The sequence below is a fragment of the Myotis yumanensis genome, unplaced genomic scaffold (genome assembly GCF_028538775.1).
Source record: "Myotis yumanensis isolate MYYU_CA2020_CCGP unplaced genomic scaffold, mMyoYum1.0.hap1 SCAF_2, whole genome shotgun sequence".
Lineage (NCBI taxonomy): Eukaryota > Metazoa > Chordata > Mammalia > Chiroptera > Vespertilionidae > Myotis > Myotis yumanensis.
In genome coordinates this window covers 113,949,770-114,021,858 of record NW_027223753.1, presented here as the reverse complement: position 1 = coordinate 114,021,858, position 72,089 = coordinate 113,949,770, and the positions used below count along the sequence as shown (strand labels likewise).

Sequence of the window (72,089 nt, the reverse complement as noted above, 5' to 3'; positions counted from 1 at the left end):
CAGCCATCTGCCGATCGCCTCAGGCAAAGGCTGGATTAGCGCCTCCCCAGAAGGCAGACGTTTTCTACACAGCTGATTCCTACAGCCAGTCGGCCTGGTGGTCAAATCCCTCTAGTGTTAACTACAACAATTAAGGCTTGGCTAGAACAAGACTGTGCACAAAGACCACAAGGGGGTGCACCAAGAAAGCATAAAAGATGCAGAGACAAAAAAACATGACAGAAATGGAGGATATGGAGCTAAGAATCGCAATTTTGAGGGCTTGCTATAAACTTGTGCAGAGCCTCACGAAAACTAATGAGACCCTCGATGCTATGATAAAGAAATTAGAAAGTAAGCATACACGGACTGAAATAAAGAATATTATACCAAATAGCAGACCAGAGGAGCACAAGAATCAAACCAAAGATTTGACAAAAAACACCCAACTGGAAAAGCAAAATGAAAAAAGAATCCGAAAGTGTGAAGATAGTGTAAGGAGCCTCTGGGACAGCTTCAAGCGCACTAATATCAGAATAATAGGGGTGCCAGAAGATGAGAGACAGCAAGATATTGAAAACCTATTTGAAGAAATAATGGCAGAAAACTTCCCCCACCTGGTGAAAGAAATGGACTTACAGGTCCAAGAAGCAAAGAGAACCCCAAACAAAAGGAATCCAAAGAGGACCACACCAAGACACATCATCATTAAAATGCCAAGAGCAAAAGACAAAGAGAGAATCTTAAAAGCAGCAAGAGAAAGAGACTCAATTACCTACAAGGGAATACCCATACGACTGTCAGCTGATTTCTCAACAGAAACTTTGCAGGCCAGAAGGGAATGGCAAGAAATATTCAAAGTGATGATTAGCAAGAACCTACAACCAAGATTACTTTATCCAGCAAAGCTATCATTCAGAATTGAAGGTCAGATAAAGAGCTTCACAGATAAGGAAAAGCTAAAGGACTTCATCACCACTAAACCAGTACTATACGAAATGCTGAAAGGTTTCCTTTAAGAAGAGGAAGAAGAAAAAGGTAAAGATACAAATTGTGAACAACAAACATGCATCTATCAACAACTGAATCTAAGAATCAAGTGAATAAATAATCTGATGTACAGAATGAACTGGTGATTACAATGAATCAGGGACATAGAAGGGGAATGGACTGACTATTCTTGGGGGCGGGAAAGGGGAATGGGAGATGTGGGAAGAGAATGGACAAAAATCGTGCACCTATGGATGAGGACAGTGGGTGGGGAGTGACGGCGGAGGGTGGGGCGGGAACTGGGAGAAGGGGAGTTATGGGAAAAAAAGAGGAACAAATGTAATCAGAACAATAAAGATTTAATTTAAAAAAAAAAAAAAAGAAAAATGAGTGCCATCTAAGTGTCCATTAGTAGGGGTATGCAGGCCCTAGCCAGTTTGGCTCAGTGGATAGAGCATCGGCCCATGGACTGAAGGATCCTGGGTTTGATTCCAGTCAAGGGCACATACCTGGATTTCAGGCTCCATCCCCAGCCCTAGTTGGGCATGTGCAGGGTGCAGGAGGTAACCAATTGATGTGTTTCTGTCACATCAATGTTTCTCTCTCTCTGTCTCTCCCCCTCCTTTCCACTCTCTCTAAAAGTCAATAGGAAAAATATCCTCAGATGAGGATTAACTACTACAACAAAAAAGTAGGGGCATGCATGCCATCATGTGGCTTATTATACAATACTATGCAAACATTTAAAAGAATAAAGATGATCTCTGTGCTGTTATGGAAGGATGTCCATTACTGTTGACTTGTAGAAAGCAAATTGAAGAAAAATATATTTACTATAATCCCATTCATGTTAAAAAACACACATGTATATGTGTGTGTATCTCAATTATATGCAGAGAAAACTCTGATTGCAGAGTGGGATTGAAGATGAGTAGAAGGAGATGTTTTGCCTTTAAAAAAACTTAGAATGTTTCAGCAAGCATGTGCTACTTATTAAGAAAATACACATTTCTAACAAATAAACAGTTAGTACTCCTCTCTTGCACTGAGGCTGCAGATCCTGGAGTTATCAGTAAGCTGATTACAATCTGTTTGGTGTTCTGTGGATGGAAGCTTACCTTTCTTTATTCCAAAGAGGATATATTGTCATATATTGTTCTCATTTTGTCTATCCCAGTTACCTTTTGAATCACTGAGCTGCCTCAATGAAATCAAATAGCTGAATCAATGATTAGGAATAATTTGTGTACAGTTTCATTATAATTTGTTCCAGAAATGGAGTTATTTTGCCCTGTGACCTCTAACCCATTTGAATACAACAGGGAGAAAAACATAGGCTGTGGTGTCCAACAGCCTGGAATCTAGTTCTATCACTAACCAGGTCTGGATCTTGGGCAGGTTATAGTACATGCTTCTGGATTCCATGAACCTGTCTGTCAAATGAGTAAAATGCTTGCTTTCCTGAGACTAACTATGGCAGTTGTGAGGATCTAATGAGATAAAGAGGGGAAAAAGATTTTGAAGAAGGTGATTTAACTTATTTAGGTCACCTGAATTATCATAGGGCCTAAAAATCACCCAGACTTTCCCTAGAGTAGTGGTTTTCAACAGTTCCTCAGGTTGTGGTGACCCCCAATTTCATTGTTACAAATTGAACATAATTAAAGCATAGTGATTAATCACAAAAACAATATGCAATTATATATGTGTTTTCTGATGGTCTTAGGCCCGTGGTCAGCAAACTGCGGCTTGAGAGCCACATGCAGCTCTTTGGCCCCTTGAGTGTGGCTCTTCCTAAGCTTTAGGAGTACCCTAATTAAGTTAATAACAATGTACCTACCTATATAGTTTAAGTTTAAAAGATTTGGCTCTCAAAAGAAATTTCAGTCATTGTACTGTTGATATTTGGCTCTGTTGACTAATGAGTTTACTGACCACTGGCTTAGGCAACCCCTGTGAAAGGGTCGTTCGATCCCCAAAGGGGTCGTGACCCACAGGTTGAGAACCGCTGCCCTAGAGCTTTTGGTCAAAAAGTGATGAGGAAGAAGAGCATGACCTCAACCAGATGCCCAGAAAGAGGTAAAAAGACCCTGGCCGGGTAGCTCAGTTGGTTAGAGCATCGTCCCAATATGCCAAGGAGTAACCAATGAATGCATAAATGGGTGGAACAACAAATAGATGTTTTTTCTCCCTCAAATCAATTTTTAAAAAAAGAGGTAAAAGGAAAGCCATAACAAGCATTGATTGCATGCTTACTATAATCCAGGTGCCAGTTAAGTGATACATATTTTTTATCTTATTTAATTCCCACAACAAACCTATGATTTAGTTATCTCAGGCTACATTTACAGATCAGAACACTGAAGAATAAATAATGTGTGACATAAATGTGAATCCTCATCCATCCATCCATCCATCTACTTAATAATAGTACTAGGTTTCAGGAATGCAACTGTGAATAAAAAAGTAGATCTTCCTGCTCTCACAGATCTTACTTTCAAGGCAACCTGGTTTGAGGTTTCCCAGCTATCAAAGGGCAAAGGGGAATCTCATTCAGTTTTACGCCACTCAGCTTCTGGCTTTAGCACTGGCACCCTCCCACCCCACGCTTCCTACACTGTTCACTTTAAGTCCCTCGTGTAGCTCTGATGCCCTTTCTCCTCCTCCCCTGAGACTCACCACTCTGTGCCCACACGCGTGAATATTCAGGAGTAAAAGACTGTGTTAACCAGTTTTTCCTCACAGGGTGGTTCTCTGAGCAAAGGAAACTTCCAGGAAAGCTGCATATCTGTGTGAGTCAGCTGTCATCACAGCCATTACCTAATACTGAACCGGGCGAGTTCGGGAAGCTGACGTCAGTGAAAAAGCAAAGCCTCACAGGTTTGGAACTCGGCTTGCAGCCACTGGCCTTGTCTCTGCAGCCGCGCCAAGTCTTTGCTTGTTCTTTCTTTCTGGAGAGAGGATAGTGTAGCTTTTAAGAATCCCATTTAAAAAAGGGGGTGATGTTCCTGGGAAGGGAGGGCTCCTTTTTAATCTCTCTCAATGAGTGTTTAACAAGGACAGTCAACTGGGGCAGGATGGGCTGGGGAGAAGAAAGGGAGAGAATGCGGGCCGGAGAGAGGTGGGTTTGAGAGGTGGCTACTGTAAGGGCCACAGAGACCGAGGTTCTTGTGCAAGACATCTGGGTTTAAAGCTGATGTCCCAGTACTGAAACCTCTTCTTGTGTCCAGGGCAAGACCATAGGAAGAAACCCATCCTCACGGAGTCAAGGCCTGGTTAACAAAGGCAGTAGTACACATGCTAACTGTGCTGCTGGTCTTTATGACCTTGCTTAGAAGTAAAGCTGCATAAGCTAAATTGTTACCCATACCCTGCTGGCTTCTTAGAAAACTTCCTGGCTTGTCAGCTTGTAAGGAGAATATCTCCAGTCTCCATTTGACAGAAATTAAGCACACAAAAAGGATGCTCATTTGTATAACTCTTCACTACCTGGATCCTCAGGGCATCCTGGCCTGCTTTTTTGGGGGCTGCTGATGCTGCTTCTGAACTAGCCTCCACTTTGCCCAGATGTGGATTTCCTACCCTCAAGGTACTTTTGACTCAGAAGTTACTCCCAGACTCAGCACTAAACAGACAAGTCTTCATGATGCCATCTCCTGTCATCAACTTTTTAGGAGTTATAATTTCCTGGCATCTTCCCAATAACATCTGAAATATAGCATCCTAAATCAACTTGCTTTATTCTCTTTCTCATTCTCAGAGTAAAATATTAAAGTTTTCTTCAATTGCTCCTTATATATTTTTATTCCACTTTAGCTACTTAACTCAGAAATAAATTAAAAATAAAAGGAAAGGATTAAGACTTGCCTTCCTTATAGGAATTGTAGCTCAAGGTAACTGAGCAGTTGATAAAGGCAAGTTTCTCTTTAGAGAAGTATTTCACTAGTGACTAAGAAGGAATGATAGAATTAATAGGCTAATGTGTCTAGGCAATGATTATGAATGCTGCCAAAATCACAAAATTGAGATAATTGGACATTATGTGATGGAAGCATACACCATTACTTATGAATTAATATTGACAAAATATAAACCCAAATCTGATTAAGCTTCTAGACCTAAGTAATTTACAGAAAATACAGCCCAGCTGGTATGGTTCAGTGGTTAAACATTTATCTATGAACCAGGAGGTCAGGGTTTGATTCCCGGTCAGGGCACATGACCAGGTTTCAGGCTCGATCCCCAGGAGGCAGCCTATCAATGATTCTCTCTCATCATTGATGTTTCTGCCTCTCTATCCCTCTCTCTTCTTCTCTCTCTCTCTCTCTAAAAAAAAAATCAATAAAAATGTATTAAAAAAGTAAAGATGATGATCATCTTTAAAAAAATAAAAATAAAGAGGCTTTAAAAAAATAAAAGAATATCTTTTAGAGGTATATACTGAAATATAATATAGTATATATATGGATGGAATATTATGATATCTTGAATTACTTTTGAAATAATCCAGAGGATAGTGGGGTAAATGGGTATGAGTGTAAATAATACAAGACTGGCCATGACTAGGTAATCGTTTTTGTTTGTTTTTTTAATATATAAATATATGTATTTATATAATATATATATATATATATATATATATATATATATATATATATACATACACACACACACATACATACATACATACATACACTAGAGGCCTGGTGCACAAAAATTTGTGCACTCGGGGGAGTCCCTCAGCCCGGCCTGTGCCCTCTTGCAGTCTGGGACTCCTCGGGGGATGTCCACCTGCTGGCTTAGGCCCGCTCCCTGGGGGATCAGGCCTAAGCTGGCAGTCAGACATCCCTCTGGCAGCCCGGGAGCCCTCGGGGGATGTCCACTTGCCAGAAGGGAGCAGGCCTAAGCTGCAGTCGGACTGCTAAGAAGGCGGGAGAGGCTCCCGCCACCACCACTGTACTGGCAGCCGGCAGCCTGGCTTGTGGCTGAGCAGAGGTACCCCTGTGGGAGCGCACTGACCACCAGGGGGCAGCTCCTGCATCGAGTGCCTGCAGCTCGATGCAGGAGCTGGTGGTCAGTGTGTGTCATAGTGACCAGTTATTCCCAGTTGTTCTGCTGTTAGGGTCAATTTGCATAATACCCTTTTATTATATAGGATATATATATTGATTTCAGAGAGGAAGGGAAAGGGAGAAATAGAAACATCAATGATGAGAGAGAATCACCCATTGGCTGCTTCCTGCATGCCCTCTACTGGAGACTGAGCCTACAACCTGGGCATGTGCCCTGACTAGGAACAGAACTGTGACCTCTTAGTTCATTGATCAACACTCAACTGCTGAGCTACACTGGCTGGGCTAGGTAATCAGTCAAGCTGGTTTATAGGTACATAGGAGTTTATTATACTACTAGGGGCCCAGTGCATGAATTCGTGGACCTTGAAAGGAACTGTGGGCCCCGAGGCTGCGGTGGGCACAGGGGTGGATTTCAGCCCATCCTCCACGCCCCCCTCCTGGCCCCTCCCATCCTCTGTCTGCTGGCAGTACCTCTCCTGCCGCTGCTGCTCCCACACGTTGATGGTGCTGGCCCACTCATACCCGCTGAAGACACATTGTGATTGGGGCCAGCGCTGTCAGTGGATGCGAGTGGCAGCTGCTGCCCTGATCACCCCTCAGGAGCAGGGAGAGGTGGAGAAGCCCTCAGGGGCAATTGGGGCCAGCAGCTGCTATTCACACCGCTGAGGGCGCCGAGCGATCAGGACCGGTGCTGGGCACTGGCAGCAGGTGCGAGCTGCGGCTTCGGCGATGGCTGTGGGTGCAAATGGGGCTGGTGCTGATAGTGGGTGCGAGCGGTGGCTCCAGCACTGGCAGCAGGTGCAAGCGGGGCCATCGCCAGCAGCGGGTGCGAGAGGCAGTTTCTGGCACCAATCACCCCTCAGGAGCAGGGGGAGGTGAGGGGCGACTGGGGCAGCAGCCACGGTTCGCACTCGCTGATGGCACTTGCAGCAGGTGCAGGCACCGGGCGGGACCACTGCACATGGGAGCAAAGAATTTTCAGTAACCACCAGAGGCTCGCCCTGATGACAGCAACTGGTGCCCTGCCTTGATCTGGTGCTTCTGCTCACCTGCTCCACCATCCCGCCATGGCCAACACCCGCCATGTTTTGTGCATGCCCCCTGGTGGTCAGTGCACATCATAGTGACTGGTTGTTCAGTTGTTCGGTTGTCCTGCCCTTTGGTCTATTTGCATATTAGCCTTTTATTATATAGGATTTACTTTTGTATATGATTGAAAATTTCCACAAAATGATATATTGTAAGATTAAACCACTGGGAGAATGGACATGGAATGTATAATTCCCCAACCATTAGAGGGGTAAAAAAGTGAATAAGGAAACAAATTGAATAAAAGCCAGGAAAAGGGAAAAAATATCACAGCATTTTGAGGAGATAACACAAAATAAAATGGCAAACATACATCCAAATATGCCAGTAATGTTAATAAATGGGAACAGATTAATCTATTAAAAGACAGTTTGGGTTGGAAATTTCAGCTATATATATTTATTTTTTTTACAAAAGAAAACACTGAAACATGAAAAGGAGGAATATGAGATAAAAAAATGATCTATTAGACTAAACAAGTGATAAATAGAAATTAGGTAAAACAGTAAATACGATAAGAATGGAAACATATCAGATGAAATTAGCACAAAGTTTGGTGGCACAGTGGGAGCCCAACCAGAATGTGCGTGACAAGCAGAGTGGAAGCAGAAGTGGAAGGGAAGAAACGGTAACAGAAAAAGCAAGCAGAGGGAGCACATGCCCAGTTAGGAGAGGAGGGTTATTTATTTGTCTTTATGTACTTATTGAGCCGTATAAATGCCAATGTGATGAAGCCAACGGAGGTGGCAAAGTAGAAGAAACAGGAGAAAGAGGGAAATATCTTGGGGAGTGGAGAGGGCTGAAGATGACGAGGCCCAGAGCACCAGGGGAAACATCAGCGCATATAAGAAGAAAACATCTTCTATTTTATTTTATTTCTAATTTATTAATTTTGTCATTACACAAACAATACATGAATGCATATTCAAACACATCAATGTTACAGTTAAAGCTAATGCACTCCATCAAACTACTGTTAGCTGTTTGGGTTTATCCTTCCAGACCTTCTCTATACATTTTGATAATACACAAGTAGGTACTGAAGAAGTACACTCTACAGTATCTGTGTGTGTGAATATGTGCAGTATGTGTTTTAACATCAACGGTATAATAAATAGTACATGTATTGTCCTTCAATTTTCCCCCCAAACTTAAAAAAAAATTAACATTGTATCTTAGAGATCTTTCCATGTTAGTACAAGTAGGATCTCATTCTTTTTTATTGATGCCTAGTATTTTATAATGTATACCATGCTCCGTCTTCTTGATGGGTATTTTGGTTTTTCCAATTTTATACTATTACAAAGATATAATTGACATCATTGTACAAGCTACCTTGTGAACACAAGTGAGTAAAGTGTGTTTCATTAAAAATTGGAATTGTTGAGTCAAAGGGCATGTGAATTTAAAATTTTAATGGATACCACTTAATTGCATTTAAAAGTGGTTGTGCCAATTTATACACTCACCAGCAATGTCAGACCCTATGTTTCCACAACCTGACCAGCTCTTGATTTATACATATTTGAAATATTTTCCAATTGGGGTTTGAGATAGTTTTTTTTTAATTGCGTTTTAATGTGCAGTTCCTTTATTTTGCTGAGATTAGACATCTCTTCATAATTTCTTTGTAAAACATTTTTGCTCGACGGGCATGGCTCAGTGATTGAATGTTGACCTTGAGCCGGGGAGGTCATGGTCCGATTCCGGTCAGGGTACTTGCCTAGGTTTCAGGCTCAATTCCCAGTGGGGGGCCTGGAGGTAGCCAATCAAGGACTCTCTCTCATCATTGATGTTTCTATCTCTCTTTCCTTCTCTCTTCCTCTCTGAAATTAATTGAAAGAAAAGAAAAAATGAATGAGCTTCTTAAAAAGCCCCACAAACGTTTTATGTGCATTTCACAGGGAGATTTCTAAAAGGGATATGTGACTGAAAAGCATAAGACACACTGCTAATCTAGCTGGAATTAATTTTTATGAGTTAGAGAACTAAATTCATTTTCCTCCCAAGTGGTTGTTTCAATACTATTTGTCAAATATATTATTCTTCTGTCATTGCTTTGACATGTCACTTTTATCATTTACTCAATGTATATTTGTTATTATTTCCAGATTTCTAGCTCTATCAGATTTATTTTTGGCATCAGGCACCTGAGTTTTTCTTAACTTGGTTCATTGAATGGTAGCTGATTTTGTCAGCCAAGAAAATGTGTTGCTTATGAGACAATAGATGATATAATTCATGACACAAATTCTGTTCTAGTTAAGTTTGATTTAAATCAGTTCCATTCTCTACAAACTTGGAGTATTAAAAAAATGTGTAAACTTCTCTCTGATTAGTTCCTCTTTTTTTTAGAGGACACCTCATAGGCTCAAAGCAGAGATGGGGGAGGCTTTTCACCAGGTCCCCTCTTTTAAAAGCATCTTTTTAAAAATATATACATTTTATTGATTTTTTACAGAGAGGAAGGGAGAGGGATAGAGAGTTAGAAACATCGATGAGAGAGAAACATCGATCAGCTGCCTCCTGCACACTCCCCACTGAGGATGTGCCCGCAACCAAGGTACATGCCCTTGACCGGAATCGAACCTGGGACCCTTGAGTCCGCATGCTGATGCTCTATCCACTGAGCCAACCGGTTAGGGCAAAAGCATCTTTTGATATTAAAGCTTTTTGGTGAGTTAAAGTTACTTCCTCACAATGTCAGAGTTTCACGTGGCATGTTGAACCTTCCATTCAATGAATGATATGAAGTTCACAAACTATGACTTAGACTTTGAATAAACAATATGGCACTTTAACTTTTACTTTCATATTGGACTGCAAGCTCCTGAAGTGCACAAATCATGTCCCATTCATCTTTCTGTCCCCAAATATGAACAGAAATAGGATTCCATTGCATTTCAACAGTGTTTCTACAAAGTAAAATATAACACCCAAATTTCTCAAAAACAAACTCTGCATTTTTTTTTTTTAGTAGGAACACTAGAATTATATACACTGACCTGATATTATTTCATGGCCAAATGTGGGGAAATGTCCCTTTGCTGTCCGTGAACTTCTCAGGTACAATTTATCGACAGATGTGTCACATGCTTGTGAAATGACAGCAACAACTGATCTGGAAAACATTTTAGATTTCAGGGGGCAAGAATGCTTTACAGTTGTTATGTAGAAATATCTCAGGCATGCAAAAGAATGAAATGAATAGGGAAACTGAGCTTTTTTTATGGGAAAGAAGTGTGGCATTTGCCTCAGTTATTTTTATGGATTAACTTGGCACACCTTTTCCTTCCCTCTTGCAAAGGGATACCTTTGGCTTCTGTGGACTTAGTTCATAAACTTAGTTGCTGTGTTTTATAGCTCAACCCATGATATCAGACTATGGGAAAATTCCTCAAACTGCCTTACTTATCAGTTTCCTCAGTGAGGAGAAGGAAAAATAAAGCTAATTTACCATCTAAGCATGGTGAACAAATGCTATAACCAAGTAGACTATGCCAGTGCAGAATACCAGCTTCTTACTTTACCATTGTCAGTTTTGAAAGGTTGTCTTTACTTTATGATGATTCTGTTAAGAAAAGAAAAATGTCTGTGACCTTTAGCTCGCTTTGTATAGCCTCACTTAGCCTTTTTCATATGTGACACAGCATGTCATACCAACTGTAGCCCACTAAGAAAATTGTAAAATAGCACTTTCTCCACTTAAAAGGAAATACACACACACACGCACGCGCACACACACACACACACACACACACACACACTCCTAGAGCAGATCTTGCTATAGAAATTCTGTGACCTGTTATAGAAATATATCTAACAGGTGTATTCTGGAATGTTGAAAAGGAGAAAGTAGGATTCAAATATACGTGGCTAAATAATAAACTATTAGTATTGCTAGAAAATAGAAACATGGATTACTAGGCTTGAGGTAGGAGGTGGGAGAAAAGGTCCAGTCTCACATAGGTGAGGGAATTGAAGGAAAGAAAGCAGCTTTCTGAATCAAACTATGGCAAAGAAGGAGAGGTTGGAGCCTAGCAAAACTGATTCTGACTTGGCTGCCAGTACCTGCAATGGGGCCAGAGCCCATATTATCCTTTCTGGGGAGGAAGGGATAGCTCTGAGGGACAAGCTTTGGACTAATGCTTCTGGGCCACTCTAACGTCAGTCACCATAAAAGTACTACATTTGGTTTACCTTTATGGCTGAATTTATGCAGAGGCATAAAGTGACAGCCAAGACTCATCTAGTGCTCACTCCCACTCCCCTTTTGCTAAATTCTGGAAATTTATTTAATAGGAAGCAAAGATTTTCATTTCCTAGAGATATATGACTGTTGGAAGGAAAAATCTGACTCAGACTTTCTAAGACTTACAACTCTCTGATTTTTCCTGGAGCAATAAAGAACAGGAACCTAATGCTGGGAATGGAATGTTCATAGTGGAGGAAAAAATGGTACTGAAAGACCCAAGACAGACTTCCTTCATGAGCATCATGAGATTGCCTATGTAATTTCACTTAACTCATCATTTTTGGATCATTGTCCCTCCTCAATTAGTGCTCAGCTTCCAGTTTCAGCCTCCAATCTACCTTCCATTTGTCACTGGAGTGATTAATTTTTCTAAAATGCAAATCTGATCACAATCCCACTTCTTAAAATCATTCTTACTTTCTAAATGACTAGAAGCCAAACTACTGAGGTGGGGGAGGCAGTCATTGCCAGTCTGCCTCCAGTGAAACAAATCTGTGGCTAACCAGGGAGCTCTATGTTCTCCAGTAAAACTTTGAGCAGTTTTCTTACTCTTGTGATCTTCAAGTGTCAATCAGGTGTCACCTCTTGAGGAAACCTTTCCTGACAGCCATATTTGACTGTGTATGTCTTTATTATTATTGCATTGTATCTGATGATTTGCCTATATTCCCGATTAAACTGTGAATCTTGAGGGCCAGGTTTTGTCCTTTTAGCAGGATTATTTAAGAAAATGGAGTCATCAAAGTGCCTGCCACTCAACTACAAAGCTGCCATTAAAAAAAAAACAAAAACATGACTTCAGATCTCGACAATTTGTTTCCAGAAAATTAGCTATTTCCATGAAGAACAGGTATTTTGATTATTCTAATCTTAAGGCATCTCCCCCCGCCAACACCCCCACGCCCCTCCCCCAGCTTAAAGGTCCAGGAGTGACTAGAGTTTGGAGGTTGGAGAAATACCACAATCTCTGACCTGTGACAATTTTTAAATGATGGCATCTGTGATTATCCATCACTGGGGGCTAGATGATAAAGCATTTTTGTCTTAATACTTCTACTTAGCTTAGAACTTTGGAAAATATCCAGCTATTTGGGAGATACGAGTTAAAACAACTGCATACTTAATACCTAAAGGGGGGAAGGGGTGTAGCAAGCTGTAATATCATTGTAACTAGCTAAAATGAATTTTCTTTGGGGAAAGTTAGGTTTGTATTACAGACACACTGCCATATCAGAAACAAAATTTTCTACCTATGATTTTCTGGTTGGCTAAAGTAATAGAAAACTTATATGGCACCCTGGCCTATGCACCCTACACAAAGAATTATTTATAGATGGCACTCCTATAAGAATATGCCCCCCAAACTGGCATCTCAATAAATTAATATTTCAGCTATATGGAGTAGAAGACCCTAAACCTCTCAAGTAAAACTAAAATTTACTTCAGATCCTAAACAAACTAATCAATTGGGAGAATGCCAGATATTTCCAAATACACTATATATCTGATCCTTAAGTTTGGCTCTGACTTTGGAGTGGAGGCGTGCCTTATGAGTAGGTTTGGATGTAAAGGCTTCCTTTCAGTTACTTTCGGTGGTGTATGTGGGAGAAGGTTGGATTCAAAGGGAAGGGAGGGATAAGAGCAAAGGACTATTATAGTTTTGCAATTTTTGAACAATGAACCATGAGTTGAGAAACTTCTCATGTCATTAAACTGAAGTGTATTAATATTTAAGACTCTTGATACATGTTGCCAAATTACTTTCTACAAGTACACAGGAAAATATTGTCTTTCTACAATGGGTCCTGCTATCTAACAATTTGCTAAATATTAATTTGCATGTCTTAGGTTACTAGAAACTGCCATTTGTTCTGCGAACTATCCATATTTGTTTCTTTTCTATTGTTATTTTTTAAAATGTTAAAGTGGTAATAATTGCTTCTAATTACCATTTTAAACATTAATCATTTCCTTTGTGACTATTACTTTTATGTTTATAAAGTGTTTTTCTATCCCCTGAATCAAAAGCTGTATTTTCACAAATTCCTACCTTTCTAATACTAGTTTTCCTCCACCTGTATTCAATATCACACTGTTTGCACTTGAGGGGCACAACTAGTGAGCCTTTTGGTTAACATTCCAATATGGAAGTTCCACTTTCTATCTCACCTTATTCCACTCACATCTTCAAGGCTGCTTTTTCAAGCCTGTGTACTTAGTTCCTTTAGTTATTTTTAATGCTATCCATTAACTTTAAAATTTGTTTATACTGAATATATCCTGCAACACAACTAGAATATAAAATATTTGGTAACCGATGTATACCCAATTTTATGCATTTAGTTTGTGGCTAATCTGATTAAGTTTTTATTTTGAATAGATAAAGAACATTAACTCCTGATCAGCTTGCTGGCTATAGATACAGAGCATGTTAATTTTTATAGGCACCTTTCTGAATTCAAGTATATGTTTTGGTAGACAAGGATTTCCTACTTAAAGTCATTGACATAATATGAATATTAAGTACAAATATTGCTAACATTCTTGCATTCTTTAAACTATTTTACTTTGAAAACTTAAAAACTATCATAAAGTCATTAATAACATAGATTTTCATTTAAGGAATATTTTGAACTGTGAAAATACAAATTGAATCAAATTAAATTTTGAACACATATAGAGCCAAATATTTCAACAAAACTGCAGTTTAATTTCAGAAAATGTGTTAAAATATATATTTATACATCAATTTCTGACATACACTTAATGTGTTAGTATACACAAAATGATGTTTTCTCTTGAAACTGTATTTATGAAATGTACATTTTAATTTAAATACTCAGTATACACTGCACTTTATCTGCATGTTGCATTTATTAAATACATTAAAATCTGCAATGTAACAAAACGTCTTCTGCATACGAAATTCAAAACACCATTTTAAATGAACAAAAGATGGCTCACTTCACTTTTATTTTTCTTTACAACTAGTGTATAATACACTAGCTCAGCTCCACCATACTACCTGTTCTTTCTTTTTTATTTGACATTGTTCACAGACTAGTACATATTACAATAAGAGTGCTGAATAAAAACATGAGGTACGAAAGTGGTTCAAAGAGTATAGGTCATGCAGATCATGCTAGACAGCAAAGAAAATTGTGACCAAGAAAACACTAAATAAAAATACATAAAGAATGTGCATTATAAAAAAAACAAAAAAAAAAACAAATCCCCCCCCGCCCCAAAACTCCATTACACAGCTTTGCTTCTTTGGTTACAAAGTAGGTTGAACAATTTCACAGCTTTTTTTCCCCACCCCCCGCCCCAAAAAAAGTCATACGAAATGTTGAAAAGCAGAGGAATCGTGGCAATTTCTCTATTAGAAAGTAGAAACAAATGAACAAAGTTTTCTTCATCAAAATAGCCCAATTATTTATTATATCACAATAATTGGTTACTACCTGTACAGTTGCACTATGTTCTTCATACTTACACTATACAAAATTTACATTCAAGCCGAGTCTTTACTACTAAAAATAAATACCGAAGGTAAATTGCCATTAGTGTTAGAAATATGCCAGGATTCTTTTGTTCAATTATTGCCTAAACGTTTAATCTGTTAAATGCAATCCTGTCTTTCAATTCCTTTACTGATACTTATAATTATTCAAAAATTAAAAAAGTTCTGTGACATTGTTCATGTACATTATGAAAATAGCAGCCCTGTAATAAATAAAACACAAATAAATGAAAACTTATGTAGGTAAATGTTACTGATACTGAAAGAAAAGTGGCTCTTTAGATGAACTGTTATTTATAATATGATAGGAAGGCTCAGGGTAAATCCATGGATGACAGACACATGGAAGAGCCACTAAAGCTCTTAAAGGACCTCATACGCACCAGGTAAAATGCAGACTTTGCTTGCTTTAATAAACCCCATCTATTATTCTCCTTGTGTATTGATGACATAAAACTGGACATCAACAGCACTGCATGACATCTCAAAGAGAGGAAAAGCTCTTGTAGAATGATTGTCTAATACTGAAAAGGCCAAACACATAACCGAAGCATGGCTACTTGCTTTCATATAAAGTGGAAAGAACACCAGTGGCACACAGGATAGATTGCTTTCAGTTTTTTTTCTTAATGAGGCAAGAAAGCTTTATGCTGAGGAGACATTCGGCTGCTGTGGAGGTTGCGTTGGCTGCGGAGGCTGTGCTATCACTGCTTGCTGTTGAGAAGTGCTACCAGGATTGGCCTGTTGGGCTGGGAGTTGGGATAATTGATCATTGTTTGAAAGAGACTTTAACAGTGCATTTTCTCGTTCAAGTAAAGAGTTTCTTTCAACTAATTCTTTTATTTGTTCCTTTAGAACTTCCACTTCTTCTCTTACTGCATACATCAAATGGCTTTTCACCAGATCCTGTGAAAAACAAAATTAGGAATATCAAAAAGAGAGAAAGGAAAAGGTGTTGCTATTTGGTTCTAGCCTACCTGGTGCCTTATAAATGTAAGTTGTTTTTATATTAGTTTTCCTGCTCTTGTTTTTAATGTTTCTACTATATCATGACTGGCCCTAAGGAAGATGGGGTAGAAAAAACCCAGTTTCCAAGTATGGCAGCAAGCCCAAGATTTTTTCCCCAAAGTTTGGAGAGATTTCCAAAGATACTAGCTCCTTAAATTGTCAATTATAAGCTTAGAATTAACAACAACAACAAAAAAGTTTGAAAACCACATGCTTAGATGTTGGCCTAACAGTGGTCAGCAAACTGCGGCTCTCGAGCCACATGCGGCTCTTTGGCCCCTTGAGTGTGGCTCTTCCTAAGCCTTAGGAGTACCCTAATTAAGTTAATAACAATGTACCTACCTATATAGTTTAAGTTTAAAAAATTTGGCTCTCAAAAGAAATTTCAATCGTTGTACTGTTGATATTTGGCTCTGTTGACTAATGAGTTTGCCGACCACTGGGCTAAGAGAACAAAGGATATTAAACTGTCTGTTATTAAACTGGTTATAAAGTACTACTTTAAGAGATAAGGTGGTCTGCAATTTCCAACTTTAAAACCTTGTTTTTGAAAAAAGCTTGAGACTAATGGTCCTTATTTTAGCTTTATATAAAATATGTAAGAATATTTTACATAATATAAACAGACTATCTTTAAGGAAACAAAAAATTTTAATAGTAATAGAAATCAGAACCAGAATCAATAGAAACAAGTCTATTTATTAAGACAGTGGTTCTCAACCTTCCTAATGCCGCGACCCTTTAATACAGTTCCTCATGTTGTGGTGACCCCCAATTTCATTGTTACAAATTGAATGTAATTAAAGCATAGTGATTAATCACAAAAACAATATGTAATTATATATGTGTTTTCCGATGGTCTTAGGCGACCCCTGTGAAAGGGTCGTTTGACCCCCAAAGGGGTCGCGACCCACAGGTTGAGAACCGCTGTATTAAGAGTACAAACAATGCCTGTAAATGACCAAAGGATGACAAAACTTTCCAGCTGAAGTTTTCATTTTAATGCTCTTTTGTCTCTAAACTATTTTTGATGCTGAAATATTTTGGGGGAACATAATGCATTTTGATTATGTATACCCCCCAAGATGGTCTTTTATCAATGGTAATGCATGAAATATGAGATGTTGAAATGGGGAAAATAGTTACTTCAGTGGTATTTTTAGGCTAAAAATTTTCAATATTCTAACAACTTCAACTAAATCTCATTATAAAAAAAATATACTTTGGTCATCTTGGTTTAAATAAATTAGGTGTTTGTTTTTTAGACTTGATAACCAAGTGCTTCAATAGAACCAACAATCTATAAAATGAGAGGACTATAAACTTCTACTTACCATTGCTTGTTCTATTTTGTTGTCAATGGCTACACCACCTGCCCCAGATGCACTGGAAAAAATTACAATAATTCATTAAATTATTCTAAAAAATGCAATTTCCCTTCCACCTCTTAAAATAAAAAATCTATCTGTGTTTTACTTAAAATAAAAAATAGTAATTTAAGTCTATACTCAAATTTCAATACTCAGAGCTCTCATTTTGAAAATGAGGATCTCAGTAAATAGATGACTTCTAAAAATCCTTTGTAGTTCCACCTTTTCTAATTTGCCCATGACAATATATGCTACTTTAAAAGTAACTACCAATTTTATTCAGTTCTCAATTCAGTGAATTTAAAAAGATAAATTTTGAATGAATTGTACCCTCTCCACACCTCTTCAACTTCATTTACCAAGTATATATCTTAAATTGCCTTTCAGGTGGAAATCCCAGTAGAGTTGCCTACTGCATAAAACATCAGATGATGACTTTTCTTCTATATATTTGATATTTGAACATCTGGTTTAAAATTTTTTTAAACTGACTTATAGAAATGATTCAAAGGGCTTTAGGGCAAACAGTACTTGCAGTGTTGATTAACAAGGAACTCAACATTCTGGCAGATCTACAAGCTTTGATTGCAGGTTATTAGCTGACAAAATCACCTAACTAAGGTATGTGGTTTGGACTAGTTTTTTTCTGGAAATAATTGGAAGTAGTCTAGCAGGTAAGTACATCTCAAGTTCAAATATCAGCATGTATGACAGTGACAAAGAAGGCTGAATAACTGTCATCTTTGGCAGTAGTGAGGATCTATATCCTTTCTTTGGTGTTTTTGTAAATTTTGAAGAACAGTGATTAGGTTTTCTTATAAAGACAGACATGATATTTTAGCCCACTGTATCAATACAAAAAAAGACCTTTAAACAACTTTTATATAAAACCTCACTAAATATTCTTTATAAAGTATACCCCACCCAAGAAAATCTAAATGGTAACATATCTTAAGACTACTATACTTTAGATCAGCGGTTCTCAACCTGTGGGTCGCGACCCCTTTGGGGGTCAAACGACCTTTTCACAGGGGTCACCTAAGACCATCGGAAAACACGTATATAATTATATATTGTTTTTGTGATTAATCACTGTTTAATTATGTTCAATTTGTCACAATGAAACTGGGGGTCACCACAACATGAGGAACTGTATTAAAGGGTCGTGGCATTAGGAAGGTTGAGAACCACTGCTTTAGATGATGAGGACCCTCAATGTTATAACAAACTGGGGCTCAGAAATATGTCTGATGTAGTAGTGCCTTTTACATTACAATCCAAGTAGATCTGGTCATAATCCTGGTTCTGCTACTCACTACCCACATGACCACTACCAAATCAATATTTAACTTCCCTACACCTCAGTTTCCTCATCTGTAAAATGAAGGGATTGGTGTCAATTCCTCACTAGGAATAATAAAATCTAATTCTATTTTAAAAACTTCTTAGCCTGGTGAGATTCAAAACTCTGAATCAAAACATGGAAAACACTAAGCTTTTTTATCTGAGCATTAACCACATTAATTGCAGCATACTACTTCACCTTTTGCTGCTATTTTTTTCTAAGATGAAAAAAGGCTTCTGTATACCTAAAGTGGTATCCATCTATCTATCTATAGATATATAATTAATAAATATTTATATTGGCCACAACTTGGTAAAAAAGATAGTGAGAGACATTTAAAGTTTGCCTGAGAATCTTAGATTATACTTTCTATATTTTTTATTTCTATGTCAAGGGAAAACTGAATTAGTTTTAGTCATTTCATGACTTAAATACATTCAATTCTTTCAACACATGTCTTAATTAATACACCTTAAATGCTAATTTTAACTTCAATTTTATATATTAACAAAACCAAAACAAAAAAGCTCAAACCCTCAAAAAAAGGGTTCATTGCTTCTCTTTCTTAAATTAAAATCAGTAAGTTTCCAAACCATTCCTTTAGTTAAGGAACAATAATTAGCATGCTATTCTTTGCTGATTTAGTAAACTCTAGTCCTGGCTCAGCCCTCTTTCAACAGATACAGAGGAACAGGTTTTTAAACATAAATAGATCATGCTGAAAATATGTGTCCCTTAAAAGTTATTAATATTTCAACTTTGTTAAGCATTGTACTTTAATAAGAATTAAATCAGTCACAGATATAACTACTATCACTATAGTGACCTTTAGCTATTTTGAAGGCTGTTATTTGTGAATTCTAGAACCTACTGCAGTGGTTTTCAAACTTTAGCAGCAGAATCATCTGGTGGTCTTGTTAAAATCCAGATTGCTGAGCTCCACCTTAGTTTCTGATACAGATTTGGATGGGGCCCAGGATTTTCATTTCTAACAAGTGTCCAGGTGATGCCCCTGCTGCCGGACAGACCATATCACATGCACTTTGAGAACCACTGGCTTACCGAGATGAAAGTGGTAAGAATAATAATAATAAAACCTAATTCTATTTTAAAAACTTCTTAGCCCGATAAATAAAACTCTTCATGACCTTGAACCCTGCCTTCTATAGTCTCCTTTCCTCTCATACTCCATCTGGCCTATTGTGTTATGGTCTTACATAACTATTTTTGGTCTGTGGAACACATATTCTCTCAGGTTTCCATGCCTTTGCAGAAACTGCTCCCTCAACTGGAAATGCTGCCAGTTCTAATTCACCTGGTTCTCTTTCACTTGTTCCTTTCAGGGGTGGGGAACCTTTTCCTGACAAGGGCCATTTCGATATTTATAATATCATTCAAGGGCCATACACAAAATTATCAACTTCAAAGTTAGCCTGCTATATTTAGTCAAACATTTAATTACCTCACCCCTAATGCCTTGGCAGGGCCAGTCCAAATGATTTCTCAGGCCTTATACGTTCCCCACCCCTGCTTTAGATGCTCCAGTGCCATCTTTTCTGTGCTGCCTTTTGATTTCCTAAGGTAGAACTCATTACTCCATCCCTCCTGTGGTCCACAAGTCTTTACTCACTCTGTGAATTCTGGGAAATTATTAAACCTTTCTAGACCATATGTTTTTTCCATCTAAAATAAGGGATTACATGCCCTAATTCATAAATTCCTGTGACAATGAAGTGGGCTTATACAATACTACCACTGTTAACTGTGCTCGTGGAGGGATGTTGCTTATCTTCTTCACCTGTGGGAAGAGTGAGCACAGTGCTTGACACATAGAAGCTCCAATGCATGCTGAAAGAGTCAATATGATAGTAATTTGACTTGAAACAATTACTGACTCATACTAGAGAGCCATTCAAATTTTTTGAGTTTGACTAAATCAGTATTCTCAAAGTACGGTCCCTGCACCAGCAGCATCAGTATTACCTGGACCTTGGAAATGTAAATATTTGGGTCTATCCCAGACCAACTGAATTAGATACTCTTGAGGTAGGACCCAGGAAGTCTAATCATTCCTCCAGGTGATTCTGATAAAAACTAAAGTTTGAGAACCACTGCTTTAAATAGCCTGATTTACAATAAAGATACTATTATGATAGGTAGTCTTAAATAAGCAGATAAGAGGGTATTCTAAGATCCCAGAAAGTGGTTTAAGAATATTGTTTCAATGAGGGCAACAAGTTTTCTATTGTGTTCAAAGCCAACACAGTGGTTTGAGCTTCATGTTCTCTAAGATCAACTGAAGCAGAATGATGAATAATCTTCCTTCATTTACTTCTTTGACCTAACACTAAATATTATACTTATTTTATTTTTTTCTTGTTGCACTCACTACACTATAACTTGATGGTTAACTAGTTTCTGAACTTAAACTCCTTAAGGGAAGGCTTCCTTAAGACTTTATAACTATTCTTGTAAACTTTAAGTGCTATATAAAGGCAAGGGATAATTTTTCTTTTAAAAGAAGCTTCCTGTTTACTATGGGTCACTCTTTTAGAATAAAATCATACCTCGATTAGCATTTACTAGGTGAATTAAAAACTGTGGGTATGGAACCTGGTCAGTGTGGTTCGGTGGTTGAGTGCTGACCCATGAACCAAGAGGTCCCTTAATTGAATGCTGGTGGGGGCACATGCCTGGTTGCTGGCTCAATCCCCGCTAGGGGGCGTGCAGGAGGCAGCCAATAGATGTTTCTCATCCATGTTTCTATCTCTACTAGAGGCCCGGTGCATGAAAATCATGCACTGGAGGGGGGGGGGGGTGTCTCTCAGCTCGGCCTGCCCCCTCTTGCAGTCTGGGAGCCCTCAGGGGCGGGAGGCGACCCGGCGATCAGGGGAAGGCGATGTCCCCATCACACCTCTGCTGCTGCCATGGCCGGCAGCACAAGTCTCAGCCGGCCCTGGTTACCTGAGCCTCGGGTGGCACTGGGTAGCTGAGCAGCCGCCATTCAAGGCTTGCCTGTGCCTTAGGCTGGCCCTGGGCAGCTGGGGGCTGAGGGAACTGAGGGACTCCAGAGGCAGGTGCGCAGCAAGGCCGGGCCTGGGGGCAGGCCCGGACTTGCTGTGTGCCTGCCGCCCCAGTGGGGCTGAGGGGACTGGGCGCCACCATCTTGTGGCTGTGGGCGCTGCCATCTTTGAGGGCGGGGCAGTCAATTAGCATATTCCCTCCTTATTGGCCATGGGCACTGCCATCTCTGCGACGGCATGAGGGTCAATTAGCATATTCCCTCTTTATTAGATAGGATATCCCTCTCCCTCTCTCACGCTGAAATCAATAAAAAACATATATAAAAAAATAGTGGCTATGGAGAAAATGGACAGAAATATAGAATTGTGTGTGTGTGTGTGGGGGAAATAAGAATGCTATTTTTTGTATAATGGACTTTTATTTACTGGAAATGCAGCCCCCAAAGAATCAAATGAGCTTGAATTTAGTGTTTTAAAAAAGTTAATTACAATAACATTCAAAGGAGAAGTAAAACTCAAAAGAATCAATACTACTGCAAGATAGCTTGGCTTTCCATACTGCTATTCATATTTTAATTCATCCCAACTGGCTCCTGACCACAGCTTTTTTTCCCAAGCTGTCTTACTTTTACCACAACAGATCACTTGCAACTTCACTGAGAAGAGGCCAGATATAAACCTCCAGCTTCACAAGTTCCCCTATTTTCATATTTTTTTTTAATCCTCACCCGAGGATATTTTTTCCATTGCTTTTTAGAAAGAGTGGAAAGGGGAGGGAGAGACAAAAACACACTGATTGGTTGCCTTCCGCATGCCCCCGACCAGGGCCAGACGCCTGCAACCTAGATACATGCCCTTGACTGGGAAACCCGGGACCCTTCAGTGTGCATGCTGAGGCTCTATCCACTAAGCCAAACTGGCTAGGGCCATCCTTCTTAATAGGACTAACTGCTTCATTCATACTGTCAGCTCAACAACTTTGTACAAACCATCTCCATTCTTTCCTTTCTAAAAAGTAAAACCAGAGAGTCATGTTAATTTGATCTCACATAAAAAAAATAAATAAACATTAAAAAAACCACACAGAAAAATCCAAAACAAAACAACTATGAGGAACCCACTTTTTTTCTTTATTAATGTGAATAAAGACATCATGGCTACTTGTTTAAAAATACTGCAAATTTCTTCTTTTACATTTTGACTACTTTGTCTTTCTTCTATTCTTCCCTGAACACAGAAGCTAATTAACAAAGCAATAAGGTAGAGAAAAAGAACACTTAAATGACTGCCTACTTTATAGCAGGCACACATCACTTTAGTGAGTCCTTCTTACAAACATGAGCAACATTCTCATTTTATAGTTGAGAAAACGGAGGTCAAGTAGTTTACTCAAAGACACAATGCTAGGGACAGGATTCAAACCTAGACCTAACTAATGTCAAAACACAGGCTTTTTCTACCATAACAGTAAGACTGGGAAAGAAAGCAAGTATCTACAATGACCTGAAATAAAGAATTGTGTATGAACAGTGCTTTGACTAAGCACCGCATGCTAGTTGTGAAACCATAGCATGGATCCATAGACTAAAACTGTTCATAACTGCCATTTATCTTATCTAGCACATTCCTAGAAGAGGTTCTGCTCTGAGAACAAGGGAGGTAACTTCTTGGAAAAGGCACTTGCTCAGTGATCTTTCGACAGCCAGTATAGTTTACCTAGTCGCTAAGAACTAATGTTCTTCTGGTTTGTTAGAAAGCTGAAGATATCTTCAAAATATATGTCTATATGCAGAATATTGCAGAAAAAATTACCTTGCTTTACCCAAAGACGCTTCTGACTTCCACAATCACAAAATCCACTATAGGAATTTCCCAAATTATAAAATCAAATCTTTTGCATTAAGAATTTCTTTCATTGAGCTGGCAAATCTGATATACTTATGGTCAAGCTTCACCCAAACCAGGTAAAAATGATTCATTATAAATTTTCAAGTAGACGCTACAATCATTCTTGGAGGCCAGGCTCAGGAATCACCTACTGCTACATTTCATGATTTTAAAAACTCACAAAAATGCCCGAGGGAGATTTTTATGATTGGTAACATAAATTGAGTGATTTTTGTGAATGATGAAGGCTATTATTCATGCTAAACATAGCAGGTAAAATGGATACTCACAAAACTAAAGACTATTATTTTCTCCAGTAACCAGTCTTACAATGGTGTGAAAAAAGCTTTTACCAAGGAACTATTAAAAACCCAGGTAAATAGTTATATAAAGATTGATACTTATTTTTATTTTGGACAGTCCTACAAACACCTTGTTCACCAATACCTCAACATATTTTTATATTCATCTAATTAATTTTAGGTCAAAATCCTGCCAGAAAAGAATGCTTAGAGAGGAAAAAGGGATCCACATCAATTTTTTGGCTTTGGATGTTATATTTTGGTCATGTAAGACATCATCACTGGGGGGACTCGGTGAAGGGATATATGAGACCTCCCTGTACTTTTATTTTGCAACTTCTTATGACTTTATAATTTATAGTTATTTCAAAATAAGAGTTAAAAAAAGATACATGCACATGGTAAAAAATAATTCAAAGAGTATACACAGGAAGGGTATACAACCAATAAAGTCCCTCTCCTACCTCAGGGTCCCTTTGTATTCTCTATATTAACGACCTTTTAAAAAGCCCATTTATGGCCCTAGCCGGTTGGCTCAATGGATAGAGCTCCGGCCTGTGGACCAAAGCGTCCCAGGTTAGATTCCAGTCAAGGGCCCTGGGCCCTGGTTCATGCAGGAGGCAACCAATTGACGTGTTTCTCTCACATCGATGTTTCTCTGTCTTTCCCTCTCTCTTCCAACTCTCCCTAAAAATCAATGGAAAAATATCCTCAGGTGAGGATTAACAACAACAAGAACAAGAAAAAAGCCCATTAATGCCCTGGCTGGTTTGGCTCAGTGGATAGAGCCTTGGCCTGTGGACGGAAAGGTTCAATTCCAGTTAAGGGCACATGCCTAGGTTTCGGTCTCCAGTACGGGGCGCGCAGGAGGCAACTGACCAATGATTCTCTCTCATCATTGATGTTTCTATCTCTCTCTCCCTCAACCATCCTCTCTCTGAAGTCAATACATACATATTAAAAGAAAAAGAAAAAAGCCCATGTAGGAAAAAGTCTTTAATACTTTGGAGTAGGAGGGACCTTTCTCATTATGTCTCAAAATAAAAAACTTCAATAATTTCCCTAAAATATAAAATACTTCTATAAATCTATGAGAAAAATGGGTAGAATTCTCATGTACAGTTCACAAGAAATGGCATGAAATAATACTCACCATTCCATTCATAATAAAAATACAGAGTAAAACTATAATGTAATACCATTTGCCTACCCAGATTGGCAAACATATTAAAATTTAATATACTGCTAGTGAGGCTGTAGGAAAATGGGCCTTCTCATGCAGCACTGTTGCAAGTGTTATAACCTGTATAGAGAGCAATTTGGCTTTATTTAATTTTACACACACACACACACACACTTTTATTTACTTTTTGAGCCAGCAATCCTACATCTGGGTTTATCCTATAAATATTTATACATACACAGGAGATAATGTATTTAAAAGGCTACTCATTACATCACTGTTTATAACAGCAATGCTCTATTAATAGGGAACTGGTTAAAGAAATCATGGTAGAGCATCCATTCAACTGAATACTACCCATTTATAAAAAAACAAACACCCACAAAAATGCTTTTCTGTGTAATGAAATGGAAACAGTGTGCCTTGGAGATCTTTAAAAGTAAAGATACAGATGTGTGTATATTAGCATTGTCAAAGGGGGAGCTAATATTGTATATTGTATTTGTTGTATAAGCATAAAGAAATGGCAAGGATACACACATACACTTTATGAAAGTGGTTATATGTTTGGGAAGGCAGGCAGATAGGGGACAAGGACAGAAGTAAGACTATTTTCATTGAATTTTGGAGAATAATGAAAAATATTCCAAAATGAAAATGACTCATGGAGTTATTATCCTGTACAGTGTGAACTCAAGACATGAACAAATGGCAAACAGGAAAAGGGGAAAGGAGGGAAGAGGAGCCAACAACTCCACTTTCTTTAGGAAATGTTTCATTCTAGAAGATAAAGTACTATGGTCAACATAAGAAACAATAATAAATGTTAAATTATATTTGTGATTTGTAAAATTTATTTTCTTGGCTTAGGGTGAATTATAGTCACTTAAAAATATGGTGTAGCCCTAACGGTTTGGCTCAGTGGATAGAGCGTCAGCCTGCGGACTCAAGGGTCCCAGGTTCAATTCCGGTCAAGGGTATATACCTTGGTTGCGGGCACATCCCCAGTAGGGAGTGTGTAGGAGGCAGCTGATCGTTGTTTCTCTCTCATTGATGTTTCTAACTCTCTATCCCTCTCCCTTCCTCTCTGTAAAAAAAAAATCAATAAAATATATTTTTTAAAAAATGTTGTAAATAATGTTCATAATTCCAAGTATAGTTATTTCTGTTTATAGTGATTCTGGTAAGTAAACAGTATAAGTTTATAATAAACATCTATAATATAACAGGCTACATAAAACTTACATAATAAAAATGTTACATTAAAAATGTATTTCAAAGAAGATGTAGATAAGATTAATATTAACTTTACCTTCTGTGTGTGTGTGTGTGTGTGTGTGTGTGTTTTGTTGTTAATCCTCATCCAAGGATATTTTTCTATTGACTTTTAGAGAGAGTGGAAGGGAGGGGGAGAGACACAGACAGAGAAACATAGATGTGAGAGACACATCGATTGGTTGTCTCCTGCTTTTAGCCTGACCAAGGCTGGGGATTGAGGAGCTTGCAACTGAGGTATGTGGCTTCGACCAGAATCAAACCCAGAACTCTTTAGTCGGTGGGCCGACACTCTATTCACTGAGCCAAACCAGCTAGGGCCTAACTTTATCTTCTTTTTCCAAATCTCTTTACATTTCTAAGTTATGATCTTTGGGGGAAATTATTTTAATATTTGGTAGTAAAATTCTGATATAATTATAGCTTTTTCTTGTAGAGCCACTCTAAGTAAACAATTAAAAAACAAACTGAACTAAAATTCTAGATGAGAGATATAAAAATTTAGTCTGGAAAAACTAGAAACTGACACAAAAGTGAAATACACATAGCAATTTTAGCATTACAACTCAAATATTCCAAATAAATTAATAAAGTTTAACTAATATATTATTTCAAGTTAAATACTTAAATGGTATAAGAACATAAAATCGTATGTACTTAAGATAAATGAACATATACACTAGCTAGTTATTTCTTATTAGACTAACATTAAGCAAGGTTTGACCGGATGAATAATTTATTTCCTTCCTCTGAGTCAGAATGAAATAAGAAAGGGTGTGAGAAAGGGGTGGGAGGAGGGTGGCATTTCCTCAATGTTGGAATGCTTACATTTAGATCAGGCTCTCTCGACAGAGATTTCATTGTACTGTTTACATAACCGCAGCAACAGATAATTTGATGATAGCACAATTCATTACTAGGGAATGAAGGATACATGCTAAGAGGCTTAAGTTTAAATTAAAAATTTGACACTATAGTTCTGGCTACTTTAAATTATTTCCTGGAGACTGGGAAAATAGTATATGACTGATAATTATCTAGACTGAGATGTATACTGGTACCTATGAGTAAAAAAAGGGGAGAAGGATTAGAAAGGATTTCCAATTTTCCCAGTTGATGTCTAGCTCAGAATACTGAACTAAAATCTGGATAACCTAGTTATAATGAAAAGGAATGAAGTGGATATAGTTCCATATATTCATTCTAGATATTTTAAAAATATTCCTTTAGTCTTTTGGGATAGAAGTTGATGGCACCCAACTCCTATAAACATCAGAATTTAGCAATTAAAGTATACCTTAATATAGTAAAAGATCTATGTTTTCCTTTTAAAGATACCTTTATTTTTTAAGAGAGAAACATCGATGTGAGAGCAACACATCAATCAGTCTATCAATTGCTGCCTCCTGCACATTCCCTACTGGGGATCGAGCCCACAACCTGGGTATGTGCCCTCACCAGGAATCTAACCAGCAACCTTTTGGGATGACACCCAACCAACTGAGCCACACATAACAGGGCAAGATCTACATTTTTCAATACTGATATTAGGAACCATCTTTTCTAGAAAATACAAAATTTAAGTAGGAAAAAAGGAAAAAATTCAATAAAAGTTCTTAATATAAATGAAGACATTAAAAACCTAAATAGGAATTCAAATTACTTCAGCTGTGTTAGGGAAACAATAAAGATTTAGAAAAGACCATCCAGGGAAAGGACTATGCTTAATATATATATATATATATATATATACATATATATATATATATTATGCAAATTAGCCCAGACCCAGTAACGCATCACTACCGAACAGCAGGGACCTGAGCAGCCGCAGGCTCCCAGCACTGCCAGGCCCCGAGCGGCCAGCACACCCTTGGGCCTGGAATAATGATGCATTCACAACGAGCCCAGAGTCACTGCACAGGGGACTGTGGATCAGGGAGCTGCAGATCAGGGGGGCTGTGGATCAGGGGGGGCTGCAGCTTGGGGGGAGCTGCAGATTAGGTGGGCTGCAGATCAGGGGGGCTACGGACCAGGGGGACTGCGGACTAGGGGGCTGTGGCACTGGGGACCCCAGCTCCGAGCCCAGAGCCTGGCCTCAGGGCTGTAGCTGTGACTGTGCTGCCCAGCGGAGAGCCCCACAATCTGCCCCCACAGACTCAGGAGAGCCAGGGTCCGTGCGGACGGTCTCGCCTGGTGCCCTTTACTCCATGAGGAGTGCCCCATGGATGGGAGTTGGGGGCTAGACCGTGACCAGCGATCAGTGTTTGAAGAGGGAACCTTCAGCCCCGTGGACTTTCTCTCCCAACAAAGTTCCGGCTCCTCCCTGCACTCGGGCCCTGCCAGAGGGCCATGCCGGGCCTGCCTGGCCGCTGCTCACACCCACTGGTGTCTGCAGTCCCATGTGGGACCGTGAACCATGTCTGAGCCACTCTGTGGTGGAGCCCACGTCATCTCTTTAAAGTTTTCATTTTTGCTGATCCGACCTTTGCCTTCTGAGGCGGCATAGAAGCCAGGACGGTGGGCGCAGTGGAGCTTGCAGATGGGCACCCAGGAGCTTCCCGGCTCCGACGGCTTCATTCAGAGAAGGCGCCCCCTGCGCACTGCTCACCTCGGCCTGCGGGAAACAGCACAGTCACCGTGACAGGCATGTTCCCAAAGCTGTTCCTGAACCTCGCTCTTCCTCCCTCGTCTCCCAAAGCCCAATGCAGCCTGTGGCCAGACGTGCAGAGGGTTGGCTGGTGCTGCCAGCGCCCTCCCCAGTACCAGACAGGACCAGGCAGCAGGAGGGTGAGGCTGGCTTGGGGCAGACTTAGCCCCTGCAAGCTGTGTCACAGCGGATCCTAAGCAGCAAGAACTTACCAATAGGGATGTTTGTGCAGATATTTTAAACAACTTCCACTTTTAAAACTGAATTGAAAAGCATAGATTGTTGCTCTAGAGAGCAATGCTTCGGCTCACGAGTTCAATTCATTCTGGTCAAGGGCACATGCACAGGTTGCGGGCTCGATCCCCAGTAGGGGGCGTGCAGGGAGGCAGCTGATTCATAATTCTCTATTGTTGATGTTTCTCTCTCCCCGCCTCTCTGAAATCAATACACACACACACACACACACACACACACTAGAGGCCCGGTGCATGAAAATTCATGCACTGGAGGGGGGTCCCTCAGCCCAGCCTGCCCCCTCTCCCAGTCCAGGAGCCCTCAGGGGTGGGAGGTGAACTGGAAATCAGGGGAAGGCGACGCCCCATCACACCTCTGCTGCTGCCACTGCTGGCAGCACAAGCCTCGGCTGGCCCAGGGTGGCTGGGGAGCTGAGGGGACTGGGGAACTCTGGAGGCAGGCACACGGAGCAGCCGGACCCACCTGCTGCCCTGGCGGGGCTAAGGGGACTGGGCGCCGCCATCTTGTGGCTGTGGGCGCTGCCATCTTTGAGGCTGGGGCAGTCAATTAGCATATTTCCTCCTTATTGGCTGTGGGCGCCGCCATCTTTGCGACAGCGTGAGGGTCTATTAGCATATGCCCTCTTTATTAGATAGGACACACACACACACACACACACACTAATAAAAGGGTAATATGCTTATTAGACCAGATAGACCTGATGTCTTCCTGACATCATTCTGGACATCCTTCCTGACAAAGCCGGGGCCCAGCCTAGGGGAAGCCGCCCAGGGTCCCGGTGCCTGTGGCTGGCCAGAGAGAGGGAAGCCCTGGTCCTGGGTGCCGGCAGCCTGGGGAAGGAAGGCCTACTCTTGCACGGATTTTCATGCAACGGGCCTCCAGTTTTATCATAAAGATTAATTCTCCTTCAAAAGGTTGATAATAGCATTCCCTCCATCTGACTACAAGCAAATAAACAGCACTTTCACTACTAAAGTAGTGTAAGTGTAGAGAAATGAACAAAACTAGAGAAGGGACATGATAGAAAAGAATATCAAGGGAAATAAAAATAAAACTTCTAAGATTTGACTCATTTCAGAGACCAATAAACACTAATAAATTTTCACCCAGCAATAGGTATAAAAATTTTTTAATGGAAGCTTAAATCCATCTATTATTTCTAAAAGTAATTCAGAATTCTTCAGCAATGACATAATAATGGGACAAAGTGGGTAGGGAATCAGAAACTATTTTATTAATTGATGTCTTTTCCCCATTCCAAATGCCAGCTCAACTTTTAAATTGGATATCCTAAACTCATTGAGACCCTCAATGGTTTACTTGCACTCTCTTTGCTCATACTCTTTCTTACTACCTGAATACTTCAGTGGATATTCTATTATTCTTTTATAGCTTTAGCTAAAATATTTTCTGTAAAAGCTTTTCTAACTCCTTCAGAAGTAGTATAGTGAGTCATGTCCCATACTACACTTATGGTACTAACCATATAAGGCTGTGTTTTATTTAATTAATTAATTTATTTATCATATATACATACATATATATATGTTTTTTTTATTGATTTCAGAGAGGAAGGGAGAGGGAGAGACAGAAACATCAATGATGAGAGAGAATCACTGATTGGCCACCTCCTGCACACCCCCTTACTGGGGATTGAGCCCGCAACCTGGGCATGTGCCCTTGACCAGAATCGAACCCGGGATCCTGCAGTCCACAGGCTGATGCTCTATCCACTGAGCTAGACCAGCCACGGCAAGGCGGTGTTTTAATAGTTGCTTCTATCTCTTACTAGACAAAGGCCTATGTGGCATACAAAATCCTATATAATAAAAGGCAAATATGCAAATTGACTGACCGGTGGACCGACCAGTCACTATGACACACACTGACCACCGGGGGCAGACACTCAACGCAGGAGCTGCCCCCTGGTGGTAAGTGCAGCGGCAGTGGTGGGAGCCTCTTCTTCCTCCGCAGCAGCACTAAGGATGTCCGACTGACGGCTTAGGCCCGCTCCCCGCCTAAGCCATCAGTCAGACATCCCCTAAGGGCTCCTGGACTGCGAGAGGGTGCAGGCCGGGCTGAGGGACCCCCCTGAGTGCACAAATTTCATGCACCAGCCTCTAGTTTACTATAAGGCTGGCAGTCATCTACTAAAGGATTGATATGCTATAGAAGCCTGGACTCGCAAATTGTATACCTGGAATTTGAATCCTAAATATATTACAATTAGAGTTTCTCTAGCTATAATATGAGATAGCTGTATTGGATTACCCCCAAAGCTATTTCCTACACTTAACAGCAAAATTATTTTTTCCAAGGAGTTCTTGGATATGAGTAATGCTATCTTTTTTTTTTAAAATGTATTTTTCTTGATTTAAGAGAAGAAGGGAGAGGGAGAGAGAGAAACATCAATGATGAGAGGGAATCATTGATTGACTGCCTCCTGCATGCACCTAAAGGGGATGAAGCCTGCAACCCGGGCATGTTCCCTTGGCCGGAATTGAACCTGGGACCCTTAAGTCCGCAGGCCGACGCTCTATCCACTGTGCCAAACTGGCTAGGGTGGTAATGCTATCATTTTAACTAAAAACAAATAATTAAGGAAAAATTATTTAATCTCATTCCTCATTTTCAGTCTGAAACGAAACTTGCCACTTATTTTTGCTGCCTAATATGTAATTCATATATCTAGGTAATCTAAATTCCTTTGGAGGCAATGGGTCATAAATGCTGAACTGAACTAACTTTGCCTCCTATTTCCTATAGAGTCAAGTGTCAATAACACTTTTTTTCTAGATGACACTTTTGTGAAAAATGGTAAATCCCAGTCTGTCTCCTCTGCACAATGCCCAACACTTGTTGAATATTGGTTAGAATAATATGAAGTTGGACAGTGTCCACCAGTGGGAAGATCACCAGATGTGGAATTCAGGTTACTCTCATTGGGCTTTTTTCCTTCAACATTAGTTTCAAAAATTTTTATAGAGTTTAGTGTAACTAACCACTCAAATGTGATCTCTTTTTGTCTTGGGAGGGGGGAGAGTGAAAGATAGTACATTCAGGATAGATATTGAAAAGAAGTTACCTAAGTAAGGGGAAAGGGGTATGACTGCAAAATGCTTGGTCATGGGAATTAAGCAAGGTAAAATGATACAGTTTTTACAATTAAGCACTGAGAATCTGTGAGAGATCACAGGGATGATAATAAAATAAAAATAACAAAAACAAAAGCCAAGGATGACTGGAGTGTTTAGCTTAGAGCAACTAGGAGTTGGGGAGATGGCTAATGTGTCACAGGAAGAAAGTTAGATTTTGTTGGGCGTAAAGAGTGAGTAGCAGAGGAACCTGGGAATAAAGATGAGAAAATGAGAAATACAAGTTTCACTTGGGATTGAATTTTGAGACATCTAAATTATAGATCCTGGAAATATAAAAAGAAGGTTGCTGGAAATAGGTATCTAGAACTCAGGAGTAATTTCTGACCTAGAAGTCTAGAGTTGAGAGTTGTCCAAATATGGTGGGTAGCTCAAACTGCGAGAGGTGAGCTTGCTTTAAACAGTGAGAAGTCAAATGGGTTAAAAACACCAACATATAAATAGTTATGGAAGAGTTACGGAAACTAACCTTCTTGGGAAACCTTTTTTTATTTCACTGACTGGCTTCATATTTCCCTCTTTTTTCTCAAGCATTCTACTACTATTTTCAATTAAATAGCTATTCTTGAACAAATCCTTTCAATCCCATTTCCACAATGAGGCTTAACCAAATGTGTGGAAATAAGACTATCCCTTGTAATACCAAATGCCAAATATCAGGGAGGAGCACATAGATAATTTTGCTCACATCATAACTAATCTTTTTTCATTTATGCCCATTTTTTTTGAAGGTGCAGAGGTGTTATTTAAAACTACAGGCCCGGTGCAAAAAAATCTGTGCACTCGAGGGGAGGGGGGTGGTCCCTCAGCCCAGCCTGTACCCTCTCGCAGTCTGCTACCCCTCGGGAGAAAACGACCTGCTGGCTTAGGCCTGCTCCTGGGTGGCAGAGGGCAGGCCCAATCCCTAGGTGCAGCCCCTGGTCGGGCTCAGAGCAGGGCCGATTGGGGAGTTGGGGCGCCGCCCCGTCATGCACAGAGCAGGGCGGATTGGGAGGCTGTGATGCCACCCTCAGTTACTCTCAGGGTAGGGCCGATTGGGGGGTTGGGGCACTGCCCCCTGTCACACTCAAGGCAGGGTCGATCAGGGGGTTGGGGAGCTCCCCCCTGTCACACACAGAGCAGGGCGGATAGGGAGGTTGTGGCTCCGCCCCCTGTCATACAGAGCCGCAGGGCGATCAGGGGGTTGGGGAGCTCCCCCCGTCACACTCAAGGCAGGGTCGATCAGCGGGTTGGGGAGCTCCCCCCTGTCACACACAGAGCAGGGCGGATAGGGAAGTTGTGGCTCCGCCCCCTGTCACACACAGAGCCGCAGGGTGATCAGGGGGTTTGGGCGCTGCCCTCTGTCACGCTGATCTCGGTGCTGGGAGGCATATTACCCTTTTACTATATAGGATAGAGGCCTGGTGCATGGGTGGGGCTGGCTGGTTTGCCCTGAAGGGTGTCCTGGATCAGGGTGGGGGTCGCCACTGGGGTGCCTGGCCAGCCTGGATGAGGGGATGATGGCTGTTTGCAGCTGGTCACACACCCTTCAGGGTGGGGGTCCCCACTGGGGTGCCTGGCCAGTCTGGGTGAGGGGCTGAGGGCTGTTTTCAGGCTGGTGGGTGACTGAAGCTCCCAACCGCTCCTTGTTTTCTTTTTTTTTTATTCTGGGCTAAGGCCTCGGCTGCTGAAAGCAGGTATCTGGTTTGTTTGGGTTCTATAATCGAAACACTGTATCATCTCCAGCTCTGAGATCCTGGCCGGCTGAAAGCTGGTTTCTGGGGTTTTGTTTAGCTTCTATATTTGTTACAATGTTTCAAACTGCCAGCTCAGAGGCCAGCAAGGCAGGCGGGGAACGTTGGAGTCCTCCTTCACTGAAGCAAACAAGCCTCATGTTCGCTTCCAGCTGCCTGGCTGCCGGCCGCCATCTTGGCTGGCAGTTAATTTGCATGTCGCCCTGATTAGCCAATGGGAAGGGTAGCGGTCATACGCTAATTACCATGTTTCTCTTTTATTAGATAGGATACTGTCATAGAAAAAGCATAATTCTACGGGCAACATATTTGACAAAGTAAAATTATATTAGGCTAGCCATTAGGATTATCTGATCCAAACCCAGCTTTTCTTCCTAAGTTGTTAACTAATCTTTCTTTGCTTCCTTACATTTCCTTCCTAATTTGTCCCCAATGTCCAGGGATAGTAATGAATAAAAATAGAGGTTATTGAGGAACTGTTTCAAAACAGATAAACACAGAAGAATAAGAGTACCATGAGGTTTTTAAAGAGACAGTTGTTTCATTCAGATTTAGACCAAAGGGACAGCACCAAGCATGGTCATCACCCCATAATAAAAAGAAGAAAATTTTGTATGAGGAGAAAAAAAAAAATCTGTTCTACTTTACTTAAAAAAAAAAAAAAAATATATATATATATATATATATATATAATTATTATTATTATTATTTTACAGAGAGGAAGAGAGAGGGACAGAGAGGTAGAAACATCGATGAGAGAGAAACATGGATCAGCTGCCTCCTGCACACCTCCTACTGGGGATGTGCCCACAACCAAGGTACATGTCCTCGACTGGAATCAAACTTGGGACCTTTCAGTCCGCAGGCCGATGCTCTATCCACTGAGCCAAACCGGTTAGGGCTGTTCTACTTTACTTTTAATCAATCAATGAATGTTTTGCATTTGGGATGTTTAAAGATTTAGATTGGCTTGGGTTTGAGCAAAAAAAAAATACATCGCTTATCTTCAATAAACATAAAGACAATGCTGGGAATATATGCCCCAAAGAATTAGTTTCCTAGTTTATCAATTTACTACCACTGGCTTAACTCTCTTTTGCACTTTACTTCATTTTGGGAGTAAGAGAGCTTACCTCTTTAGAATTTGTCTAAGCAAAAGGCTGGATTATCAAGGAATAATAAAGTGGCTTAAGACGGGCTTTAGCATTATATTTACTAGTGGGGTGATCCTACCAAGTTAATATACTGATGCCAGTGTCTTCAACTGTAAAATGGGGTCATAGTTATACCTACCTTAAGGGACTGATGTGAGACTTTTTACAATAGTAAACACTTAAAAAATTAGTTTCTTCTACTGTTTGGATCAATTAGACTTCTACACTATATAAGGTCTACTATCCCAGTATATCTTGTTACAAATGAAGCAGTGAGGTACAAATACAAATCAAGTATAATTAGTATTAAAAAACAGCCTTTGGCTCTAGCCAGTTTGGCTCAGTGGATATAGCATCAGCCTGCGGACCGAAGGGACCTGGGTTCGATTCTGATCAAGGACATGTAACCTGGGTTGTAGGTTCCTTCCCGGCCTAGGCCCTGGTTGGGGTGGTACAGGAGGCAATCAATCAATGTGTTTCTCTCACATTGATATTTCTCTCTGATTTTCCCTCTCTCTTAAAATCAATGGAAAAATATCCTCGGGTGAGGATTTAAAAAAACCCACGCAAAAAAACCTACAGCCTTTGTATGTATGTCTCATGCCAAAAATGAAATAAACCTAGTTATGCCTTAAGTTTATTTGATTTCTTTGTACTTAGTCACATGTTAAAGATTTAATGCAGTCACAAAATACTCTAATAAAAATTATTTGACTTGAGAGTTAAACTTACAGCATTACTGATTAGCACAGAATTCCTGTGGACTACACTTTAATAAAGTTCTTATTGATTCTCTCTAAGATCTCAATGTTTCATTGTATACGATAAAAATAGTCTTAACTTCCTGTGGGAAATTCTTCAAAGGCCACTGAGATATAACAATTAATTTAATTATGAATAAAAAAATTCCAAAAGTGTTTAACTAAAAATATCCTCTGCCTTCCTTTAGTGTTATATGAAATTTCAACAACGAATATTACTAAACACGAATCAAAACAGTGGGATAACATGTTGCTTTGCTTCTAGTTGAGGATCACTGCTTTGAAATTACCAAATTCAAAAAGGGATTCTGGTACAGGACAATAAAAAAAAGTAGAAAACAGCATTACTATACAATCTAAAGGGTTTTAAGGTTTTTCACTCAAGCAGAACTATACTCAAATAGGTACATTTTCAGTGACAAAAAGTTTTTAACAGTTAACAACTTTTTCTCATTTCAATATAGACCCATATCCTTGAATTCTAAGGAATACTGGTAATTCTATAATATGCAGGCTCCACCTCTTGGATTCTTCCACAGATAATTTTGCTTTTGGCGTATTTATTGAATATTCTTCTCCTTGAATTAAACCTTAAAGGTAGGACTTTGTCTATCTCAAGGGTCTATTAATTACAACACTCTGTATATAACATATTAAACATTTAATTGAAGACAAAGATGGAATAAAACATATAGTACTTAATATATTAGCTAATTATATTTGTAAGTTCAGTATGAACTTATGTTAAGCTTATTATGCTAGTAAAAAGAACTAAGAAATAGGACACATATGTAATACCTTAATCAATAAAGAAAAAAAAGGCAAAAAAAAAGAAAGAAAGAAAGAAAGAAAGAACCAGCTCAATAAACAGCTCTTTCAACTATTAGAAACTAATTAGAGGGTATCACTGGAATACAGTAAAAAACAGGTAGATCTCCTGAGTTTTTTTGTTCCTGACAAAGATAGCTTAAATACAAAAGTAATAAACCTTTTTGTGACATTCCCTGCATCTGACTGTTACTGAGGAGGAAGGCAGTGTAGCAGTTTCAATATATTACAGGTAATTGTAGTAAGGAGAAAAACTGTTTAGGTTTGAGGAATAGAAAAGCTAAAGCTCAATGGATTTTCAGGTTACTTTTGACAAAATTATGCCAGTGAAATTTAGCAGTCCTACATACTTATAGCAGTGATGACAAAGTCATGGAATACTTTGTGGAAAATAAAGTGGTCTTTCAAACCTCTTAATGATCTTTTAAATAAAAACCTTGAAAAAGATTTTTTTACATTAGAATCATGAATTCAGTGAGAAATCATATTGTAAACTTAGTGAAAGGCTTAAATGTATAATCATACCTCATAAATATCCATCTGTGGGTTCTCTCAATTGCCTAATATCATATTCTATAGACAATTAGAACTGAATCTAAAGGGGAGAAACAGAAGAAACTATCAGCTATCCATGAAGGTGGAAAAAGGAGGCCAAAAGCTTGCTGGTTTGATCAGGTCAGATACAGAAGACAATTCAAACTGCCATGCCTTTAAACATGCCTTGTGAAAAAACAAGTTCTAGATCCCGGACTCTGAAGAAATTCAGATGCACTTTACTCTTTTTACATGAGTGGATCAAAGCACATCTAAAGGAGTCCCATGAAATCCTTGCATCATCAGCATAACCAATAATTACGCAGCGGGAAAACATCCTTGTGATCTCTAATATGTTAAACAATGTCTCCTTATCCATTTTGAAAAAAACCAACAAAACAAAACACCTTTAGAGCTACCTTTGTATTAATACCAATAACTTATGGCCATGAACAGGGACCCATTTTCTTAAATATGGCAGCTATGAAACCAAAGAACTAATTAGAGAATGTTCTCAGCTCAGCATTTCCATAGATTTTGTAGTGCAGCTTATATTTTCACACAAACCTAATCCCTTTCCTAAATGCTTTTAGTAATGGCAATTATCTGGTTTTTCTGTTTTACATTTTAGATTCCCGGTTGTAGAGGAAGGGTTTATAAAAGGTTTGAACATAAAATGGGAAAAGAAAGAAGACCAGGATGCCAAGATAAACATCACTTGAAGTGTTCAAAAGACAACTTTGAAGATGTATTGTAGGCATGGTTCAAGTGTAAGAAAAGTGGCTGCAATAAATGCTACTCAATTCCCTCCCAAGTCAGATTTATAATCTAGACCCAGAAGATAAACTTAGAGATGGTCCGGACTTTATCACTTTTTAAAAAAATATATATTTTATTGATTTTTTACAGAGAGGAAAGGAGAGGGATAGAGAGTTAGAAACATCGATGAGAGAGAAACATCGATCAGCTGCCTCCTGCACACCCCCTACAGGGGATGTGCCCGCAACCAAGGTACATGCCCTTGACTGGAATCGAATTGACCAGAATCGAACCTGGGACCCTTCAGTCCGCAGGCCAACGCTCTATCCAGTGAGCCAAACCGGTTATGGCCGAACTTTATCACTTTTACAATATGACTTCACCAAGTTACTTAGCTTCTCCAAAGGATAATAATAGGACCAGATACAGGGATTCAGTGAAATAATGCATTAGTTTAGTGTTTGGAACATGGCAAGCACTCAATACGTTAACTATATAATTTGTATTAGTAAGCTCATGGTAAAACTCTAAATATAATGAAATACACAAAGAATATTGACTTAGGAGTCAGGTGATCTGGCTCATTGCTTTAACTGTATGTAATAATTTCTAACGTTCTTTCCAGATGCCACATTGCAAAGGATTTTAATGTACTTAAATGCTGATTACAGGGTTACAATATCAAATAAACAATATCCCAGAGTTCGAGTTTACAGTCTAGTGCAGGAGATAGACAAGATAGAGATGTGAGAAATGCTAAGACAGAAAAAGATTTACAGGGTATTTTGGGGCACATATCAAGATTTAGGGTCAGGAAGGAATGTTTAGTAGAGGAAGTGCCACAGTTGGGCAGAGATGAAAAGAGCACACACAAAAATATCCCAAGTAAAAGCAGTAGGTACAGCTGACCATGGTAGAAAATTCAAATAATGAAGACCAGTTAGAAGGCTTTTGAATTTCCTCATAAGAAAGGACTGTGCCCTGAACTGGAATGAGAAAAGTGAAAAGGCTAAAGAAATACTCAGGAGACAAGCATGGCAGTACTACTTGATTAACTGGCTATGAGAAATCAGTTTGAATGTAAGGAGAGATGCCTAGGAAGAATGTGAAAAGAAGGTCTAGACAGCATCCTGAGGACACCAAAAATACTGAAAAGGACAAATAGAAAGGAAAAGTCTGCTAAGAGTACTGAGGAGAAATAACCAGAGGTAGGAAAAAAACACACAAAACTGGAAGGGATTTCAAAGATATCAAAATATCAGTCCAAAATTCAAAACCTATGACATACCACTATTACCTGTGTACAAATAGACAAATATTTGGAACACTAAAAGCTACTTAAGAGCTACTTAACCATGACTGCAACTATTAGTGTCCATGCAAATATACTCAAGGTCAGGAAAGGAATATGTGTACATTCTAACAATAATAGTGTTGAAAACTTGGATTAGGTTTGATTTTTTAAAAAATTTTCTTTATTGATTAAGGTATTACATGCTTAGCGAAATAAGTCAGTCAGAGAAAGGATTAGGTTTGATTTTATTTCTCAAACCTTGCATAATTTCAATTTTGAAAAGGCAACTATATTGCTACTAAAGAGCTGATGCACAAATATCTTATCTAAAAGACTTTTAAGATAGAATTCTCATTTTCTGATGACGTATCAAGTTGTCTGTATATTTTGAACCATGGCACTGAAGAAATTAAGCTTATACTTGATCTGCAGACTGTTTCAATTTAACTGAAAAATAAACAAATTCTTATGGTTTCACTTTTTTTAAAGCAGTACTATTATTGTGTACTTAACTTTAAGCCATATTTAGACAAAGGAATTTTATTAAAAACACTTAAAAGCAGGCAAATGGTTATATAGTTTGGAGCTCATTTGAGAATAAAATTAAACTAACCTAAAGAATTCACATAAAGCAGGTGCTCAATAAAAAATTCCACATATTCAAAAAATAAATTTTGCAGCATAACTATTTTAAAAGTAGACATAAAAGATGATTTTAATAGAATTATTCACAACTAAGGACAAATGGGAAACTAATTCAGCACTTAGTAAAGGGTTTTACCTGGGATTTATTCCTCTACCAAGAAATATTTGTAGCTTAAAATAGGTTTTTAAACCCCTCCCCAGTGTTTGCTATTAATAAACCTTAAATATTAAAGGGTGAGTTCCTTAGTGTTTAGTACTACAAAACCATTCTAGTCAGTTCTAAAACTTTTATAATAATACCTAATAAATGTGCTTAAAACTATAAGCACTAAATAGGTTATTTTCTAATGCAATAAATACTTAGTTTTATTTTATTTTTTTAAATATATTTTATTGATTTTTTACAGAGAGGAAGGGAGAGGGGTAGAGAGTTAGAAACATCGATGAGAGAGAAACATCAATCAGCTGCCTCCTGCACACTCCCCACTGGGGATGTGCCCACAACCAAGGTACATGCCCTTGACCGGAATTGAACCTGGGACCTTTCAGTCTGCAGGCCGATGCTCTATCCACTGAGCCAAACCTGTAAGGGCATTAATTTTTGATGGTAAGCAACTTACCAAATTTATTTTTTGGCAAGTGCTTTAAAAGATGGTTTTATAATAGAGACTGAGCAATCACTACTTAAGTCCAAAGGAAATCAAATTCATGTATTTACATCAACATACACTAAAATTCTCTCTTAGATTATCCTTCAAATTTTCCAGGGTTACTCTGCATACTGCCATACCAACTGAGAGCCCAAGATCCAGTTAGAAAGCTAGATTTGTGTCATAGCTAACAGCTATGTGACCTGAGCAAGTTACTTAATTTCTCTAAAACTTTCAATTTCCTTCTCCGTAAATTGAGGATATTGATAGTATCTATATAACATGGCTGTTGTGAAAATTAAATAACATGCCAAAAACACTCAGCTATGTCTGACTGTAGTAACCACTCAGTACCAAAAACAACTACTCTGTGGAGAAATACAATCCCACACTTGGGCACAGAGATCGACAGTACACTAAAAGCAGGTAGGATCTATTTGTTCCATCAGTCTAATGGTCATTTATAATAAACCAGTCTTGGATAAATATCAGTAACAGTTACAATCAGTGTATTCATTAAAAATATCTTTCATAAGTTACACATTGAGGTGTCTAACAAGGCTTTGGCCCTTAGACACAAACATTCAACAGCAATGTTCCTTAACTGTTTTTGAAAATCTGACAAATACCCGGAACCTTTCACTAAAAACTGAACATACATAACATTCAATCCAAAATTCCATAGGGGTTGTGATCCCTTGAAGCTCACTCACTGAGTATTAAATATGGACATGCTACACTAAAAGTTAGACATTATTTTCTTAATTACCAAAGTTATGCAATTTATGGTAGAAAGTTAAAAAAGTATATAAAATAAGGGACAACTGTTGTTACTTTATTGTATTTCCTCTAGACTACCATTGACTACAATGACTGGTTTAAGAAATCTAAGTTTATAGAATATGATCCATATAAAGTCATGGAATACCATATCAGAAACAATGTAGAACATTATTTAAAAAATAAGGATGGGTGTGAGTGAGTGATTGAGAGAGAGAGTGAGCGAGTGTGTGTGCGTGTGTGTAAGGGAGAGAATAACCTATCTCTGATTAAAAATAAAGTCAGAAATAGATACAGAAGGCTGTTTATATGATAATGTCAAATAATCTTTAAGAGACTTGCAGGATCTGTGCACTGCACTGTAATGAAAATATTAATTCTTCAACTATATAACCGTGACACATAACTTAACCCAAATTTTTACTTCATCTGCAAAATGTGATTATCTTCAGATTGCAGATTAAGATTTCCTAATCTAAACTGTATTATTTCAAGAAACCCCCTGTAAAATATAGCTGTGCAAAAAACAAAGCAAAATAAGTAGGCACACAAAACAGTTTACAAATTTGTTTTCTAAGCTAAATATAATTCTGAAAAGAAATGGTTCAATTTTCAGGGCATACAAAAATGTATATTGACTTCTAACATATTTTCAGTTGATAATAGCATCTTAGGTGTTCTCAATGCAAGAAATGAGAAAATTTTCTTGGCTTTATTTTTAGAGACATCAAGAAGAAAGACGGCTTTTATTAAGAAAAATAAAATCCCCAAAGCAATAGACTAATTTAAATTGGTTTATGAAGAAAACAAATGTAAGTTTTAAAAAAATCAATATGTTATTTCTCAAATATCTCCTGCGATAACTAGAAAGTATTTGGGGCTCTTACCTATATAGTAAGCATCCATAGCAGATGCAAAAGCAATATTTACATAATCATACTATAATACAGGATGCCACTTTATTTTAAAACCTGATTATTTATTAAACACCACTGCAAACATATGGACTTTAGCTTCATGAGACTTTGAAAGGATTACATCAAGTATTTAAAATTCTAAGTTTTAACTTATAGTTAATACTATATTCTTAGTTATACAATGTGCTCATTTTGTTCATAAATAGTCATCTCAATACAATAACATCAGGTATAACACATAAAATCTAATCCATATGTCTTACCAATTTATGACCTGATGAGACACTCTTGTGGACAACATTCAGTCCTTAGAAGCTAGAATTACCCTCCAACCATGTGAGGGCATCACAACTTTTAAACTTTCGGCTTTCATCATTATTATGTCACATTCCTCCTCCGATGCTGAATTCTAAAAAAAATTCTAGCAAAGAGTTTAAGTAAATAAATGTTTTAATCAAATAGCCTTTAAAAATCGTTTATAGCAAAGTTTTTTATGTTTTACCATGATTACACAACTGATATTTTGCACTTAAGTATTTTTTTTAATGTAAAATAAGTTCATATTTAATCTGAATACTTCAAACTTTAAATTTCAGCATGGACTTTGAGGCTATCAGGAATACTTGTTAGTAAAGAGTCAATAGAAATGGAATCAATTATAGGTTTAAGATCATGATCCAGAAATTATGATTTAATACCATAACTTCCTATCGACAGCTTTGTAGTCCTGTAGAATGGCACTGGAATCCTATTGTTTGGCCCACATCCATCTATGAGTCTCTAGACTTATAGCACAGGTGACTGGATTAGTTATGATTTATATTGATCATTTAAATGCTCAAGACAGCAATTTTTATACTTAAATCCTAGTCTGTCTCTACCACCCCCAATTTAAAATTAGACATGATGGAAAGAATAAAACGTTATATGTCTCATATAATAGCCATAACAATGTGTCCTATTCAGAAGTGGTCCTACTGTTCATCTGTGTATGGCACATTAAGAAAATTGGGAGTAGGGAGAGTTAATAATGGCATCAATTACTTCATTAAGAATATAATTTTATTAAATTTTTACAAGAAAGCTTTAAATTGGGCATCTATTTTAATCACTGAAGGCTAATATTAATTATCTTCCTGATAAGAATGCTAATTTATATTTTCACTTGCCAGTAATCCACAGAAAAGGCAAACCACATACTTATGGGCATATTTTTGCCTAAATTAACTGCCTAATGACATCATGGGGTTGAGAGGTGGGTGGAGGCCATTGTTAAGGAAGATCAATATGTGCAAAGTTATAGAAGACTCAAAGACAGCATTGTAAAGAAAACTCTGCAGCCATCTCCAGAGATATTTGACCCAAATGTAGGGGTTGGAGTTAGGTTATTATAAGTTTTAAACTTTTAATGGTATTTTTATATTACACAGTGTCATTTAAGACTCCAACATAATCTGAGGAACTATTAGGATTTTTCCAATTTATGAATATCTTTCCAAATGTAATCTCACAACACATTTGACTTCAATAAAATCATACAACTTTACTGTCATTTGTCAAAGCACAGCCTTATAATGTAATCACCTGGTGAAGGCAAAAATCCATGTTTATGAAGATAAATAATAATTTAAAGTTGTGGTCATTTCATCATCATATTACTGAAATGGTTTTTGATAGTTTAATGCAACTCTTGTCTCCTATCAACCAAAATACTACCATTTAAAGTACTACATTTTAAAAAGTATTATTTTGATAATTTACTCAAATTATGTGAAACAAGTCTCATGAGAAGATACAAAACCTAGCCATATTAAGCAAAGTAAATTTTTCCTGAAATATATGTATGCTAGTAATTTGCTTGTCTGTAAAGCTTTGATGAGCTGGTCATTTAAAGGGCAAACTACCTGACACTTGGTTAAAAGGCCTACCAACAACAAGCATTGTTATGATAAATGCCTGGAAAGCCTTGGAAACAAGAATAGAAACCATCCATAAAAAGCAAATTTAGCTATTTCACTATGCAGCTTACAGAAAAAATTTTTAAAGTGTGTATGCATTATATAAATGCATGGTAAAATTTGACTTTAAGAGCTATATACATTTGAAAAAGATAAAACTTCTATATAAACATTTTCCTGAGCATGCATTTTCACAATTAGTTGCTACTAAGTACAGGGGTCACACACTTCGAGTTCTGATCACTAAATTCCAACATGTAAAAAATCCTTATTAAAATCTAAAATAAACTTAGGTAACTGAAGGGCTTGTGGATGAATTAAGATTAACTAGTGATCATCTAAAAATTAATTTGAAATTGAAGTCTCCTAAAAATGAGTATTTACTTAGAAATCTATTCTAATATATCAATAATAATCTTGAATCTGTCTCAAGATTGTGATAAAAAACAAATCCTGATCATTTTGATAGTAATCATTCTCCTTTATTAAAAGTTCTGATACTACAGTCCAGCAAGAACTAGGCTTACGTTCACCATTATTTAGATAGTTTTATGGCAAATTGATATTAATAGAACAAAATAGCACAGCGGCAAAAGGTTGATGATTTAATTTTTAAGTCATTATGTCAAAACTGTTAAGTGAAATCAAACAAGCTTAAAAGTGTTCCTAAAGAAACTTGTTATTTGAATAAATATGCTTAGCTTCGTTTGATACAAAATTTCATTTTCAGGAATAAACCACATTCTTTGAAAAATTCACTACACACTGTTTTAAGGAATCCTGGACATAAGTCAATGCTTGCTCTAAAGGTCAGAAATGCTTATTTTTGCATGGAGAAATGGGAAAATGGAGCAACCCTGTATGCCTCCAATAAATTACATAGTCTTTCCATACATTATATATTAGGGAAATAATGCTAGAAATATCAAAGATAAACTTATGGAAAAAAATCAGTCCAAAGGTACCTATTAGAATGAAAACACTAGAAAGACTGTGTTCTAAGAAATTCACATATAAAAAGACATACACAACTACAGGAAACCTCATATATCTGTGGTTGAGCTAAGATACTAAATATAAAAAGTAGTTGTTTAGCAAGTTATGCATTATATCAAATGCATCTATTGGTGGAAGATATACAACATGGACCTACAGGCTTTGCTAACAGAAAGCTGAACCCTTGACTCTGAGCTTTTATTAATAACAGCTAACAAAAAGGAAATATAACTGTTCTTAAAATTTAAGTAATCACCACATATTATGTTTTTAAGAATTTATATCTCATTTCTTAAAACAAAGTATATTTATGATTATCCCAGACATACAACTTTTTTTTTCTTCCCGAAAAACTAAGTAATATCTAAAATAGAAACAGCTCTTATTTGACCCAGTGATCCCACTTCTAGGAATATACCCCAAGAAAGCAGAAACACCAATCAGAAAGGATACATGCACCCCTATGTTCATAGCAGCACAATTTACAATAGCTAAGATTTGGAAACAGCCTAAGTGCCCATCAGGAGTTGAGTAGATTCAAAAACTGTGGTGTATCTACACAATGGAATACTACACTGCTGTAAAAAAGAAGGAACTTTTACCATTTGCAACAGCATGGATGGACCTGGAGAGCATTATGCTAAGCAAAATAAGCCAGTTGGAGAAAGATAAATACCACATGATCTCACTCAGTTGTGGAATATAATGAACAACATAAACTGATGAACAAAAATAGATCCAGAGACAAAGAAACACTGAACAGACTGTCAAACCTCAGAGGGAAAGCAGGGGAGGGTGAAGGAGGGGGGGTAAGAGTTCAACCAAAAGACTTGTATGCATTCATATTAGCATAACCAATGGACATGCACACTGGGGCTTGTCCTGGGGAGTGGGAGTGGCCAGGTAGAGGTCAATGGGGGGAAAATGGGGAGATATGTAATACTTTAAACAATAAAAAAATAAAAATAAAACAGAAGCAGCTGCTCCAAATAAACACAGCATTTTCTGAAGCTCAATGGTTAATAGTCACTGTGAATAGAAGGAGTGGGATTAGTCAGATCAACTCTCTTCCTTCCTTGTTCCCCTTCTAATAGTGTGTGGATTTTGGGAGAGACTACCTTATTTATCTTGATACTAGAGACCCTTTGCACAAAATTTGTGCAAAGGGCTCAGCCCTCACAGCTGTGGCGGCTTGCCTCAGCCCTTGCAGCCCTGGCTTCGTCCGGAAGGACATCTGGAAGGTCATTTGGCTGTCCAGTCTAACTAGCATATTACGCTTTTATTATTTTAGACTGGAGGCCCAGTGCACGAATTCGTGCACTGGTGGGGTCCCTCAGCCTGGCCAGCGATAGGGGCTGGCCAGGGGGAGGGACTGCAGGAAGTTGGCCAATCATGGGAAGTTGGCTGTGGGAGTGCACTGACCACCAGAGGGCAGCTCCTGCATTGAGCGTCTGCCCCCTGGTGGTCAGTGTGTGTCATAGCGGCCAGTCAACTGGTTGTAACGGTCGCTTAGGCTTTTATATATATAGACTACCAATTAAATACAGTAGGTCATTGGGTTACATCGGAGATCCATTCCTACGGCGTGACATAATGCGACTTTCGCCGTAAGTCGGAACCCACCTACATAAGCACCTACATCACTCACATGGAGCACATACACAGCAGTAATGAAGTGAAACAGTAAAAAAAATTTAAAAGAAAGATAACAATTCCTGACCTTTACTAGTGGTAAATAAATAATAAAAAACATAAAGCACATATGTACATACGTTGAAATGACCGGACCTTTTTTTTTTTCTTTAATAAATACTGTAAATGGGAAATGGCGACGTAACCACGAAACGACGTATGTCTAGTCAGACGTAACCTGAGGACTGCCTGTATGTAGAAAGATATATTTTTGGATACCAGGACACAGGTTATATATACATTACTATTTCTGGCCAATTATCACAATTGAAAACTTAAAACAAAGATTACAATGAGTACCTTCTGAATTGTTAAATATTTATAATGATATTCAATCTTAGAAACAATCAGGAAACAAAATGGTATAGAAATTCAGGCTCTTAAGGATGTTAATCAATGAATACACATTTAAATTATCACATTTAAATGAATTTGTCAAATATGAAAAATATTTTAGAAGTAGTCAACTGATACCTAAACACAAAGGTAATTTTTGGCAAGCTAACACATTTACATGCTTTAATCAATCACAAGATCTAATTAATATATTTCCTGACTTAAGTGATTTAGAATATTAATGTGTGCATGCACACACACACAAATGTCAGCTAGAATACAGTATCAGCCATTTCTCTCATCTAACTGCTATCAACTCAAATTTTAATAAAAACAAAAGCACACAAGTTTCTGTTCTTTTCAAAGCCTTGGTTTACTTAAAACCCATTTGGTGAAAAATAAAAACAAAATAAACAACACCTTACCAACTATTTCCACCTTTTTCAATTGTTTCTCAGATTTCATTCTGAAAATAATTACCATGACCTGTCAAGAGTAGGCTGTGGTGACTTATGTTAAGAAAATTACTTAATTATTATATGCAAAAGCATATAATAATGGATGAGCAATTAATTATTTCTCATCATCAATTCTGAAGTTCTGCCATGTGCTGAAAATAAAGTCAGCATGTCAGGTGTCCCATTTCAGCTAGCCACAGCAAAGCTCAGAGAGAAGAAATGCTATATATAAATATGTCAATCAATCTTCAATCTTTTCTAGCCTTAATTTCTCTACCAAGCTGCAGATCTGCAGCTCCGGCTATATTCCAAGTATTTCCACCTTGACTTTCCATCAGCCCTTCAAATCATCCAAAAGTAGCTAAAAACAGAATCTCATCACTGTTTTCTTCTTTCCAAACCAATTCTTTCACTAGTGCCATCATTCCCGCGTTCAATTAGGTTTGACATTAAGCAGACAAATTTGACTGCTTCCCTATCATATCATATCCAATCTGTTGCAAAATTGTCTAATTCCTAACTTCTGATAACCACTCTCCTTATCTTCATTGCCTAATTAACACCTTCATTAGCTTTCTAGTATCTATCCAATCCAAGATCTCTTCTCTGTGGTCTTCAATTATTTTATACACCAATCAAATTTAACCATCCTTATCACATTAGCCCTGTACTTTCACAGTGGTTCACAGTATTTTCTCTAACTGGAATGAATGCTCCCTCTTTCCCTCAGTTCTTTAACTCTTTCTGACAAAATTCTACTCAACTTTCAGGTTTCAACTCAAAAACCCACCTCCTAATGAACAAGCCTTGACCAATCCCTCCAGCTATACTGAGGTATAAAATGCTTGAATTCTAAATGATAGTTATCACTTTCAATCATATGATGATGTTTTTATCTATTTTTTTCCATCTTAAGACATAGCTCATTGGTTTCCCTAATTGGGACCACCACTTAATTGTCTATGATATGGGATTCTTTCCGAACAGAAAATAGTTTGCTAGCCTTCCATTCCTAAGCAAACATGTAACTTTCTGATGTTTTCTGACAACCATGGCCAATAATGACAAAAAAGAAGTAAAGAAACTCAATTCTAATGCTTTTCTTGCCTCTTTTCCATTTAGCACTAAGGGAAATAAAACTCCACAGAGTAGGGATTTAAAAAGTAATTGGCACTAAATCTCGCTCAAAGTTAACATTCCTAATTAACAGCCAGTAAGACAGCTTTATTATTTCTAGTGATGGCAAAACTATTTTCCAGGGGGCCCATCCACTTTCAGAAAGTTAGCTCCAGCCTGCCTGCTGAAACACCCACTTGGTTGTCCAGATAGAGTATGCTAAGTAGACTGTCTGGTTAGCTTTGCATTAGAGCTTAATAGGTCTGTCACCATCTTTTCCTGTTTATTCTAGTTACAAAAACACTGCCTAAAATTTCATTAGCTTTTGTGGCAGGCCTGTCACTTGCTAACTAAAACTATAAATGCCATCAACTAATACACTCTACATATTCAACCTTCCCAAATTTACATACAAGTTCTTTCAATTTCTCATGCTTCAGATTATTAAATTTATAAATGCTATCATCCAGTAATAGCTATGACTTCCTGCTTTAATGTCATCTGGACATTTTATAAGCATGTCCTTAGGTTTTCATCGAAATCTGGGATCCAGTACTAAAAGGTGACAGGTTATTTAAATTTTGTCCTCTAATTTTTAGTGTCTTTGATTATCCTCTAGTAGATATCCTTAACTGGAATAGGTAAAAATGTAATCAGATAATAAATTATTTAAGTACTAGACAGAAATTATTAGGGAATATATTTGGGGTGGTTATAAAACAGCTCAGATTCATTTACTCAAGGGAAAGGAAAGAGAATCTCTAAATACAGCTGAAGCAGATTTGTGAAAAGCTTCTCAACTTGGTAATTCTAATTTAAATAGAGAAGAATACAGAGGTGCTACAAGAGAACTAATATAACCACTAGGAGAGGACATTAAACCATTAACAATCTCAAACAAGTGATCCACTATTGGTGATTCTTTAAAAGTATGTAGCTCAGACCTACAATTATGCTGAATCATATGGATGAAACATAATACTGGATTCAAAGGGCACAAACAAAATATATAGTGAATTATTCCATTTATTAGAAGTTAGTTTGAGGTGGGAAGTGATAGGAAGGGGTCATTAAGAAGCTTATACTATTTTGTATCTTGAGCTGGGTGCTGGTTGCACAGGTGTGTTCAGTTTGAACTGTACATTTATGAATGGTGTAGTTTTCTGATACAAATTATATTTCCATAAAATGATTTTTACAAAGACATATCACTGAGCATTCAAAATATAGATTAGATTAGCCAAGTTCTGAAACCTGAGTTTTACCATTTGGGTTAACAAGTACTGGTGGGTTTTAATAATGAATCAAAGCTTCTTGGAGGATGAGTAAAACAACCCAAATAGTCTCATTCAAGCAGCTTAGTTTTGATTTACTCCTAATTTCAAAAATAAAATCTCATACAGAAAAGTGATAGGAAATACTGGAAGCCTTTTCTACCATAAAATACTTTAAGTTTTTCCTAATCTAATAATTTTAAAAAACTAGCTAAAAATAATTACTGTATAAAATTTAAGCAAAATCATCAAGTATCTAGTAAAAGACATACCAGACATTAACTTTAAGTTAATAACCCATGTGTACTACTCTCTTTATTTCTCTTAAAATATTGGTGCTATCATAAAGAAGGACAGGCTGATTCAAGGGGATGGTGCAACTAGCAACTGTAACTCTCATCTGTTAACCACATTTATGCATTTTCTTCACTAAGGCAGAAATATTGCAAGTTGTTTATCAATTAGGTTAAATCCTTACAAGTTACCTGATTTCCTGTTTAATCTACCTGAGCTAAAGTTTCTTCCTTCTAGTACTCTCTACCTTACTGACCTGATATTTACAAGAGAATAAAATTGTTTATTGTAAATTTTTACTCTGAGCCTTTGCATTCAAAAGACTCACAATTAGCGCCTGCTCCCTAGTGATCAAGTTTCAAAAACAATTCTATTGATTTAACAAGGAAATGCCAATATTTAAATTTGGAAAGCAGTTCTTTAAAGCAGGAAAATAGAAAGTCAAAATTTAAAGCTACTATAATGAAATGCTAATAGGCTATGCTATCACTAAAAATGAACTTCTTCATGGTAAAATAATCCCCACAAAGCTAACTATGGAAGCTACATTATTCATTTTAATAAATAGTCCACACAAACATTTGGGCTTCCTAAGAAAGGCCTGTATTATTTTTGACGTATCAGTATCTACTGTCCTTATACACATTTAGTGATGGTTTCAGCTGAATGATTATCTGAGGACTCTGCAAATGACAAATGGGGAGCCAGAAAACAATGATGGCACCTACAGTAAAAGGGAAAGGAAAGAGAGTATCTAAATACAGACAGAAGCAGACTGATTGGTGAAAAGCTTCTCAACTTGGTAATTCTAATTAAAATAGAGAAGAAAACAGAGGGGCTATGAGAGAACTCTAAGTCAATGTGAGAAAGGTATATTAGTTACTTATATTTTGATTAAAAGATACTCTATGAAAAGAATCCTAGAAAAAGATTCCAGTCTTTCAAGTAGGCAAAATCAGGGTTCTTCAGATTTCTAGGGCAGGCTTAATGAAAACTGGCACAGGACTTAAAAGCTTCCCCTACCGAAAATGATTTCCAAGACTTTATAAATAGGAGACTTACATAGGCAAATTTATACCTCAAAGCAAGTAGAAGATAAATACTGAATGATTCTATTAAATACTTACTTGCCAAATTAGTTGTAAAATTTTTTAAAATTCAAAATTTATAATAGTAAAAAATGAACAAGACACTTTGGTGAGATCTAATACAAACAAGGTTAGGAAAAGTTATATATAATATTTTTTAAAGCTTAACACATACAAATCTTCAACCCCTGTCTGCAATGAAAAAGAATTAATAGTCCCACAATACTTTTTTTAGCTAATTCAAAAGTATAGATATCTGGCCGAAACCGGTTTGGCTCAGTGGATAGAGCATCGGCCTGCGGACTGAAGGGTCTCGGGTTCGATTCTGGTCAAGGGTGTGTACCTGGATTCCGGTCAGGAGGCAGCTGATCGATGTTTCTCTCTCATCGATGTTTCTGACTCTCTATCTCTCTCCCTTCCTCTCTGTAGAAAATCAATAAAATATATATTAAAAAAAAAAAAAGTATAGATATCTGTCAAGTGAAGTGGTAGATGTTTTGGAACTAATAAAGATAGCTGCTACTATTCTTCTCAATTGAAAATTTAATAAGCTGGATAAAAAGTTAAAAGGAAACCACTGGTCAGTTTCTACCAGGTCGGGTTTGTAGCCTCAGTACCAACAGGCCAATTTACATTGAATATAGCTGATCTATAATATGAATTATGATTATATTTTGGCTTTAACATACTACAGACAAGTATCCGTTAACTTCGTTGGCTCTGGACAACAGGCTCCAAGGAGAAGAGAATATATTTTAACCCATGAGAAACTACAGATATAGTAACTTGCCTCATTTCTGATACCTTAAATGTTTCTGGTATCTAAAATCAAAACTAGAAAAGGAACATTTAGCCGTAAAAACAAATGAAAAGCAGGCAATTTCTATGGTTGTTTTATAATGAAACAAAAGAAATCTTTTAGTATTAAATACAAATTATATTTTAAAAAAAAGCTCAAACCTTTCTACATTGATTTGATGAAAATAGATATCTTTCATATTGATGTCATGGCAGCTCACAAAAGTCAGTTATTTGAAATAAATTATCATACATGTGAAAACCATTCTTACGTTTCTATATAGAGTGCTATTCTTCCTTTTTCTAAGAGAAAAGTATAAAATATACACCAAAGTACTCACCCTGGCTGGCTACATCTGGCAAGCCATTCGAATGATTAAACCTTCATGTTGTTTCATGCCACAATTTACATTTATGCCTTAACTTATTGCTAGAGTGGAACAATTTTACTTATTTATTTTAGCTGAACAATTTAAAAATGAAATTTATAAACATGGTACTATAAATTTTAAAATGTCTTGTTCTACAAGTAACTATTTTAAAAACATTTTTAGTAAAGTAAGGAACACATCACAAAAAAGACAGTTTGTTAGAAAATTTCTTTCAAGTGACACACAAAGCAAATCAAGCCAAATAATTAGAAGACTGTTACCATTTCTAGGCAATGTAGACCATGTCTTAACATGACATGTTAAGCATGACATGCACTTAGCAATACTCTTTTCAAATGAAAGAGATGGAGTTAAGTCCATGAGTGTTATCCAAACTATGCCAGAGGACACAAATGCGTTGCCAGGCAGAATTGAAAGAACTTTACAAAGCTTTGTGAAAATTTTAAAAACATTTGCGCTCAACTTCTATTAATTAGACACAAAATGATGGAGTGCTAATAAACATTTAGCAAAATAACTCAACAGAGCATATACTACTTAAAATGTGTATTACGCAGAAAGATAAACCAAAGTAACTTTTACCATAAATGAACTTGACTTCATTCAATATTTTTAAAAGTTAAAAGTAAAATGTACACATTTCTGTGAGAAAACCGTTTTAGGGATTTACAAAACAGTAATGCAGATCTAATGAATTCTAGCCAACAAGCTTGATGGTAAAGTTTCTCGCCAAGAGTTAAACAATGACTACTATTTTGATTCCTTGGTTTTGTCCCTCCTCCAATTTCTTAATATAAGGTAACATTTTGCTTTGAGTCACTAAGGCTTTTACAGAGAAATAAAAGTAGCACAAAATTAAAATAACTGTAGGCACTTTATTTTATAGAATATATTTTAACATTAAAATACACAAGGGTAAGTAAATATTTCATATAATAAAATTCAATAGAAAATGTAAATCCTTCCAAAATTAAATATAATTAAAAGTTCAGTAAGAAGAAATGTTTATATCCTATATAAAATATAGACTGTCTTTTTGGTTTATTTTGCTGCTTTGTCCCATGCTAAATACATGAGTCCCCCTCTAAAATAACAAAGATCAGTTTTAGTGATGAGAAACCAGTTCAGTGCAAAGCAATTCATGCATACACCTTTGCATGTACACATTCCATATGTGAGTATTCATACCTATCCCAGAGGTTCTTTGATTCCTGAAACGTGTTCAAATGGAACGCTTGGTAGAAAGCAGTTGAAGGATTCCTGTGAGATCCAAGAATTGGAGATGAGGTTGAGAAAATATAGTAAATTCACTACTTTTAAAAAAAGATGGGAGATTTTAGATTTTTAATACAGTGTAACAGCTTTAAGAGAGAAAGGGAGGGAGAGTGAGAGCCACAATAAGGTTGCTTAAAAGCATTCTGAGCCCTAGCTGGTTCAGCCTGTGGACTGAAGGGGTCCTGTGTTCGATTCTAGTCAAGGTCACATCCCGGGTTGCAGGATCGATCCCCAGTAGGGGCGTGCAGGAGGCAGCTGATCAATGATTCTCTCTCATCATTGATGTTTCTATCTCTCCCTCTCCCTTCCTCTCAAATCAATAAAATTTTTTTAAAAAAGCATTCTGAAAGAAATTAAAACTGCACAAAAATCCAGCAGACCCTGACAATTCAGGATCACAGTTCTAAAAGAAAAGGGTAATAAAAAGTCAAATCAAATATTAGCTAGTGTTCAATTATGTTTGTGTATATATATATATGTATATATAACCAGTTCATTGCCTAATCAACACTACCCTTTATCAGATACCTGCATAAATCTCTATATGTTTATCAGTTTAATAAAGCTGTTGTGAGGTACATGTAAAATAAGTTGTACCTTCATAATACAAAATTCTTCATAGGATCTATCTGATAGGGTTTGATGATGAACGAGTCCTTTTCTAGGTTGGACTTAACAAAATTTTCACCTTCAGAGTCTATTTATTTATGTGTGGTTTCTCTCAGGTAGGGCAAAAAATGGTGCTGAATTGTATGATAGTTTTCTAACTTTTAGCATTTAAGGGGTAATAGTTTGTGCATCTTAATTACCTTCCATCTTTACTATTCCTTAGGGACACTTTCCCTAGCAGTGGTCGGCAAACTCATTAGTCAACAGAGCCAAATATCAACAGTACAACAACTGAAATTTCTTTTGAGAGCCACATTTTTTAAACTTAAACTATATAGGTAGGTACATTGTTATTAACTTAATTAGGGTACTACTAAGGCTTAGGAAGAGCCACACTCAAGGGGCCAAAGAGCCGCATGTGGCTCGCGAGCCGCAGTTTGCTGACCACGGCTAGGGCTATTAACTACAGAATCTTAACTGATAGGCTCATCTGGGCAAGCTCCCAGCAAGCATGATCCACCTCACATCTCAGGAACGGCTTTTCCAGAGACTAAACTTTAATTTTTATTGATTTCAGAGAAGAAGGGAGAGGCAGAGAGAGATATCGAAATATCAATGAGGAGAATCATTGATCAGCTGCCTCCTGCATGCCCCACACTGGGGATCAAGCCCACAACCCGGGCATGTGCACTGACCAGGAATCAAACCATGACCTCCTGGTTCATAGGTAGATACTCAACCACTGAACCACCGTGGCCTGGCAGGAGACTAAACTTTTGACAAACCTGCTCTTACAGTTCCCCCCGCTGAGCTCAGCATATTTCTAAAGTCTCTCCCATCCCCAACCTGTACTTTAGGGAACTAACAAAAACTTGAGACATCACTTCTAAAATTCTTGATCCATGCTGTAGCAGAATAACAGCAGCATGCTAAGAATATGAGTGATTATATACTTGACACTAACTGTTCTACATTTATTAACTCAATTCTTCAACAGCCCTAAGAGTAGGTGCTATTACTATTCCCATCTCACAGATAAGAAAACTGGGTCAGATAGAAGTAACTTGTCTTATGTCACAGGGTTAGTTAGGTGGCAATCTGGTCCCAGAGTTCATACTCTTAAATCACTATGCTAAATATATAGCAGAGTTAAATTTTAACCTCTCTAGGTCTGTCGCTTTATCAGTTAAATAATGCAGTGATTCATATGTAAAGACTATATAGAAAGCTCCTGGTAGATAGTCAATGCTTAATAAATGACAGCTATTATTTTGTCATAAAAATGAGGTTCAGATACAATATGACATTTCTGAGACCCTAACAATTACCTTAAGAGAGTCTCTGTAGTAGTAGTACAATAAGAAAACTATTTCCAAGCTCTACTAGAATAGCAATCAAATATCAATGATCATCAAACAAAATAATAGAATTCCATGACTCCAAAAATCAGATTAAAAAAACACACCACACAACCATTTTTAAAAGGCATTTAAAAAAATTTAAACGGTAGGGTACCTCTTAAGATGATCCAAAACTAGGAAAGGTAGACACACACCAGTTGCCAGAGTGTCACCAAAGCAACTATTTGATTAATTAGGAGTCTTCAGTATGTGCACTTCTTTTTGCTCATCCTACTTCAACTCCTTTCTATTCTTTTAACCTTTTATTTTTCTCTTGACTAGGTCTAAGGCAATCAAAGGCACTGATTAGATATCAAGAAAGGATTAAGAGGCTGCTAACTACTGTTTATTTAATAGCTTGTATCCTCTCAAGATATATTTGTCAGGCCTCTTTTTTCCACTGTACTTAGAATTGGTCTGCCAAATTAAATGAAAGCCAACGGAACCAATTGAAAACTCAATTTGGCTTTTTTACAAGGCTTACCCAGGATCACATGGGAGCAAGTATGCTATTCATACAGGTTTGTTTGGGAGACCTTGGGTTTAAAATAAACAGATTAACTTAAAAAAGGAAAGTAGTAAATACAAGAGAGTAACAAAGAGTAAACTTGGAAGTTTATTCTGCAAGTCTGAAATTTAAAATTCATTAAAGAGTATTTACAATATATTTATAAGGATAGCATTCTTTAAAAGAAATTCAGATCCTGACTTTGGAAAAACATACATGTATTTAATTTGAATAAAATTCACATGCCAAATAAATTGGTTTTAAATAGTCATATGATTTAAGTTATGAAATTCCAGTATTTTTACAACATAAAGTAATAATGAAATGTTCTCATAAGTCAAATGTAGAAGTGAAAAAAGATCTTATCTGTCATTAGTCTTGGGGTGAGAAAAGAACCCGTGAAATAAAATAATATAAATCAGGGGTGGAGAATGTCTGGCTTGAGGGCTGTATAAGGCCCGAGAAATTATTTGGTCTGGCCCTGCCAAGGCATTAGGGGTGAATTAATTAAATGTTTGGCCAAATACAGCAGGCTAATTTTTTAAAAAAATAATTCTTTATTGTTGAAAGTATTACATCTGACCCCCTTCCCCCCCATTAACCCCCTCCAGTCTGCTAGCAGGCTAATTTTTAAGGTGATAATTTTTGTATGGCCTGTGAATAATGTTATAAATATCCAAATGGCCATTGGCAAAAAAAAAAAAGCTCCCCATCCCTACTATAAATGAACCTAAATGTCAGAACGAATACAGTGAGGTTGCTAAAGTGTGCAGTTAACAATCACCTTCTACATATATTGAAAATGAAGAAACTATATGAAGTCATACAATCTATGTACTACAGAAAAACTTAGTATATTCCAAGGATAAAGACAGTAGTAGTATAACATGAAATTTTGGGTTTGTGGAATATTTCAGCTGGAGTGTTACCCATTATCTGAGGGATTTTTAGCAAATTTAACAAGAATTATTCTCAGAACATTGATTAACAGGCACAGATTAAAGGAGTCAAGTCTGTGAAACCTAGCTGACAAAGAATTTCAAAAGAGCCATTTGTAAATACAGACAGGCCTGATCATTTTTCAAAACCAATGAACAAAGTATATTCTTTTCTCTCTTACTTTATATACTAAATAGTCTGTCATGTTAATTTCCAAGTACACAAAAAGTAATACATCAGAAAGCTGACTCAAATGTGACATTTGTCTACTTGCTTTACTAAGGTACTACACCTTTGTAGGGTAACTAATTATATAACACAGAGAAAAAAAGATACATATATACTATACCTCAAAACTAATCTACAAAAATTGTAGAAGTTTAAAGGATGAAGTACATACATGAGCCCAGAACTCAGCAAATTTCTTCTTCTCTTATGTCAAAACTCAATTTTAGAGATCTCTAAATAGAAACCAGGGAAATAAAATAAGCAGAGGGCCACCTCCAACATTATCATCTAGGGATTTTAAATGATTAAATACATCCTTCAGATGAAGGGTTACAATACAACAGATCAGTGGCTACAATAGGTTTTTCCTTCCTCCTTACAGTCAGCAAAGCAACAACAACAACAACAATAATAATAATAAACTAACTCTGGGAATATCCAAGAGCACTGGCTTTGGAGTCAGAGGCCCGAGTCAGAATCTATGCTTTGTCACTTAATATCTATGAGACTCAAATCCTCAGAGCCTCAGTTTCTTTAATTCATAAAAAAGGGGTAGAAACACTTCCTTAGAGTTGCTTAACAGATCAAATCACATAGGGCCTAAAACAAACTTGGTTTGTGTTTTAATACAGAGTTAGTTTCCAAGGCATGCTGTAATAAAAATACTTTTTTGGTAGACTATCTTAACATATACCAAAATATTTCATCATTATTAAGGTAATATTGAGGCAAACAAACTACTTAAGGTAAACAGAATACTTAAGCTAGAGCTAGGTATACCAAGCTATTTAGTATTTTCTAATGAATGAGAATCTTGACTTCTGGGACTCAGAACTCCCCTAGGATTTCCTTATATACAATTGTATTACAAAATTTTAATTAAAAATAGAATACTCACTGAAAAGTGTACTGCAATGGGTTCAAGATACATACTACTTTAATAATAAAAGCTTTAAGAAATATCTTCAACAGCAACCATACACTTATGATAAAAATCTCAATTTCTTACCATGACATTTTAGCCCATCGCTCTGGTTCCTGTCAAATTAATCACATCATTTCCCAAATCTGACATAGTCTCACTCTTCCACACTATTATACAAACTGCTTTTTCCCCTCTACTTGGAAAATCATCCCCTTCTTTTATCAGGGGCCTAATATAAATGACCCTTTTAAGATTTAGTTCAAGAGTTAGCTTCAGAAGAATGCACAGGTAATAATAGGTTGCTTCTGAGGGCAGAAACTGGGTAGCTAGAGGAGAGAGATGTCGGAGATGCTTTCAATTTATACTCTTGTACATTTTGACTTTTAAACTGTATAAATATATTTATTACCTATGCAGAGAGTAAATTAAACTGTAAGTCAGTCTAATTACTTCCTCCCCACACCAAATTGACATATGGATATCCTAAATTGTTTCTATTAGCACCTCATATTTACGAATTATTTTCAGACAGCCTGAGATTTTTAAGGACAGAATAGTCCTATTTCTGTATCCCAGTACTCAGACTCAGAGAGCACAAAGATAGTTGAATGACTGATATATCTATCATTGCTTTAAATATCTTCTTGGGTATTCAACCTACTTACTATTTGTAAATTTCATTTTAAAAAAAATTCTCTTTTTAATTCGCACCCAAGGATATGTCTTGATTGATTTTTAGAGAGAGGAAGGGAGAGAAACATTGATGTAAGAAACATCTATCGTGTGCCTCCGGTACACACCCTCACCAGGGGTCAATGCCCTGCCTGGGAATCGAACCCGAGACCCTTCCTTATACAGGACGACACTCCAACCAACTGACCCACACCATCAGGGCTGTAAATGTCATTTTTTGGTCATACCTGGTAGTAGGGAAAGGGTTTGACAAGGGGAAGGCTTAAGTAGACAGCTCTATTATAAAATATGTCTAAATGTATGAACTCACACATAGGGAACTTAAAAAAACCTGACCAAGTCTCAAATTCTAATTTTACCAATGAGGAAAACTGAGAGACATTAAATGACCTGACCAAAGAAACCAGCTAAGTGGTAGAAGAGCCAAGATTACAACATAATGAGCCATACTTCTGGCCTAAAACATTATCTCCTCTTCTGATTACATCCATACCATGCAATTACACTTTCAGATCAAAACAGAAGACTCTTGGTATGATTTGTAGATGTCAGAGGTGATCTGGAAGGGCAGTTAGGACACTGAAATATTGACATTTCTATGATATATGCTTGCCATGCATACTGACTTAATGTTATGAACAGATTGTTCACAAATTGTATAACTTATTTAATTCTCCCAAACTCTCAAAGGGGGAAACAAGAAGCTTAGAGGACTAAATAAATAGCTCAAGGACAGATGCCTCAAGTATGAAGGAAGTTGGATTTTGTCCTAGGCATATCTGACTCCATTTTCTGTAATGGTCAGTCATATAATATGCTAATGCTATAATTAAACACACCATTGATTTTCTTTGAACAACAGCTTCCCTCTCCTTTTTTGTTTTGTTTCAAAGTCTAGGTAGACCATATACCAAGTAAAGATTTGTTTTGGTTTATTACAAAACCATTAAGTAAAACTCAATTCAAATTCTACTTTAGTAACTAGTTAGCTTTAAACTTTGCTTTGGGTATCCCTCATTCACAAATTAAATAATCTACGTGTGTGATAACAAAGAGGGATAGCCTAAAATATTAAAAATGACATTTTAAATCCACCAACAGCATTTATAATAATCGACATATTAATCAATTTCTCTTCTATACATCAATAAACAGTCAAATTTTAGTGAAAGATTATGGGAAAGGAGGCTTTACACAACTTAACATTCAAACTTCACTTATGTGTCTTGCCTACTCTGATTAATATATATTAGCAAGGCATTTACTAATAATCTGTGTACTAGGTGACTTATTAAAATTAACTCAATGACTTGCAGAATTTTCACATAACCATCATATGTAAATGTACATATTAATGGATGAGAGTTCATTTTTTTAAAACAGAAGTTAGCTTGAGTACAAAGAAAACTAAAAACTTGTATCTGATTCTGGGCATTAAATTTGAAAGGTAAGCAATCCAAGTGGCATAGGTGAAATTTAATTCACCTGACTTAGAAGTAGAAATTATACACATACCTTTAACAGGTAAAGCAGATAATCAATATACCTTTAATATTATCAGTCAAATTTGAAGTGTATACATTAACATATATAATGAAAGTCAGGTAATGATATAAATTGGTTACTATTCCTAAATCTTTATGAAAGAGTCCCAATTTTTGTCTTAAGAATTAAGATTAAGAATATAACAAATAGGAGTGGATCCAGAAACATGGAAGCATGGAACAGAGTGCAGAATCTCAGCAGGAAGGCGGGGGGTGGGTGGGTGGGAGGTAATTAACCAAAGACCTTGTATGAATATATGCATAACCCATGGACACAGACAATAGGGTGCTGAAGGCCTTGGGGGGGTGGGGGGAGGGAGGAGGTACTGGAGGAGGTCAATGGGGGGGGAAAAGAATATAATAAATATTGAGTAATTTGGTATGTTCAAGAATTGCTGTGGAAAGACCTAAATTATAACAATTCAGGTATGCATATTCTTTGTGGATGTAGTAATTCATATTATACCATCTAATCACAAGTCCACCGGTTTAGTATTTAAAACAAACTTGAATGATTTATTCCAATTCAAGAACTGTGTTACATATACTCCTTTAATACTGTCTGTCAATTACTTAGGGTACATATTCATTCAGGCTACATTTAACCAGACCTGTTTAAGCCTCTCTTCCTCATACTCAAGAGTAATGAAATTAAGAAATAAACAGTTTCTGTTCAGAAAAGGAAATACATACTGGTTAAACAATTATTAGAAGAAGGAATTAGATCATGGTTCCTCAGTAGAAACAAGTGTTCCTATTCCTTCTGAGATCACATTTCATGTCATTTCACTATATTTTCTGTCTTGGTTATCTGCAGTCACTCTCTACCCTCACATCCCCACTCTCCTCCCCCCTGCCACCCTCTCCCCCAATTTTCCCATTTAAGGAAAGAAAAGTCAAGATCCTTTTATACTTCCCTAGCAACCATTCCTCAAGAAAGAGATTCATTTTGGTTTCTTTACCATAGGTGGGGCTGCTCTTTGCTAGTGGAGGGCACTAGAGAGCAGTACTGCTTTCAATCTCCTTTGGTACGGAGAAAGACTAAACACCACTCCAAATTAGCAAGTACCATATCCATAAATCCAGTACCATGTTTTACTATTTCCAAATTAGTGCTATCAAAAGATTGGTAGTAAATTTATTCTCAGGAATAAGAGAACATATATACCCCACTACCAGTACTATAAAAAATGACTTCTCATAAAAGCAATTAAGTTCAAGATACACTCCTTCCCCTGCAAGGAAAAAACCAGGGTAACTAAAATAGTTACTTCGAGTATGTCTTATCCTCACACATACAAGCCCATGTTTTCTCAAGAGTTAATCAATGTTCAGCCTATATGATTTAGTCCACACAAACTTTTAAACAATGTATGTATCACTGTGAATTAAAAAGGCCATATTCCTTCTCATACAACTCTTGGTTTTGTGATCATCAGCCTTTCTGGAAATCAATGATAATTTCCTTAATTTTAGTCATCAACATGGCATTCTGATGAATGCATCATCAGCTCTTAGTAAATAATAGTCACTCATCACATGACTTTACACTTGGATTACAAAATCCTTGGTAAGAATACTTCGATACTTGGATAAGTATAGATGGCATCTACTATGTGATTTAAATATCAACCGAAAAGCTGGAAGGGCAAAATTACCTCCACAATTTAATATAGATAAAGAAAAATAAGCTCTAAGTATCTACAGAGTTATAGTTCTGCCTCCTAATATACATTTACATATGTATGTCTAAAACTGTACAAACAAAATTTCTATTTATAATACATACCAGGACACATCACTAACCAATTACAATTTATAATACCTTACCAGTAATAACTAACTAACTACACAAATAAAACCATGAACAAGATATAGAGATATTTGCCACTAAGGCAGGGGTGGGCAAACTTTTTGACTCAAGGGCCACAATGGGTTCTTAAACTGAACTGGAGGGCCGGAACAAAAGCATGGATGGAGTGTTTGTGTGAACTAATATAAATTCAAAGTAAACATCATTACATAAAAGGGTATGGTCTTTTTTTTTTTTAGTTTTATTCATTTTAAACAGGCCGGATCCGGCCGGCGGGCCGTAGTTTGCCCACGGCTGCACTAAGGGATCCTTACAATCATGTTTTGTTGTTGTTGTTTTTTTAAAAATAAATATGTAGAAGTTTATTGGAAGCATATACAAACTCCGTCTGGGCAGGGGTGGCCCCAATGGGAAAAGCCTGTTCTCTCTTTCTCTCTAATAGGAAAACCAATCTAAAAAAATGTGTTTTGTGTCCCTTTGTCTCTGGTTTATATATTCTGCAGTTCTTTGTCTGAACCTGACCCTTTCTAATTGGACCCTTCCTTGATTGAAGACTTACAATCATGTTTTCAACAGTGTTTTGGTTGCAGGTGACAGTTCACAATTGCAGCCATTCATAAGAGTTCCTGGAATGTGGCCTACAGAGTTCACATTGGTCAGCTATCTATGGAAAATTATCTGTACTGTATTCGTTTTCAAAAAAGGCCAGTAACATTCTGTACCTCCCCCATTTACCAAAAAGGAGTCTGTTAAGTGTACAGGTAGTTTAAACAAATTTTATAACTTTCACTGTAAAAATGGTTACACATTTTTCTATGATTATTTTCAACCATCATTATATCCTCCAGTTTATACAAAATCAATTTGATGCATCTCAACAAATGATCATATGCCTAATGAGAAAAGCTAAAATAATAGATTAACTTTATGGTAATAAGTAATATATGGCCAATGGGCAACGTTAACCAAGAACTTTAAGATTATTTTCTTACTTTGCATAAACAAACATCAGCCCTTTTAAAGGTATGATAATATTATGATGTAATAATATAAGGTCTTTTCTGATTCATTAAAATAAATAGTCTCAAAATGAGCCAATACGGAGAGCCTTGTATTAGTAATGGAACCAAAATGACAACAGAGTTTTCAATATATCAACCAAAATCACCTCAATCATTTTTGTTAATCTTCCATTTTCCTTCAACATTTTTTTTAAAGCAAACACCTTACAAATACTTTCTTATGATTTGAAATTTGTTTCAACCTATTCATAAAATTTAAGTCATAATTACTCAAGACTTCTCACTCCATTTTATTTTACATTTGAATGACTGTAAATAAAATTGTATATAATCTATACAGTTTTATTAACCAGTCACCCCAATAAATTCAACACAACTTTTTAAAAACTGTATGCAGATTTTAATTTAGTAAGGCAACCCAAAATCACCATATTAAAATTACGATTGTGCTGGTACTTTATCCTCAAAAGTACTCAACTCAGTAATTTAAACATACACCTAGAAAAACTGTGTTATTTAATTTCAAGCACAGAACTTTAAAATGCCTCTTTTCCAAAGGCTTCCCATTAAAAAACACACAACTATTTCTAGTTAATGGATTTATTCCTTCACCAGGTATGTTGGTTGCAGTGACAAAATAGTCAAATGTGTAACATTACATCTTGGAAACTAGCTTGTTAAACTGAAAACCAATGAAAGACTATAACAAAAATTAGAAATGAAGATTTGATAAGCAACAGATTTTAAAAGACTGGGTTGGGGAGGGAAGTGCCATATTTAAAATAGGACTGCACACACATCAAAATTCCTACACTGGATTAACTGTTGCAATTGATAACACTGATAGAGTAGTATCTGTAGTTCAAATATTCACATGTTTAGAAATGAGATGAGATTATCAACTCTTTTAATAAGGGGAGGAGAAATAAATGCATCTTAGAGGTATACTCTAAAAATACATCCCAGAGTTTCCATTTGTCAACAGATCTCTCTGCTTCATGCCATATCATCATATTAAAGTTATGAGGAATGTAATTACATATGCTGTAAACTGAAAGAGGTGTGAAGAGAATAGAAAATACATTCTTCATTCACAGGTGTGCAGGTGTTTTGGGAGTGGGTTAGAAAACCAGTCATTATTTCTTGAAGAAATATGGGGGCAGTGTAAAACAGGTTCAGGGAGGTAAGCAAATGCTTATTTACTAACCCACCAGAAAAAAATAGTTTCTGGCAGCTAGAAAAGGGAAGGTCACCTGTTGACTATTACCAAAGGTGAATAATTAAAACTCAATCTGAATTTTAGGTGTGTGCCCCTATGTGTGAAAATATGGGAGCAAAAGAGGGATTTTTCTGAGTGGCTTGTGGAATCGGTTTCTTTACTTGGTAGTTCCATCCACATAAAATTTCTCAATGACTAGCTAGCTGAGCTCACTTATGGACACGTGGAATTCTCTAAGAGTTCTCAAATGGAAGAAAGACTCCCCACAAGCAAGTCACCTACAAAAAAAGATGAACTTTGAATTACAAAAAGCAGAGAAGATGAATTTCAGTAAGCATTTTTCACACCAACCAACAGAAGTATATAAAATACAAGGCTAAACAGAAATGAAAAGTTAAGAATATGAAGGAACCCAGAGGAAACATAAGAAAAAGCTTTAACAGATCTCATTGTATTCTACATACCAATTATTCCATAAAAACAGCTTTGATCTTTTAACACATCTAAAATGAACCTTTCTGAAAACAAAACCTCCAGCAAATAAAGGTCTACTTGTGAAGTACCTGAAACTTTCTCTGTAGTTTTAAAATATAATTTTAAAGCTGTGACAAATCCGTTTTTAAAACTTGCGTTAGGTTAGGTATATTATGTCAAGTTTTCATGTGAATTTCCTCAAAACCATTTAAAATCCCCATTAAACAATAACCAAACATCAACTGTTGTAGGATTGATATGGCAAATATACCAATTTTCACTTAAACAATTAAAGAAGCTTCCCTTAAATAGAGGGAGCCAATTGCTGACATTTACCCCTTTAAAATTACTCTAATTTCAAGAACTACAGATTTTTACTACAGCTCATATCACTCTTTCCTATAGTACAAAGACTGATGATGGAAGCATTTTCAGATACACTTTTACTTTAAAAAAAAAATAGTATCTAAAGAAGTAAGTCTCTGGGAAGCCTCTTGACTTTCTATTCTCTTTCATTAAAAGGCTGAACGAAGATATGATCTTCAAAGCCGGATTTGACATTTCAAGATTATCTCTCCAGCCTTTCCAGATACACTGGAGGAGATAGAGATCTTACATGGATCTTTCTGTACTAAAGGGCCTTCTGGTTTTCCAGAATGGCAAACTTCTAATTGTTTAATCTCAAAACTCACACTGACAAAAGTCTGCCATAAGTGTTCAAGTGTGATTGACATCTAAAAAAGGGACAATCCTACTAGCTACCATCTCTAAATTGAGAGGACTAAGATAAAATCCACCCTTTTGAATAAACAATGTTGCATTCCTATCCATTTTAGTATGTTTGAGCAACTGTGACAAGACTAATTCTCTCATTAGCCACCTTTACATGGGCAATCTTTAAAACTAGTTTTTTTAAGAATTGATAAATCAACTTTACTAAACACTAATTGTTATATTTAAAACTGCTAACTGCCTCAAATTGAAAAAGAACTCTTCCAAAGTTGCACCCTAAACTATGTTTGGCCAAACATTCCTATAAAATATTTTATATAAGATTTTCATACCTGTCTTCATCACCATCAACAGGAATAGCTATGCTGAATACAGAGGTGGCCAGACTGTTCATAGGTGTTAACTGAAGAGGGTTTGCCAGGGCATCGGCAACAGGAGGCTTCACAACAGGCTTATTTTCAGCAATGAGAGAAAGTGGTGGTTGAGGTAGGGGTTCTGATTTTCTTCTAGTATCGTCAACTTGTCCGACTGAAGGCTGGGTCTGAGTCTGAAACTGGCTTAGGTCAGACTGTGGTAGACTTGTTGGTGCACTGGGTGTGCCTTGCGCTAAAGGCAGCCCGACTTGCTGGATTATGCTACCGCTCCTGCTGACCGGCGCATGGCTGCTCAGCTGCTGCGACTGGACCAGGGCCGTGGGTACATGTGGCATAGTAACAGATGTGGTAGACACACTGGACACGCTTGGAGCGGGCACAGCGGCAGGCACGTTTGGAACTCCGGGCACCATGGTGTGAGGGCCACCAGACGCAGCTGACGGCGCACCGCTGCCTCCCACCTGCGGTGGAGGCGCGGACTGGGGCTGCCCGGCCCCGGTAGGAACCAGGCCCGGTTGCACTGTGCCTCCCACAGGAGCTGGGGGAACTCCAGCCGGCTGACTAGGCGCCGCCTGTCCGCCTGGCGCGGGTCCCGGCCCAGGAGCCACGGCTTCGTTGGGCAGAGAAGAGGGGCCCATGATCTGCGCGGTCCCCGAGGGGGCATTATGGCCGGTGCCCACCGGAAGGCTGGCCGCTGCGGCGAGGCTCGTTCCTGCGCCGGTGGCTGAGGGCTGCGCGGGGCACGGCGGCTGCAGGCCGGCCACGTGCTGCTGCAGATACTCACTCGGGCCTGAGGGCTGGACCGGCAGCAAATGCCCCGGCGGAATCTGAGGCTGGGGATACGCGAACTGCTGGGGTTGCTGCGTCGCAGAAGCGCCGGCGGCCGGGCCAGGCTGCGGAGGCAGAGACATGCCGGGCTGCGCCAGGGTTACATTCGTTAGCGGAAGACCCTGTCCATTGGGCCCCGGAGGGACGACGCCTGGCCCGGTTCCCTGGGGCTGGATGGGCTGCGGAACCGCCGTCACTTGCTGCGGCCCGGCTGCGGCTCCCGGGAACGACGGCTTCGGAGCCAAGCTTGGAGCCACAGCCCCACCTACGGGCGGCGGCGGCGGCTGGAGCTGCCCAACGCCAAAACTCAGTGGCGGGGCCGGAGCGGGCAGGCTCATTTTCTCCGACGGGGGTAGCTGTGACACAGCAGTCAGGGAACTGTCAGTTCCCGAGTCAGGCCCGTGTGCCCCCTGCATGGAGGCCACCACCACTACTACCGACCCTCCGGTGGCGCCCAGGCCGCTGTCTCGTTCCGCAGTCTGGTCAAAAGTATTGCTGTGCCTAATGCAATCCCCGGACCTGGTCAGGACGCTGCTGTCCGAATCCCGCTCATAGTATTCCATACACGTCCATCGACCGCGTCTATAGGGCTCTCCGCTGCCGTGGTCCAGCTTGATCACGCGAAAACGGGAACTACAAGTGGCGGGGGGCTGCGATGGAGCTGGCCCCGCAGATGAGCCCGCGGCCGGGGGGGCGCCGGGTGCCCCCGAGGAGTGGGCTGGGGTGGCAGCTGTCGCCAGAGTATTGGCCAGCGCCCCAATCACGCTCCGGGCCGAAACGGCTCCTCCTCCGTTGGCGGGAGCAGTAGCCGCGGCCGCTAGCTGCCCGTCCAGAAGGAGGTTTGGGGAGACCGTCCCGGGAGTCTCCGCATCCCCAACATTGTTGAGAGTCTCTTCGGAGGAGCTACGCTCGCAGACCTCCTCAGGGCCATAATCCGTGGCCCGAGACACGTCAAATATCTCAGAGGAGACGTCCTCAGTGCGTGACTCGTCCGGGTCGTCCAGGCTCTCGGTGTCCTCGGTGATGCTAGTGGCCACCTGGGCCGTGGTGACACTGGTGATCTGGAAGCAGCTCTTCTTCTTGGCCGGCATCTTGGACATGGTGAGAAAGGCTGGGGGGCAGAGAGGCACTGCGGCTCCTCTGCGAACTTGCTGGAAACCAGGAAGGGCAGAGCACGGGCCCCCAAAGACAAAGTCCGAGTCCGCGCTGGGGTCTGAGGCCCGCCGCCGAGTCACGGGCTGATCCGGGCGCTCGTTCTGTGAGACATCCTCCTCTCCCTTTCCTTCTCTGTGTCGGTCTCCTGCTCTGCCCGTCTCACTTGCGCGGCAGCTGCTCCTCCTCCTTTTTCGCCTCCCGCAGCCGAGGCGCCTCAATTCAATCCCCTCAGTGGTGGCGAGAGCGCGATCCCAGGGGCGGGCCGGCGGCTTCCTCCTCCCGTCTCCGGGCCGCCGTGGTCAGTCCAGCGCCGCGCGGTCCGCAGGCCTTGGCTGGGGGTGGGAGTGGGAGGGCGAAGGGGAGGAGGAGGAGGCGGCGGCGGCGGCGGCGGCGGCGGCGTGAGGGGCGGTGCTGCCCCGCTCGGGCTCCTCAGGCTGGTGCCGGCGTCCGCTCCAGACTCGGGCGCTGAGAGAGGGCGAGGAGCGGCGGGTCCGGAGCCGGGGTTTCTGATTCAGCCCGGAGCCGCGGGCTGGGGCTGACTGAAGGTCCCCGGGCGGGCGGGCAGCAGGGCTTCGGCGCGGGCGGGCGGCCCTCCCTCCCCGGCACTAGCCGGAGCTCAGCCCCAGGGACATGTCGAGCGTCTCAGGCGGAAACCCTCTCCAGGGGAGGGAGGGGAAAGCCGGCTCGGTCCTCCCCTTACAGGGGAGCCACCCCCGCGGGCGGCGGTGGCGGCGGCGGCGGCGGCAGTCCCGGCCTCCCCTCACAGCTCTTCAGAGTGAGGGGCGGCGGCCGGCTGGCCGATGAGCGGAGGCGCTCCGGTTGTGTGAGGTAGCGGCGGTAGCTTCTTCGGCTGCTCCTCGGTGCGCCCGGTTCGAAGACCCTGGAGAAACTGAAATTCAAACTGCTGAAGCGGCGGCTGCAGCTCCCTCCCCTCGGCCAAGATGGGGCTGAAATGGCCGCGCCAGGGATGCTGGGAGGAGCAGCAGCCCCGCTGCCGCCGCCGCTGTCGACTAAAATGCCGCCGCTGCCGCAGCCACCGCCAGCGCCGCAGCCGCCGGCGTTCCTTGACGCAAGGGCGTCATGACGTAACCGTCCCGCCCCCTCCGGTTTCCTGCAGTTTCGCGTGGAGGCTGGAGGGAGGCAGTGGGCGTGGCTAAAGGTTAAAAAAAGGGAGCGGTTTTTTATTTAAATTTTTTTAAATTTAAATTTTGCCTTGCAGGTCTTTAAGAGTAGAATAGAAGAGCCAATGACTCTTAAATTCCTAGCATAGAGAAGCTTGCAACCGCACCAATCGAATGTTTTTATGTCTGTTCCGAGACAGTGAAAGACTGGATGGAGGTCATATGCTGTGTCTAATGTTTAGCAAAATCTTAGTGAAACGAGGGCTATCGGAATGGGGCCTGGGGGGATTTAGCTAGAATAAAGAGGGAGACCAAATCTGGAAGTACCAAATCACTTAAAAAGTCTTTCCTGAAAGGAAATGTTATAGTCTGCGGAGTGAAATGATAAGAGAAATGGGGATGATTAACCAAGAATAGCAAGTCAGATTGAGTCAGAAAAATGATCTTTCAGCCAGAAATTGTCTCCAACAATGGCATCAGGAGATGGTTACTTGCCCAGGATGAGGTCAGTTTAAAAAAAGACTAGAGGTTACCAACATATTCCTAATTTTCCTGTATTTGCTTTGATTCCAGCATCCAAGAGTTCATTTAAAGTCCTAAGACTGTTTTCACTTTCCCCAGGAAATGAGCTTATAGGCTCCATAAATGTAGAACCTACTGCGTTAAATAGTTACAGTTCTTTCTTTTGTTGATTTTAAAATTCTTAGTTGGAGCCAGAGTATTATATGGTTTGGACTGGGACATGAAAACCAGAACAATTCAGCAAGCACCCTTTCCTATCCCAGTACAGAGAGCAACTATGAAAGTACTGGCAAATTTATTATCTTTTAGCTACTTTCTGGCAAATGAAAATGGTAAGGCCATTTAAATTGTTTTTTAAAAATGAGAAAGGAGGCTCTTGAACTTTGACATTCTAATGCATCTTTTAGGTAAAGTTTAAGAAGTCTTGCTAGAAATCAAAATGTCATTTCTATTACAGGTTTAACAGTCATATGATCAGTTACATAAATCAGTTAGTCATTATACTCAGTTCTTTAATCTTTGAAGAACAGAAATACTTTTTAACTCAAAGAATGTTTTGATAATTAAAACTTACAGAGAATTTTTTAGGTCCTTAGTGTGAATAATATACAGAAATATGTCTTATACCTTAGTAGAAACCATGTCTTCCAAACCCATCCTGAGGTCAGGATGTGAAATAAGACCACATAATATTCCTGTTTCTTAAGAGGGTGGGAGAAAAAAGGGAACAAAGTGTAACATTATGCTGCTTTTGTGGCAGATAGCTAATGGAATGTTTCATTTCTAATTCTGTAATTTCAGTAATTATTAGAGACACTTTTCATCAGTAAGTTAGATCAACTGGTTAAATCAAATATGAATTTATAAATGCTTAATGTAATTTTGTATTGATTTACCAGATTGTTAAAAGTGGTGATAAATGCATTCAGCTTTTGGAAAAATAAGTATCATTTGCCTGCTTGTCCCATTACCTTCTTATTACATAAACTTCTTGATTTCTTGTTATGGTACTTCTAAATCACAGTTTAAGGAAAAATTTTAATATGAAAGACCATTTCTCCTTGATGAACATGTAAAGGATTTATTATGAAATTAAAGTGATGACAAAGATAATTTAGAAGAGATCATCAGTTAGTGAGCTATATTTCTGGTAAGATGGGGTTAGAAATGTCAAAAGACATCTTAGCAAAAATAAGATTTATAAAGTTAAATGTTTTATTTATATGTTCAAAGATTTGTGTGTGTTTAAACTAATGAAATAGTTCTCTTAAAGGTAAATTTTACAAGGGGTTTAAAGGTCCTAGTTTCTTTTATACATTTGCTCTTTAAAAATTTAGAGTATTTATTGTATAAAACTCCTATGAAGAATGGTAAGAATTTTGGTTGTTGTAAATAGGTTTGAAATCATTTTACAGAGGACAAAAAATTGTATAACTATCAAACTACAAAAAGCTATGTGATTCTTGTTTGACCCACAAAGGATTAAAAGCCTTCACATAAATAATTAAAATAATAGAAAGCAGGATTTATGTGCAGGTATGTATGCTCTGTGAGTAGAGAATTGATAACAAATAATCATGGTAGCCTAACTCACTGGAAATGGGGAGATCCCTGGAGTCCCAAACCTCAAAACCAGGGGTCTTATGCAATTCTAGCTCCATGCCTGCACCCAGAAATCATAGGTGAAAACTTTGATTACTGCTCTAGAGTCCCCAATTTGTCCTATACCTGGTATTTCCCTCAAAGACTTAATTTGAAGCAATGTAAGTACATTTAGGAAGAATAAAATGGGTGGAGAAGGGGGTGGGGGAAGGACTTAGAAACTAAGGACTTTCCATCAATGGGAAAAAAACTATTGCAGCAAGATCTTTTCATCAGTTGAGAGTA

The 72,089-nt window shown here is 38.3% G+C and overlaps 1 protein-coding gene across 3 annotated transcripts; it reads right to left on the bottom strand.

Moving 5' to 3' along the window:
• Positions 1 to 14,712: 14,712 nt before the first annotated feature.
• TSC22D2 (TSC22 domain family member 2) lies at positions 14,713 to 69,485 on the bottom strand. Of its 3 annotated transcripts, none has more exons than XM_070405961.1 (4): positions 66,535 to 69,485; positions 54,010 to 54,081; positions 17,254 to 17,305; positions 14,713 to 15,817 (listed from the first exon to the last, which is right to left on the bottom strand). In XM_070405961.1, the coding sequence occupies exons 1-4, from the start codon at positions 68,502 to 68,504 to the stop codon at positions 15,557 to 15,559; spliced, it is 2,355 nt and encodes a 784-aa protein (XP_070262062.1). In that variant the 5' UTR covers positions 68,505 to 69,485; the 3' UTR covers positions 14,713 to 15,556. The 3 variants fall into 3 exon arrangements, 2 of the variants coding, with proteins under 2 accessions (XP_070262062.1, XP_070262063.1); XR_011470299.1 differs by lacking the exon at positions 54,010 to 54,081 and adding an exon at positions 42,683 to 42,840 and having other exon boundaries at positions 15,781 to 15,817; XM_070405962.1 differs by lacking the exon at positions 54,010 to 54,081.
• Between the last annotated feature and the right edge of the window lie 2,604 nt (positions 69,486 to 72,089).

What these genes read in the sequence shown, in the direction of transcription:
- TSC22D2 (XM_070405961.1), bottom strand. Translation starts at nt 68,504, where the DNA reads ATGTCCAAGATGCCGGCCAAGAAGAAGAGCTGCTTCCAGATCACCAGT. An exon ending in GTTGATGGTGATGAAGACAG is followed by an intron (nt 54,082 to 66,534) that starts GTATGAAAATCT and finishes TGGATCTCACAG; the next exon opens with GAATCCTTCAACTGCTTTCT. An exon ending in TCAAAGAACCTCTGGGATAG is followed by an intron (nt 17,306 to 54,009) that starts GTATGAATACTC and finishes AATTTTTTCCAG; the next exon opens with TGCATCTGGGGCAGGTGGTG.